Source organism: Heptranchias perlo, chromosome 15 (assembly GCF_035084215.1).
Source record: "Heptranchias perlo isolate sHepPer1 chromosome 15, sHepPer1.hap1, whole genome shotgun sequence".
Lineage (NCBI taxonomy): Eukaryota > Metazoa > Chordata > Chondrichthyes > Hexanchiformes > Hexanchidae > Heptranchias > Heptranchias perlo.
In genome coordinates this window covers 29,727,659-29,799,747 of record NC_090339.1, presented here as the reverse complement: position 1 = coordinate 29,799,747, position 72,089 = coordinate 29,727,659, and the positions used below count along the sequence as shown (strand labels likewise).

The following is a 72,089-nucleotide window of genomic DNA, read 5'->3' as shown; positions in this document are numbered from 1 at the left end:
GGCACCACCTATAACTGGGAAATATTATACCTCCTCCTCATTTTAAGTAAAAAGTACTTTAAAGTAGGTGCATTGATTTTTTACTTATCTATCCTGTGAATACCTGTAATGCTGCATTATTCCACTCATGATTTCTTCATTCGAGTTCTTCTTTACTTGTGGTAGAATCATAGAATCATAGAAGTTTACAACATGGAAACAGGCCCTTCGGCCCAACATGTCCATGTCGCCCAGTTTATACCACTAAGCTAGTCCCAATTGCCTGCACTTGGCCCATATCCCTCTATACCCATCTTACCCATGTAACTGTCCAAATGCTTTTTAAAAGACAAAATTGTACCCGCCTCTACTACTGCCTCTGGCAGCTCGTTCCAGACACTCACCACCCTTTGAGTGAAAAAATTGCCCCTCTGGACCCTTTTGTATCTCTCCCCTCTCACCTTAAATCTATGCCCCCTCGTTATAGACTCCCCTACCTTTGGGAAAAGATTTTAACTATCTACCTTATCTATGCCCCTCATTATTTTATAGACTTCTATAAGATCACCCCTAAACCTCCTACTCTCCAGGGAAAAAAGTCTCAGTCTATCCAACCTCTCCCTATAAGTCAAACCATCAAGTCCCGGTAGCATCCTAGTAAATCTTTTCTGCACTCTTTCTAGTTTAATAATATCCTTTCTATAATAGGGTGACCAGAACTGTACACAGTATTCCAAGTGTGGCCTTACTAATGTCTTGTACAACTTCAACAAGACATCCCAACTCCTGTATTCAATGTTCTGACCAATGAAACCAAGCATGCTGAATGCCTTCTTCACCATCCTATCCACCTGTGACTTCACTTTCAAGGAGCTATGAACTTGTACTCCTAGATCTCTTTGTTCTATAACTCTCCCCAATGCCCTACCATTAAGGGAGTAGGACCTGGCCCGATTCGATCTACCAAAATGCATCACCTCACATTTAATCTAAATTAAACTCCATCTGCCATTCATCGGCCCACTGGCCCAATTTATCAAGATCCCGTTGCAATCCTAGATAACCTTCTTCACTGTCCACAATGCCACCAATCTTGATGTCATCTGCAAACTTACTAACCATGCCTCCTAAATTCTCATCCAAATCATTAATATAAATAACAAATAACAGCGGACCCAGCACCGATCCCTGAGGCACACCGCTGGTCACAGGCCTCCAGTTTGAAAAACAACCCTCTACAACCACCCTCTGTCTTCTGTCGTCAATCCAATTTTGTATCCAATTGGCTACCTCACCTTGGATCCCGTAAGATTTAACCTTACGTAACAACCTACCATGCGGTACCTTGTCAAAGGCTTTGCTAAAGTCCATGTAGACCACGTCTACTGCACAGCCCTCATCTATCTTCTTGGTTACCCCTTCAAAAAACTCAATCAAATTCGTGAGACATGATTTTCCACTCACAAAACCATGCTGACTGTTCCTAATCAGTCCCTGCCTCTCCAAATGCCTGTAGATCCTGTCTCTCAGAATACCCTGTAACAACTTACCCACTACAGATGTCAGGCTCACCGGTCTGTAGTTTCCAGGCTTTTCCCTGCCGCCCTTCTTAAACAAAGGCACAACATTTGCTACCCTCCAATCTTCAGGCACCTCACCTGTAGCTGTCGATGATTCAAATATCTCTGCTAGGGGACCCGCAATTTCCTCCCTAACCTCCCATAACGTCCTGGGATACATTTCATCAGGTCCCGGAGATTTATCTACCTTGATGCGCGTTAAGACTTCCAGCACCTCCCTCTCTGTAATATGTACACTCCTCAAGACATCACTATTTATTTCCCCAAGTTCCCTAACATCCCCAAGTTCCCTTTCTCAACCGTAAATGCCGATGTGAAATATTCATTTAGGATCTCACCCATCTCTTGTGGTTCCGCACATAGATGACCTTGTTGATCCTTAAGAGGCCCTACTCTCTCCCTAGTTACTCTTTTGCCCTTTATGTATTTGTAGAAGCTCTTTGGATTCTCCTTTGCCTTATCTGCCAAAGCAATCTCATGTCCCCTTTTTGCCCTCCTGATTTCTCTCTTAACTAGAAACTGGTGATCTGAGATATTCTGTAATTATCACTGAATTACATTTGTGCTTAAAATTTTCATTATTGAGTTCCTGTCATGGCAAAGTGTGTAATGGTATCAACATTCGAGTTAGCTCAGCTCAGCTAGGGCAGCAGTTGGGACACTTCACTTGGTTTCAGTGGCACTGTACTGGGACTGAGAAGAATCAGCCAAGATTCTCTCTCCTTGTAATCCATGAATTGTGCTGGAATGTTGGGTGAGAAAAAGGTCAGGTTCAACCATGATGCACTCTGTACTCAGATTAGCTGCAGACACGCACTATGTAGACTAACATTGGAAGAAAAATCATTTAGGTGAGGTACTGAACCATACCCCAGCCAAAAAAAGAATCAGTGGAGGTTAAATTGGATTAGGCCAAAAACTGGGTGCGGGTTAGGCGTTCTGTGACTAACCCACGCCCAGTGCTTGCTTCGCAGGCAGGGCGAGACACTCGTCCGGCCTCAATACTTACCTGAAAGCAGCGTTGCAAATCAGCGTCGACGTGAGGATTCAAGGACATGTGCCATTTTCACCAGCAGGGGGAGTCCCAATCTTTTAAAGGCAGGATGTCTCTCTGAAAGCCTGCCAAAATCTCTTAAAGGTAGCCGGTACCTGTAATTTGCTAAAAATAACAGTCAGCTGTCTGCACGGAGCCTCAACGGAGATCAGACATTGCACACGTAAAACACAGATGCAGGTCCCGTCCCTATGTTTACCAACTATTGAGTTATGCTAAAACATTGAATAAAGGTTACGCACCACTAAATCCTACACCCTTCAATCTGCATGCCAGACCCCACTAATCTGCTGGTCCGAGTTGGTACCAGGCCTGCAAGAAAGCGTGCACCAAGGTTCTTTGCTGATGCACTAGAGGCCTTGGTGCAAGAGGTGGACAGAAGGAGGGGCATCTTCTATCTGCAGGGGGGCAAGGTGCCCTCCAGAGATATGCTCAGTAGGAGGCAGCAGGGGATGCAGTCAATGCCAGGTGCATAGCACCACGAACATGGATGCAGTGCAGGAAGAAGTTCAATGCTTTGACACGAATGGTCAAGGTGAGTGAGGTCAACTGTGAAGTGGCATCACCGAACAACTGCACCACTAGCTGCATCGACTGCTCCACACACTACACCCCCCATCACCCACATACCAACAAACTCTTTCTATCAGTACTCAACTCTTCCAATCAGACGCTTCCTCTCACCTTTACACATTACCACTGTTGAAGGTGCCCATCCACAACTCAAAGGCCACACACAGGCAGCTATTCAACCATGACAGGCACATCACCCAGACACACGTCCCGCTTTCTTGCAGGAGAAGATGGTGCATAACAGGAGGCAGGAAATGGCAGTGGCATTTAGCCCTTCGAGCCTGTTCCGCCATTCAATAAGATCATGGTTGACCTGTGACCTAATTCCATATACTTAGCCCCATATCTCTTAATACCCTTGGTTCACAGAAATCTATCAATCTCAGATTTAAAATTCACAATTGAGCTAACATCAACTGCCGTCTGCAGAAGAGCGTTCCAAACTCTTCCCACCCTTTGCATGTTAAAGCATTTCCTAACTTCACTCCTGCACGTCCTAGCTCTAAATGTTAGGCTATGTCCCCTCGTTCTAGTATTCAAATATAGGAGAATTGCAAAAACAGCTAGAAGCAATAATCCAGCAACTAACCTGTAAATCCTGCATGGTCCCTTTAAATAGGGCTGGTGGGGCATCCTTCAGGCACTCTTAAGACATGTTCAGATGGTCGTGGTTAAGAAAGTGCATTGAGTGGAACGTTAAGCCCCAAAATGGTGCCTATCAATTTAAATCAGCGTTGCACACTGATTAAATGCATATTCTCCCTACTTTTCATGCTGCCGGCGTTCGTTATTTGTGCTTGCGCTAAACCCTTTACCAAAATGGCGCCTAGCATACGTCACGCTAGAAGCATGCGTGCGCATCCAAGAAGCCATCTTGGATGTTCGGGAGGCCATGTAGCACCAAAGCAACGGGCGCAAGATGGCCCAATTTCAATCCCTGTAACTTTAGAAGAGGGACAGAGGTGTCAGAGCGGTTGCTTAGTAGCAATTAAGACTTACCACGCTGTTAAAAAGGGCACTTAGAGTGATAAGGCCAAGCCTTAACTTTCTGTGGCGAGTTTAGTCCATATCTACCAAGTAAGGACAGGAACTTCACATGGTTCAATGTATTTTAATGGTGAATCAGATAGCAAGATGTCGTTTTCGTGAAGCTGACGGAGGAGCAGCGCATCACGGTCAGCAACTTCTGGATTTTTGCGTTCAACTGCGCATGTGCGCTCGCTGGAAATTGCTGTCCAATTTGCCCATAAATAATGGTGAGCAGTCTTAGCCTCACCATTATTTTCATAGTAAATTCTATGCCAACACCTGCTGTTGATTTCCAGTGAATTTATTCTTGGTTTCCTGTTTGCAAATCACTATCTTTTTTGTGGACTGTATTTTCCTAGAGCTTGGTTATCTCTTTTCAAGTGGTTTGCTTACCTGTTCTTATTCAGTTTTTATATTTCAATATTAACAAGTATGGCTGAAGAAATGGATAATTATACAGTTATAAAAAAAACAGGTTGTGATGTATAAAGGCATTAAAAATATTTTCCCCCTCCTCTCCTGACGGTGCTGACTCACATCGGGGTTTGGTTGTAGGGGTGCCAGTCGCCCTTTAATGCATCACCCAAGTGGTTAGGCTTGATATGTAGGCCTAGACAGCAAGTGTTTGCAAGTTATTACCCCATGAAGGGCATCACCGCCAAATCCAATCCTCTTTACTCAAATCTACATACCTACATTTTCAGCAGAGGCCTCAAGACGTCGATGAGAAGCAGAAACTCTGGCTGATTTTTCTGCTTCCTAACCCTAGGGCACTGAGGCCAATTGTAGCAGCCCTGCTGCTGCCCCTTGCTGTGATCAGCCAATGCAGCACAGAACAGGGCAAATCCGTGGCTCAATGGTTAAAGGTATTCTGTAACTAAGCATAAATAAACACTTGAAAATCCTGGGTGTGGTTAGTATTAGAGGTCAAAGCAGACAAAGCACAGTTGATGAAATTAATACCTAGTCACAGATAACTGAAGTCCTTTTGTACGTTGGAGAGCAGCCTGACCACCAGTATTTTAAAATACTTTCCCTTGGAATGAAAGAAAACTCATAGATGTGTGGTTAATCACTTCTAACTTTTCATCTTGATTTCAAGCCCACTTTCACAGCATATCCATCAATTCCCTCTTTTTCCAGAAACAAATCATTTGTATCTTGAATCCATTTGTACAATTTAGGTCAATGGTCTTCCTTTGTAACTTATTCCATTAGGTAACAATTGCAAGGCCCCACCAGCAACAAGGGCCTCGCGTTAAGTGTTGGCCAGAAAATCAGGCATCCAACCTCGTGCGACAATTTTTTTTATCCCTGCCATTACTTTGATTTATTATTCTTGGTTGCTGTTGCCTTTGACATTGCACCATGCATAGAGGTGAGAATGGGTATTCCTTTAGGAGTTTCGATGGCACTGCAGAATTGAGGTGGGCAAGAGGAGTTTGTGAGGAGGCAACAAATGCTGATACAATGATCCCTGTAGTGTTTGGGCCTTGGCCATCATTAATGGAGGTCTTGCATTTACAGACCCCTCCACACATACGATATATTAGAGGAGATTTGTCTTCACTGCCTCCGCTTCACAAGACAAGTCGTCACATAGTTGTGCCATCTTCTGCAGGATCAGCTGAACAGAATATACAGCTTTCACTGGGTAGCAGGGTTTCCTCGACTGCACGGTGTCGTACATGGTACTCGTGTGGGCATCAGATGTCTTCATCTTTGCTGCATGAACAGAAAAGATTTCCACTTAATCACTATTCAGGTGATTGAATACAAATCCTTTCTGCTAATGAGCAGAAACATTGGGCCTGAATTTCTTGCACATCAGTTATGCCATCACTGGCAGAGGGAGTTGCACGGAAGTTTCCTGGTATAAGTTAATTTATATATTCTTTGTGCAGCTCAAATGTAACTTTACTGTAGAAACTGTGCACATTGCTGATGCCAGCCCCCCAGGAAAGAAAGGAGGTGGGGAGTTTCTGTAGTGACCAACAAAACTATTATAGCACTGAAAAAGGATGATGTAGTTGTGGGGTCAAAGACAGAATCTATTTGATTAGAATTAGGAACAATAGAGTGGCCATTACCCGACTGAACATACACTATAGGCCACCAAATAGTGGGAAGGAGATAGGGGAGTACATTTGCAGGCCAATTAGAGAAAGATGCAACAACTATAGAATAGTGATAATGGGGGCCTTCAATTATCCCCATGTAGACTGGGCCAGAACAGTGTAAAGGGCAAAGACGGTGAGGAATTTCTGAAATGTGTACCAGAGAACCTTCTGGAGCAGTATTTTTCCAGCCCAACCAGGATGGAAATATTGCTGGATCTAGTTCTGGGGAATGAAGTGGGGCAGGTGGAGCCTGCCCCAGAATGCGGCGAGTGACTCACCTCCTGACTCCCCAAAGCCTTTCCACCATCTACAAGGCACAAGTCAGGAGTGTGATGGAATACTCTCCACTTGCCTGGATGAGTGCAGCTCCAACAACACTCAAGAAGCTCGACACCATCCAAGATAAAGCAGCCCGCTTGATTGGCACCCCATCCATCACCCTAAACATTCACTCCCTTCACCACCGGCACACTGTGGCTGCAGTGTGTACCATCCACAGGATGCACTGCAGCAACTCGCCAAGGCTTCTTCGACAGCACCTCCCAAACCCGCGACCTCTACCACCTAGAAGGACAAGAGCAGCAGGCACATGGGAACAACACCACCTGCACGTTCCCCTCCAAGTCACACACCATCCCGACTTGGAAATATATCGCCGTTCCTTCATCGTCGCTGGGTCAAAATCCTGGAACTCCCTTCCTAACAGCACTGTGGGAGAACTGTCACCACACGGACTGCAGCGGTTCAAGAAGGCGACTCACCACCACCTTCTCAAGGGCAATTAGGGATGGGCAATAAATGCTGGCCTCGCCAGCGACGCCCACATCCCGTGAACGAATAAAAAAAAAAATGTTTCAGTGGGGGAGCATTTGGGGGACAGTGATCATAGTATCATTAGGTTTAGAATAATTACGGAAAAGGACAAGGAAAAATCAAATGTGAAAATACTTAACTGGAGTAGGGCTAATTTCAGTGAGTTTAAAAGGGATCTTACCCAGGTGGATTGGAATCAAAAATTGGCAGGCAAAACAGTAATTGAACAAAGGGAGGCCTTCAAGGAGGTGTTGGTTCGGGCACAGTGTAAAAATATTCCTACGAAGGGGAAAGGAAAGTCATCCAAAGCTAGAGCTCCCTGGATGACTAAAGATATAGAGATTAAAATGAAACAGAAGAAGATAGCCAAGCCAAATGTAAGGTTTATTATACAGTAGAGAATGAAGCTGAATACAGAAAGTACAGAGGAGATCTAAAAAAGGGAATAAAAGGGGCAAAGAGAGAGTATGAAAATAGATTAATGGCTAACATAAAAGGGAATTCAAACGTGTTTTATAAACATATAAATAGTAAGAGGTACGTCAAAGGAAGGGTGGGATCGATTAGGGACAAAAAAGGAAATCTTCTTGTGGAGGCAGAGGGCATGGCTGAGGTATTAAATGAATACCTCGCATCTGTCTTCACTAAAGAAGAGGATGCTGCAATTGTAGCTGTAAAGGAGAAGGTAGCAGTGATATTGGATAGGATAAAAATAGATAAAGTGGAGGTACTTAAAAGATTGGCAGTACTCAAAGTAGAAAAGTCACCTGGACCAGAGGGGATGCATCCTAGGTTACTGAGGGAAATAAGGGTGGAAATTGCAGAGGCTCTGGCCACAATCTTCCAATCCTCCTTAAATATGGGGACGGTCCCAGAGGACTGGTGGATTGCAAATGTTACACCCCTGTTCAAAAATAGGGGAGAGGGATAAACCCAACAATTACCGGACACTCAGCCTAATGCAGTGGTGGGGAAACTTTTAGAGACAATAATCCCGGACAAAATTAATTGGCACTTGGAAAAGTGTTGGTTAATAAATGAAAGTCAGCATGGATTTGTTAATGGAAAATCGTGTTTGACTAAATTGATTGAGTTCTCGAGAGGCTGTGGGAAACCATCGTAAACATCAGCTGCTGTTTAGTAGCATCAGTCTGTGTAACCATGGGTAAAGGAGAATCGAAAATTACTGTAAGAGGTTATTATTGTCAGCTAGAAGAGTGTGTGCACATCCAAGATGCCACCTTGGATGTTTGGGAAGCCACGTAGTGCCGAAACAACGGACGCTAGATGGCCCAATTTCCAACCCAGTATCTTTAGAAGAGGGACGGAGGTGCCAGAGAGGTTGCTTGGTGGCAATTAAGACTTACCATACTGAAAAGGACAAGTCTTAACTTTCTGTAGCAAGTTTAGTCCATATCCACCATGTAAGTACAGGAAATTCACGCCGTTCAATGTATTTTAATGGTGAGTCAGATGGTGAGATGCCGTTTTCGAGAAGCTGATGGAGGGGCAGCGCATCTCGGACCGCAACTTCCGGATTCTTGCTCTTAGCCTCACCATTATTTTCAGAGAAAATTCTGGGCCAAGATCTGCTGTTGATTTCCAGTGAATTTATTCTTGGATTCCTGTCTACAGATCACTATCTTTTTTGTGGACTGTATTTTCCTAGAGCCTTGTTATTTCTTTTCAAGTGGTTTAATTATCTGTTCTTATTCAATTTTTGTATTTCAATATTAACAAATATGGCTGAAGAAATGAATACCTTTGCAGTTATAAAAAAAAAACAGTTTGTGATGTATAAAGGCATTAAAAAAACTTTTCCCCCTCCTCTCCTGACGGTGCCGACTCACATCGGGGTTTGGTTGCAGGCCTGCCAGATGCCCTTTGGTGCATCACCCAAGTGGTTAGGCTTGATATGTAGGCCTAGACAGCAAGTGTTGGCAAGTTATTACCCCATGAAGGGCATCACTGCCAAATCCAACCCTCTTTACTCCACATACCTGCATTTTCAGCAGAGGTCTCAAGACATCGATGAGAAGCAGGAACTCTGGCTGATTTTTCTCCTTCCTAACCCTGGGGCACTGAGGCCAATTGTAGCAGCCCTGCTGCTGCCCCTTGCTGTGATCAGCCAATGCAGCACAGAACAGGGCAAATCCGTGGCTCAATGGTTAAAGGTATTCTGTAACTGAGCATAAATAAACACTTGAAAATCCTAGGTGTGGTTGGGATTAGAGGTCTAGCCGACAAAACACAATTGATGAAATTATTACCTAGCCACAGATAACTGAAGTCTTTTTGTAGATTGGAGGAAGTAATTTTTTCTTGGAAAGCAGTCTGACCACCTGTATTTTAAAATACTTTCCCTTGGTGTTTTGCCATAAGATTGAAAGAAAACAAAATAGACATGTGGTTAATCACTTCTAACTTGTGTGCTACCTTGGAGCGAGCATTGTCAGGCAAATCATAAACACGTTGAATCCTCATTATTCTTTCAGGAGTTCTGATGGCACTGCAGAATTGAGGTGGGCAAGAGGAGTTTGTGAGGAGACAACAAATGCTGATACAATGATCCCTGTAGTGTTTGGGCCATGGCCATCATTAATGGAGGTCTTGCATTTACAGACCCCTCCACACACACGATATGTTAGAGGAGATTTGTCTTCATTGCCACCGCTTCACAAGACAAGCCATCACATAGTTGTGCCATCTTCTGCAGGATTCTCTGCCACCATCTGGAACAGAGATGGCAGTGAAGTTTACCACAGAATTAAGCTTTCACGCTACTGAACCCTTCCAAGCCATGCCAGGACATATTTGTCAGTTTGAGCAGTCTGCTATACACACATGTACCAAGCAGGTGACAATCGCAATGTCTGCAAGGGGCCTCTTCTGTGGAAAGGATTGATCAGCTGAACAGAATATACAGCTTTCACTGGGTAGCAGGGTTTCCTCGACTGCACGGTGTCGTACATGGTACTCGTGTGGGCATCAGATGTCTTCATCTTTGCTGCATGAACAGAAAAGATTTCCACTTAATTACTCTTCAGGTGATTGAATACAAATCCTTTCTGCCAATGAGCAGAAACATTGGGCCTGAATTTCTTGCACATCAGTTATGCCATCACCGGCAGAGGGAGTTGCACGGAAGTTTCCTAGTATAAGTTAATTTATATATTCTTTGTGCAGCTCAGATGTAACTTTACTATAGAAACTGTGCACGTTGCTGATGCCAGCTCCCCAGGAAAGAAAGGAGGGGATGAGTTTCTGTAGTGACCAACAAAACTATTATAGCACTGAAAAAGGATGATGTAGTTGTGGGGTCAAAGGCAGAATCTATTTGATTAGAATTAAGGAACAATAGAGTGGCCATTACCCTACTGGACATACACTATAGGCCACCAAATAGTGGGAAGGATATAGGGGAGCACATTTGCAGGCAAGTTACGGAAAGATGCAACAACTATCGAATAGTGATAATGGGGGACTTCAATTATCCCAATATAGACAGGGCCAGTAACACTGTAAAGGGCAACGAGGGGGAGGAATTTCTGAAATGTGTACAAGAGAACTGTCTAGAACAGTGGGCTAGAAATTGGGCCTTCTAGCACACGTTGTTTTGACGTTACGCGGCCTCCCGAACATCCAAGATGGTGTCTTGGAGACGCACACACGCTTCTAGCGTGACGTGCGCCAGACGCCATCTTGTTAAAGGATTTAACACATGCGCAACTAAAGAACGCCGGCAGCATGTTTTGTGGGAGAGAATTCATTCGATCAGTGTGCAACGTTGATTTAAAGTGATAGACACTATTTTGGCACTTAATGCTCCACTCAACGCACTGTCTTCACCACAACCATCTGAACAGGACTTTGAGTGCCTGGAGGTCCTCCACCAGTGTTATTTAAAGGGAGCGTGCAGGATTTACAGGTTAGTTGCTGGATTATTGCATCGGGCTACTGATGCATTTGTGACTGTTTTTGGAGGTCTCCTAGACTTGAATATTAGGAAGAGGGAACATAGCCTAACATTTAGAGCTAGGACGTGCAGGAGTGAAATTAGGAAACGTTTCTACACACAAAGGGTAGACAAAGTTTGAAACGTTCTTCTGCAGATGGCAGTTGGTGCTAGCTCACTTGTGAATGTTAAATCTGATATTGATAGATTTCTGTGAACGAAGGGTATTAAGGGATATGGGGCTAAGGCGGGTATATGGAGTTAGGTCACAGGTCAACCAGGATCTCATTTAATGGCGGAACAGGCTCGAGGGTATAAATGCCTATCCCTTTGAGAAAACTATAATTTAATTGCTTTGTTTGGATTAACAGAAAGCAATTATTTTTCTTAATCATTTTATTTTAAGCAAAACATGATAGCAAATATATATTATATACAATGACCATATTATTGTCAGGTGGTGCATGTTAGCAAGAGGAATAAGGAGGCCACCTACTCCTTGAAAAATTATGAAGGGGTTTGATAAGGTAAACGTAGAGAAGATGTTTCTGATTATGGGGGAGTCCAAAACTAGGGGCCATAGATATAAGATAGTCACTAATAAATCCAATAAGGAATTCAGAAAAATCTTCTTTATTCAGAGAGTGGTAAGAATGTGGAACTCACTACCATATGGAGTGGTTGAGGAACTTAGCATAGATGCATTTAAGGGGAAGCTGGATAAATACATGAGGGAGAAAAGAATAGAAGGATATGTTGATAGGGTGAGCTGAAGTAAGGTCGGAGGAGGCTCATGTGGACAGTTGGGCCGAATGGACTGTTCCTGTCCTGTAAGTGAGGGCAGTAGAGTTTTAAAAGTATGTTGTCTGCCTATTGCCCCATTTTTACGCTTGAACGGGGTAGTAGGCAACGTTTGTCCCCTCCTATTCTGAAGGCCAACGTTGTCTACCTCACACGTTGCAGGAAAGGATGCCCCAGAGCATCGTACATTGGCGAGACCATGCAGACGCTGCGACAACGGATGAACGGACACCGCGCAACAATCGCCAAACAGGAGGGTTCTCTCCCTGTCGGGGAACACTTCAGCAGTCATGGACATTCAGCCACCGACCTTCGGGTAAGCGTACTCCAAGGCGGCCTTCGAGACACACGACAACGCAAAATCGTCGAGCAGAAATTGATAGCCAAGTTCCGCACCCATGAGGACGGCCTCAACCGGGATCTTGGGTTCATGTCACACTACACATAACCCCACCAGCGAACAAATGTTATCTGTTTTTAATATAACGGGTCATTGACTGTCTTCCTTCTCTCTCTCTCTCTTTTTTTTTGGGGGTTTGTATATTCGGTGGCCTCTTTAGGTGACACCTTTCTGTCTGCTCACTGTGATTGCCTTGGCAACGGGCAGTAATCACCAGGCATTGTTCTGTGATTTTAAAATGCGAAGGATTCGAAAATGTCATTTCCATACTGTTCACCTGACGAAGGAGGAAGCCTCCGAAAGCTTGTGAAATTAAAAATAAATTTGTTGGACTATAACTTGGTGTTGTAAAATTGTTTACAATTGTCAACCCCAGTCCATCACCGGCATCTCCACATCATTCTGAAGGCAGTGGGGGTAATTTTCAACTTTGCTGCCACGGTGGTTACCTGGAGGAGCAGATTGGCTACCTGTTGTAGAACCCACCTGATGTTTGCTCCATTGAAATCAATTGAACGAAAATCAAGCAGATTCTATAGCACGTTACCACCCAGGTGGCAAAGACAGAAATTTACCTAAAGCAATTCTTACTTCAGGATAATGATCTTCGTCACTCCCTCTACAATTACTAGATGTCAGGATTATAACGGAGATAATGGAAAAACTGGCAGAGAAAAAGCCAAATATTTCCTCATTATTCATTTCTTTGTCATTAAAGATCGACTTCATGACTTTTCTGTATTGCCTCCAGGGCTTGTATTTTTCCACTGTGAATCAGTGACAAAAGCTGCAGACAACAGAGGTAATTTCAGATTTTCACCTGAAATGGCCCTGAAGTTGGCAGAGCGGCCCTGCTACCCACCCAAAGCTGGCATCGGGATGCCTGAACCCTTTCACATTTGAATGCTGCCTGCCAAGCTATGGGTGCCAAGCAGGCGCCCTGCTGCAGCTCGCTGGTTGTGGAAGGGTGGAAAATCTCAGCCTAAATTAACTACTGAAGTCCCAGGAATGGGGTTTCAACCCACCACCTTCTGACCTAGAGGCGCGAGTGCTACCAACTGAGTCATGTCTGACGTGTTGGCCAGGGGAAGCAGAAACTACTGAGTTTATTCTCCTCTTTGTACTAAGCCAATAACCGTAACCGGTGACCTCCCGTCAACATATTTGGGTCCCTGCGTGGGCTCAAGAATAAATCTCTCCGTTGAGTCAGTGGGAGACTCGAGCCGAACCGAATTGGCAAAGGGTGGGCCCGAGAATATATCTCTCCGTTGAGTTAGCGGGAGACTCAAGCTGAACCGAATTGGCAAAGGGTGGGCATGAGAATAAATCTCTCCGTTGAGTCAGCGGGAGACTCGAGCCGAACCGAATTGGCAAAGTACACAGAGAACACGAGTTTGGGTTAATTCATAGCTATTAACATAAGATGACGAATCAAGGGGAATCTCCAAGCTCTGGGGACTTGGACTGTTTTGACCGGAAGGGACTCTTCCAAAAATACATAATAGGGAAGTGGCCGCAATACGGATAAATTCAGCAGCAGTGACGGGGAACCTCCACCAGAGGATCCACCGCCAGCATATGCTCCAGAGCCGATAAAACCGTCTGCCCCAATGGCCCCCCTTGTAACCACAAGAGCACAGATGGGGGCAGATGGCCAGGATATGACATATTCCACCCCACTCGGGGTACAAGAACTGAGGGATATTGCGAAAGATATTGGGACGTGCACGCCCGGGGATGATCCTAGGGAGTTGTTCCTAGTGGTCAGGCAACATAAAGGGGTACACGGCTTAGACGATGCTGAGGAAAGAAAATTAATCCTAATGTGCCTACACCCACAAATACACTCCGCCCTACCGGAGGAACAAAAACTTGGTAGAGGCACAAATGAGGCCTTAAAGAACCAGGTATTATCTGTCATGGGCGATAACAGAGGGGATCCAGTGGAGGCGCTAATGAAATGCTATCAAAGAAAAGGTGAACACCCCACCGCATTCTCGGCCCGCATTTGGGCGGTGTTTCAAGGGGTCTACGGCACAGGCTTAGATAGGGATAATTTACAGCCGGAGGTTAGGAACCGATGGCTGAGAACTCTAGTGTCGAATGGCACTGAGGAGTCGAGGAGGTCAAACTAGATCAGTTTGATCCCACTGATGACACACATACGGAGCCCTGGATAATTAGGAAGATGGTTAGAGTATGGGAAAGCGAAACACCAAAACGATCCAAGGCATCCGGGGACAGAACAATGCCTGTTAAGGATCAGGTGACAACCTGGAGAAATGAAGGGAGGGGACCTAATCAGAGGGAACCCCCTCCAGCTTATCAGACAGTGGGAAGAGGTAGAGGCAGAGGAAAAGGAAACTTCTCGGGAACAGGGAGAACTCAAGGCGAGGTGTCCAAATGCTATAACTGTGGCCAAAGGGACACTTCGCAAGGGACTGCCCGAACCCGAGACGAGGGAATGCAGGTCGGGGAGGAAACCAGAGCCTACCCGTGGAAGGGCCGAATAGACCAAGTCCTCAGTGTGATATGATAGAAATATCACCGAGTTCCGGATTGTACCCCGAACTGCAATGACGGTCTCAGGCCTCTCCGTTATGGGTGTGTGACGCGCGGTGGGATGACACGGGGAGACCCCTAGTGAATGGTAGAGTTGGAGGCCGCCCTCTTACATTCCTTTGGGACACAGGGGGATCCCGAACCACCGTTAACACCACTCAGATCAATGACATTGATTGGAAAATTCAAAACAAAATTATTCTCAGTGGATTCACAGGGCATTCACAAGTGGGATATGTGAGTGTACCGTTGGAAGTCGGTGTGGGAGATATAGTGATAGAGCATTCAGTGGTTCTTATTAAATTACCCAGAGAACAAGAACATATATTAGGGAGTGACTATATGGCCAAAGCGGGATTCTGCTTCGACCCTGTTAATTGTATGATTTGGCAAATGCCTCTGGGCATGGGCAGTATAAATCACACACTCGTCCCGGTGGGGGAATATCAGGATAGGATATGCACGATCGGGGAAATGTGGATAAAACCAGGAGAAATGAGTGACGATCGTGATGTACAACAAATTATTGCACAAAACTCAATAGTATTCGCCCGACATAAACATGATTGTGGGAAAATGACCGGGAGTGTGTGTATACAAGATCCAGACCCCAAACCACAAAAGCAGTACGGTTTCCCAAAACAAGCAGAAGAAGAGATAGAGAAGGTGATACAGAGTCTGCTGCAGCAAGGGATATTAAGACCAATAGCTTCTACTAACAATGCACCTATTTGGCTGGTGAGGAAACCCGACGGTAGCTGGCGACTAACGATAGACTACAGAGTATTAAATAAAGTCACCCCGCTAACAGCCCCTACTGTAGCAACTAGCCCAGAATCAGTAGTTCGACAAAATGAGGATGCGCAGTGGTTTACGGTTTTGGACATAAGTAACGGTTTTTGGTCTATTCCACTGGAGAAAGAATGTCAATATAAATTCGCGTTTACTTTCCAAGGACAGCAATATACATGGACCGCCCTGCCGCAGGGGTTTCACAATTCCCCGTCCATATTTCACCAATGGCTGAGGGAGGGGTTAAAAGGATTCTCGAGGCCTGAATGTCTAGTGCAATATGTAGACGACTTACTCCTACAAACCGAAATCAAAAAGGAACATTATCAACTGCTAAGTGAATTACTGCAGTTGTTACATGACTTGGGATTAAAGATTAACCCTAAAAAAAAGACCATGAAACAAAAGGTTACTTACTTGGGAATGATTCTGACACCGGGAAAAAGGGACATTGACAAGCGAAGGGTAGAGACGGTTGGCAGACTCTCTGTTCCGCTGGATGTAAAAGGGTTAAGGTCCTTCTTGGGCTTGGTGGGATATTGCAGGGACCATATTGATGGATTCGCCACAAAAGCGGCCCCGCTGATGGAATTATTAAAAAAGAATATGGCCTGGGAGCGGAAAACAGAACACACCCAGGCCATGACCGCTCTAAAGCAAGCACTAGCTGCCGCGCCTGCTCTGAAAACCCCAACTCCAACTGAGCCGTTTTCATTGGAGGTGGCTACCACAGATACCACCCGTTCAGCAGTTCTATTGCAGGAAACACATGGGAAATTACGACCAGTAGCGTACGCCTCACGTATGCTCTCACCAGTAGAGCAGGGGTATACGGTATGCGAAAAACACTTGCTAGCTGTCTTTTGGGCAGTGCAGCATTTGACCTATATAGTGGGACTAAACCCACTTACAATATTAACAGAACACACCCCCGTACAGCTACTGTTAGACGGAAGGATTAAGGATGGTTCAGTTAGCCAAAATAGATGGACATTGTTGCTGCAAGGGAGAAATATAACCGTAAAGGGGGTACAAACCAACACTATGTTAGCAGACAGCTTATTTTATCAGGGAGAAAAACATGAGTGTCAATTGATGATAGCAAATGACCACAAGGGCCCATTTGTATCAAAAAAAAGGGAGGGGGTAAGACGGGGCCTGAAAGCAGAAAAACAAAGGAAACAGGAAAGGAAGAACCCTATTTTAAAATTTTTGTGGATGGCTCTTCATCAGTACAGGATGGGGAAAGGAGAACTGGCTGTGGGATATACATGGAGGATGAACACGGACAGGAAAGATATAGTGCGGCTCTGAAATTACCTAAAACCATGAGTGCGCAGGCAGCAGAACTAGCAGCCGTCGCATATGTGGTTGGTCACCCGGAATACTTTCCGCCCAGATCAGTCATATATTCTGATAGCATGTATGTTTGTAATAGCCTCACAGAACGTCTGCCCCTATGGGAAGCGAGAGGATTTGTCTCAGCGGATGGAAGGCCCCTTCCTTCGGCCCCGCTATTACGGTACATCTTTGAAGAAGCACAGGGGAAAGGATATGATATCACAAAAGTGAAAGCTCATTCAAAACTATCTCCTGAAGGGAACAGGAAAGCTGATGAACTAGCCAAACGAGGGGCTGTAAGTGGACAGGAATGGCAGCCACCGAGGGGGCCAGAAAGAGAAGCAGGTCAAAGTAATGGATTTAACGGAGGAGCAAAAGAAAGACGGAGAATTGAAAAAACTAATAGAAGGAGCAGAGTCAGACACATACAAAAGGCACAGGGGGGTCTATATTCAAGATGGAGTGGTTTTATATGAAGGAAAATTTGTGGTGCCAGAGGGGGGACGAAACCAAATAATCCACTGGTACCATGACTTATGGGGACATAAAGGGACAGAGAGCACCCTGGATAGGATAAAGGAGGTGTGCTGGTGGCCTGGAATGACAGGTGACGTGGAACACTATGTCAAGAATTGTTTGATCTGTGCACAACACAACCCTGATAGAAATGTTAAGAAAGGGGCCCTCCGACATACTAGACCAGTAGAAGGGCCTTGGACTAATTTACAGATAGACTATGTAGGACTGCTTCCTCCCACTCCAGGAGGATATAAGTACATTCGAGTAATAGTGGATACCTTCACTAAATGGGTGGAAGCTTTTCCGACCAGATCAAACACAGCCAAAGTTACTGCGAAAATTCTATTAGAAAAGGTGTTCACCCGTTGGGGTTTACCCTGAAGCATAGAATCGGATCAGGGAGCACATTTTACAGCTCAAGTAATGCAAGATGTTATGACCCTTTTTGGGGTCAGACAGATTCCACATACCCTATAGACCACAGTCTAGTGGAATTGTGGAAAGAATGAATCGGACATTGAAAAACATGATAGCCAAAATGGTGCAGCAGCGCAAGACAACCTGGCAGTCGTTCTGCCCTATGTGCTGATGATAATCAGGAATACCGTGGCTTCATCAACAGGCTACACTCCTTATAGACTCATGACAGGAAGGGACATGAGGGGAATGGAGTGGTTGGTAGGTTTGGATTTGTCCGAACCCAAGGTAGACCACATTATATCAGAAAAATGGGTACAACAGCTAGTAGAAACAGTAAAAGAAGCAAATTATGTAGACGCTCACCGACAGGGAAAGAAGAAACAGCAAAGCAAGGCTTATTTCGATGCAAAAGCTAGCCCGATAGAGTTGAGCCCCGGACAAAGAGTAATGATTAGAATACACCAGCCCACCTCATTCTTGAGTCCAAAGTTTGCCGGTCCTATGAGATAGTAGACAAAGCTAGCCCATCAGTATACAAGATATTAATGACACCAGATAAGCGTGGCTGGTACCACATTAATCAGCTAAAGTTGGTAGGAGAAAAACAAGATAATCACCATTGGCATGTGCTGCTCGATGCTAACGATGTTCCGAATTTCGAAGGTCAGGGAGATCAAGAACAGGACCAGCTACAGATCCAAGAGGAGGTGATTGAAACCAAATTTGATACTGTCCGTTCACATGCAGAGGCGAATCCAGGGGAAAAACGAAAGAAAAATAAAACAAAGAGGGGGAATAAGTGGGTGAGAAGAAACGGATGGTTAGAATCTGAAACAAATTGGGGACAGGATATGGACGGTCTGGCTCAGTATATGGAGAGACTGGACTTAAGATAGTACTTAAAAGAAACTGTAAATAAGAACAGAAATTACGCTTGTTTATTCCAGGTCCAGCCTAGAATGAAGGGGATGATGCATTTTGTTGCTATCAGATTGACCATCATCAGAACTGCGGGTGAACCTGCCTCGGAGCCATCACGACAAATGAACGTGCCTGAAGCAGTGTCGACGGCGGAGGGATATCCCGAGACCAGGAACAACTTTGCTCTGCAGAATAAGACAGTCCAAACCAACAAAGGGAAAAGAGAGGATTTAAATTTGTATTATATTGGTGTGGATGGGTTAGCGTGCGCGGGGAAGACTTTGGGTATACCGGAGGGAGCGGGAGTACAGTCTTCATGCAACAAAGTTCTAGAGGTGACATTGTCAGTAATCCCAGAGGGAGAAATCATTAGTCAATTTGTGGGTCCATTTATTGAGCAACCATCGGGGAGCGATGGTCGAGGTAAAATTATGGTCCACTGGGACCACACCTATGTGAATATTGACTGGGGTAGCGACTCATACCAGAGATATATTGATTGGGGTGGATATAGCAGGCGTTTTAGAAAGATTGGCTGGATCATCATCGATTGTACAAAGGAAGACACAACACAGGAAAGGGATAGAGCAAAAAGGACGTTAAGGGTTGCAGACAGGAGTTTCTGTCGGGGGCCAGGACCCTTCATAATTTTCAGGACCCCGAGGAGGCTTACCACACCACCCCTCCAGTGATTAAAACCACACCGGAACCTAGATGTAGCGAATCACAGTACAAAACGGATGGTTTAGGTCTGGTGCTGGAAGAAACAGGAGAATCTGTCACTTTGGTACTGGGATATCAACATGTGCAGGTGTCTTCAATTTGACTGAAATAACTGCTCCAGAATGGTGTTCATGTACCACAAAACACTTATTTATCCACAACCTTAGGAGACAGTTAAGCAGGAACGAGTTTAGGCCAGGAAAAAACAGGAAAAAGAGAGGGCTATTAGAACTAGCGGGGATAGGTTATGCATCAGGAGTGGCAACAGTCAACACATTGGACATAGCAGAATTGGAAAATCAGATACAATCCCTCCAGCAGAAAATGCAGGTTATTACTGGAGAGGGTTATCGGGATCAAATACGAACCAGCCAAATAGGTCAGGATGCATCACGAGTGACCCTAGACACAGTTAAATTGCTGAAACCTTTACAGGATACAATGAATTTGATCATTGACCGTACGGCTAATACTTCAGAGGAGGCCCATCAGGCCGAGAAGTGTGCCATATATACTAGCTGGGTATTGACTATGATTGGTACTAATTTGTTACAGCTCAATACACACCAAGTTCCAGACTGGGTGTCGGATGAACAGTTAGAGAAATGGGTCGGAGAAGAAACACCCCTATGTCACTTCAGGAGTTTAACCTTAACTAACAGGGTGTTAGGTACCTGTCACGAGGATAAAGGGAGATATTATGTTGGGGCGGAGTTTCATATTCCCCAGCACGGAAGCAATTTGACCTACCCTTTAAAAAGAGTTCATAACGTGGGCAAGTATCATGAGAGTACATGGATATCTTTGAGCAATCCACCATCTCATGCTATTGCAATGGACGGTGCTGAGAAAGGGGTAGATTTGTCAAAGTGTCACCAAGGAGGGAATCACTGGGCCTGTCCAGAAGAGATAACGAGACAGAAACTTACTAATTGCGGGTTCAGTACTTATGAAAATTGTTCATTGTCCATTCTGCCTGTTAACAACCAATCCTTTTTACAATATGCCCTTGTGGGACAAACGTATTACATAGCCACAGCGGCTATGAACTATAACAAAGGATGGAAACAGTGCCCTCTGGAAGGACACAATGTGGCCATTAACAATGTGACCTCAGACCTGGTTGTCGGTGGACAAATTCTGCCTAAGCCAATAATGAGGATGGTAATAAACGAAAACCTCACAGTCCAACGTACCGATATAGACCAAGATCTGTGGAAATATGTTCCTACCGAACTAACACCCATTCCGCACCTGACTGCAGATTGGACGCAAATAGCGGAGGAAGTCAATGAGATAATTCATCAATGGACTAAACACACTAAAATAATTAAAACTCATGCTGATAAAGCAGATGAACTGCTACCGGACCCCGGGTTCTGGGATAAGTTTTGGAATTGGGGATCTAATGTTCAAATACATCCATGGGTCAGGATTTTATCACATGCTGCTGTAGTTGTGATTTTATGTGCATTAATACTTGTCGTATTCAATGTATATCAGCTTAGAAGGTGGAAAAATGAAATTTTGCAATGATTGAATGTTCGTGCTATAATGAAACAGAAGAAGCGATTATCAATATAAGGACACTGTGTGAAGTATATGCTTCTCTTTTATATTTTTCTAAAACCATATGATATCGCGGATGTAACATGCCCATTGGGGGACAATGACAACCTCAGGAGTGGAACATAGAAAGGGAGAATAATGATCCTAAGATAAGCATCTTTGGATCAAAAGTAGGGAGATGTTGGCCAGGGGATGCAGAAACTACTGAGTTTATTCCAAACTGCTGACACACAGGCAAAAGCAACTTTTGAACTGAAGTAACCTGAGTTCAGTCGCTGGCCTGAGCTGGCTAGAACCGGTTTGAATTAGCTAAGTTTTGTGAAAGACAAAGGAGATGTGATAAGACACAAGTCCTTATTTAGAAAAAGAGTAATGAGGTAATGCTACCTAAATCCTTGGGACAGAGCCAATGAGGAGAAGACACGGACTAGGCGAGCAAGCCTAAACCAACGGGAGAGAGACAGCACAGCTGGAAGAGATAAGATTCGGAATAAGAATGAAGAATCTCGGGCGTGAAGCCAGCAAAGACTCCGGAGACAAACCATCGCGGAAGTGGAAGAACCTACATCAGGGACATAGAAACGACGTCGAAAGAGGGAGAGAGAACGGAACACCTGGCCAGCGTCAGCTCTCCTTTTCGGGTATTAGCTTTTATATTCTGTGACCACTCAGGAAGTGTCAGAGAAACCTAGTGGGTGTGTGTTTAGATCCTAGTTTAGGTATAAAACTATATAACCTGGTGCAAACTGCATGTCTATATCTAACCAGACGTATAAGCTATATGTATATGATCTAACAACGTGAATAAAGCGAATTAAGAGTTAAGAGAGAATTGACCCTTCTCCTCTTTGTACGAAGCCAATAACCGTAACCGGTGACCTATCGTCAAAAGACGCATATGTAATACAAATATATTTTAACAGACATATTCAAACGAGCGACATTCCAGTCATTCAGATTATCATATGACAATGCAATAATAGCTAATCAAATCGTTACAAGAAGGTAAGAAAAGCCCTAAATTTTACAACAGTGAATATTAAGCATGTGCTTCTTCGCAGTTATCTTAGAAGCCCTGTACTAAGAAAGATTTTTAGGAGGGAACTTCTGTTTAAATGCACCGCTAGGACATGTAGTCATGCTGGCCAGCAAGTTACCTTATTTTAAAGGAGAAGTAATCAAAAAACATTGTGAAAAATGATACTTTAGCACTTTGTTATGGAGAATTTACTCTTGTCTTTAAACTGAGCCAACCTGAGACTGTAAATGAAGAAATCTGAGTTTAATAAATACTGGACAGTCAATCAATCACTTTACGAAAGCGCCAACATTATCAGGTTGATAAAAGCAATGGTTCAAGAAGTTCAGGAACTGCAGTTGATAATGGTGTGGCTGCACAGTAGTGAGACTCTTGATTCCTTGACCACTAATCCTGCCAAATTGGCAGACTACCATGTCCCTTATGGTAAAATGTATTTCCCATTCATATTAAAAAAAGAAACAATTGATAACTAAAACTAACTAGGCAATTGATAATTTAGCATCTATGCTGTTCAGTGAGTTACTCTTAGCTTTTTGAATGATGCAGATGAAACTTCAAGCCCACTATATCTCCTCCAGCCAAGGCCGGTGAAGGGTATAGCACTGGATAAATTCTGGGAGCAGCAGCGGGAGGCCGAGCTGGCTTTAACAGCTGGGCTTTATTAACACAATACTGACCAATTTCCAGACCTAAACAGCTGGGAAGTTGGTGGGAATTGGCAGAACGTCGGGTGGCCCAGAGGTCAGTGGTTAGGAAAGGAGTGGAAGTCCAGGCTGGGGAGGTCTACATTTCCTTTGTGTGGCCCGGGGGAGCACTCCTGCACCTCTTGGCCCCACAAAGGAAAGTTTTAAACTTATCTTACAGGGTCTTTGGTGGTCTGACCTGGTTTTTGCTGCCAGGCAGCCACTGTGATTTCTTAGTTAAGATGGTGCTTCATACACCTGAAAAATCAGGCATTTTAAAATCGCAAGGGATAGGGAACGGAGTGGGTAATTCAACTTCATTTCATATGACTTTCCCTGCCCCAATTCCGCTGGATGAGGGGAGTTAAATTTCCTTCTATAATCTTTCATTTGTAGTATCATCTTTGCTGTAACTTTTCCATGTCTCTCATGTCCTTCTTATAACAAGGTACCCAAAACTACACATGATATTCCAACTTTTATATTCAGTGCCACTTTGTATAAAATCCAGAATCCCGTTTCCATTTTTGTGGCCTTTCCTACCTATGCTTCCACCTTCAAAGATCTTGGGGTCGAAATTGGTCCTCATTGAGCCTATTTTCTGGATCACAAAATGAAGAAAAAAGGTCTAATTTCAGTGTGCAACATCTCATGTCTGATCAGCGCCAGGTTTATGGGCATTGTCATATTGGTGAAGGTGGCTTTGCAGGTTGTCACCTAAAGCGAGGATATAATGCCTGTTTTAGGTCCCCTCAGTGAAATTGGTTGCCGATCAGTGGAGCAGGTGCCGGGCCTGCTCCTCTTAGGCCTGTGCGGCCCTCAACGAAATGTAAGTATTGTTTTTTAAATGTATCAGTAATCAGTATCAGTATCAGTAATTCCTGTATTGCAACAGTGACTACACTTCAAAAGTACTTCATTGGCTGTAATGCACTTTGGGACATCCTGAGGTCGTGAAAGGCGCTATATAAATGCAAGTTCACCTTTCTTTTTATTCATTGCTGTGGAGTTGGGAGGAGCAAAAGTGACATTCGGCCCATCATACCTGTAGAGGAGGGTACAGAGGAAGGTGGGAGTGGGAGAATGGAGGAAGAGAAGGGAGTGGGGAGAGGAAGGTATAAGCGAGAGGGAGATGCTGAGAAGGGAGTGAAACTCAGGACTTGGTAAGGAGGAGAAGAGAGGTGGGGGAGAGGAGACAAAATGATGGGAATGGGAGGGAATGGGAAGAGAAGGAGGCAGAGGAAGGGGAAAGGGAGGAAGGGGAAAGAAGAAGGAGAGGGAAGAGTGAGAGGGCAGGGAGAAGAATGGGAGGGGAGAGTTTGGAAAGGAAATGAGAGAGGGCAGATGGAGGGAGGGGGTGGAAGGAGGAGAGAAGTGAAGATGAAGAGGAGGGGATGAGAGGGAAGGGAAGGGAAGGGAACAGAAGGGGAGGCAGAGAGGGCGATGAGGGCCGGGGAGAGAAGGAAGGGATGGGAGGAGAAGAGAAGGTAGGGGGAAAGGCAAGAGGGAGTTGCTTCAGCAGAAGTACACAGATCACCTTTGGCCTACAAGCTGTGTCTTGGACATTACAGATCTGGGCACACTTGACTGGGAGCACAAAATCTTGCAAGGCAGCAGCTCTTAAAGGGTTGCAGCTTACCATAAAAGGTGAAAGTTATGGTGGTGGAAGAAAAATAAAGGATTTTGTTCACATTGCACAGTGGAGACATACTGAATCATTGAGTATATTCAAGGCTGAGATAGATAGATTTTCGGACTCTAGGAGAATCAATGGATATGGGGATCAGGCAGGAAAGTGGAGTTGAGGTTGAAGATCAGCCATGATCTGATTGAATGGCGGAGCAGTCTCGAGGGGCCCTATGGCCTACTCCTACTCCTATTTCTTATGTTCTTATGTCCAATAGATACTATGTAGTTTTGAACTCCAGCAATCATTATCATGCATTGCCTCCTCTTTAAAATTAAAGACTGCTTCCCTGTTCAAGGTAGAGACAGGCATACCTGTTCTGTGGTAAAACTGATTACAAAATATTCAGGAGCATTTAAAAAGGAGGAGATGTGACACTATTAATCAAAATGCAGATTGCAGGTTAGTACTCAGGCCGGACATAACTCCCCCAGTCAATTTTCTGAGTGCATTCAAGATAGTTTTCTGGAGCAATGTGTTCTAGAACCAACAAGTGGGCAAGACATACTAGATTTAGTAATGAGTAATGAGCCAGACTTAGTTAATAATTTATCAGCAAGGGAACATTTATCTAACAGTGATCATAATATGATCGATTCAATGTTAGGTTTGAAAAGGAGAAACTTAACACATTTACTAAGGGGGTGATTTTAAACCCCAAGAACGGGCAGGTTGGGAGCGGGTGGTAGTTGAAGATAGTTGTTTTTTTGGGTTACAACTGCAAATTTTTTGGACTTTGCATTCCCAATGGGAAGCTTGTACTTTTATGCGCCAACGTTAAACCCGGAAATAAAGCCAGGTTGTGGTTGCGACCCAAAAAACAACTATTTTCAACTCCCACCCACCCCCAACCCACCCATTCTTTGGGTTTAAACTCACCCCCTGAGATTCTAGATTTTGATAAGGTTAACTTTTAACGGGATGTGACGGAGACTGAAGACAGCAAACTGGTCAAAACTGTTATCGGGTAAAACTACAGATGAACAGTGGGAAGTGTTCAAAAAAGAATTTAGCTTAATACGGCATCAGTATATATCCTCAAGGGGAAAGAGCTCTATTTATCAAAGAAAACAGCCATTGTCGACAAAAGAGGTGAGAGATAACATAAAACTAAAGGAAAGAGTATATTAAAGTGCGAAGGATAGTGTAGAATCATAGAATCATAGAAGTTTACAACATGGAAACAGGCCCTTCGGCCCACCATGTCCATGTCGCCCAGTTTATACCACTAAGCTAGTCCCAAATAGAATCATAGAAGTGTAGATCCAGGGGACTGGGAAAGATAGAAAGAACAGCAAAGGAAGGCAAAAAAGATAGTAAGAGCTGCGAAAAGGGAATACGAAAAGAAACTTGCGGGGGATACTAAGATTAATACAAAAAGTTTTTACAATTATATTAGAAGGAAAAGGGTAGTCAAGGGTGATGTGGGCCCTTTAAAAACAGATGGGGGTAATATTGCAAATGAAAATAAGGAAATGGCAGGCATGTTGAATAGTTACTTTGTGTCAGTCTTCACAGTGGAGGAAAAGGATAATATACCTGACATTCCAGGGAAACTAACAATGAATCAAGGACTGGAACTCACCAAAGTTAACGTAAACAAGAAAACAGTATTAGAAATAATAATGGCACAAAAGACTGACAAATCACCAGGACCTGATAGTTTCCACCCCAGGGTTTTAAAGGAAGTAGGTGAGGCAATTGTAGATGCGTTAGCCATAATCTTCCAATCCTCCTTAGATGTGGATGCGGTGCCAGAGGACTGGAGGATATTACACCCTTGTTCAAAAAAGGGTGTAAGGATAAGCCCGGCAACTACAGGCCAGTAAGTTTAACCTCAGTGGTGGGGAAGCTTTTAGAAATGATAATTCGGGACAAAATTAATTGTCATTTGGACAAGTGTGGATTATTGAAGGCAAATCATGTTTAATTATCTTGATTGAGTTTTTTGATGAGGTAACAGAGAGAGTTGCTAAGGGAAATGCAGTTGATGTTGTGTATATGGGGGTCACCATTGACCAGAAACTTAACTGGACCAGCCACACAAATACTGTGGCTACAAGAGCAGGTCAGAGGCTGGGTATTCTGTTGCAAGTGACTCACCTCCTGACTCCCCAAAGCCTTTCCACCATCTACAAGTCACAAGTCAGGAGTGTGATGGAATAATCTCCACTTGCTTGGATGAGAGCAGCTCCAACAACACTCAAGAAGCTCAATAACATCCAGGACAAAGCAGCCCGCTTGATTGGCACCCCATCCACCACCGGTGCACTGTGGCTGCAGTGTGTACCATCCACAGGATGCACTGCAGCAACTCGCCAAGGCTTCTTAGACAGCACCTCCCAAACCTACAACCTCTACCACCTAGAAGGACAAGGGCAGCAGACAGATGGGAACAACACCACCTGCACATTCCCCTCCATGTCACACACCATCCCGAATTGGAAATATATCGCCATTCCTTCATCGTTGCTGGGTCAAAATCCTGGAACTCCTTACCAACAGCACTGTGGGAGAACCTTCACCATACGGACTGCAGCGGTTCAAGAAAGCGGCTCACCACCACCTTCTCAAGGGCAATTAGGGATGGGCAATAAATGCTGGCCTTGCCAGCGTTGTCCACATCCCATGAACGAATAAAAAAAAATATGGACCTTCAAAAGGCGTTTGATTAAGTGCCATATAATAGGCTTGTCAGCAAAACTGAAGCCCATGGAATAAAATGGACAGTAGCAGCATGGATACAAAATTGGCTAAGCAACAGGAAACAGAAAGTAGTGGTGAACAGTTGTTTCTCTGACTGGAGGAAGGTATACAATGGTGTTTCCCAGGGCTCAGTACTAGGACCACTGCTTTTTTATATATATATGTTAAAGACTTGGACTTGGGTGTACGGGGCACAATTTCCAAATTTGCAGATGACACAAAGCTTGGAAATGTAGTAAACAGTGAGGAAGATAGTAATAGACTCCAAGAGGAATAAGACAGGTTGGTGGAATGGGCAGACACGTGGCAGATGAAATTTAACGCAGAGAAGTGCGAAGTGATACATTTTGGCAGGAAGAATGAGGAGAGGCAATATAAACTAAATGGTACAATTCTAAAGGGGAACAGGAATAGAGAAACCTTGGGGTACATGCGCACAGATCTTTGTAGGTGGCAGGACAGGTTCAGAATGCGGTTAAAAAAGCACAAGGGATCCTGGGCTTTATAAAAAGAGGCATAGAGTACAAAAGCAAGGAAGTTACATTGAACCTTTATAAAACACTGATTTGGCCACAATTGGAGTATTGTGTCCAATTCTGGGCAGCGCACCTTAGGAAGGATGTGAAGGCCTTAGAGAGGGTGCAGAAAAGATTTACTAGAATGGTTCCAGGGATGAGGGACTTCAGTTGTGTGGAGAGACTAGAGAAACTGGGGTTGTTCTACTTAAAGCAGAGAAGGTTGAGAGGAGGTTTGATAGAGGTATTCAAAATCATGAAGGGTTTTGGTAGAGTAAATAAGGAGAAAATGTTTCCAGTGGCATAAGGGTCAGTAACCAGAGGACACAGATTTAAGCTGATTGACAAAAGAACCAAAGGCGACATGAGGAAGCATTTTTTTACGCAACGAGTTGTTATGATCTGGAATGCGCTGCCTGAAAGTGTGGTGGAAGCAGATTCAATAATAACTTCAAAAAGGCAATTGGATAAATATTTGAAAGGAAAAAATTTATAGAACCATAGGGAAAGAGCAGGGAAATGGGACTAATTTGTTAGCTCTATCAAAGAGCCGGTACAGGCATGATGGGCAGAATGGCCTCCTTCTGTGTTGTATCCTGCTATGATACAGCCAGCAAGAGTGTTCAGAACTTGTAATAGTTTGCTGCACAATGTTGCTTTACAAAAAGGATTACTACTTCCTGCACTGTTGGAGGTACTGTCTTTTGGATGAGACGCTAAACCGAGGTCCCATTTGTCCTCTTACGTGGACTTAAAAGATCCTATGACACAATTTGAAGAAGAATAAGAAAGTTCTTCCACTGTCCGAGCCAATACTTATCCTTCAAACTTCGAAAAGTGGTTGTTCCTTCTCCAGTTGCATTTCTTTGTCACTGGCTGTGTGAAACCTTTTCCTTTACAAGAAGAAAACACAGTGATGAAGAAGTCTGACTTCTCATCACCCAGGTGTCTGCATCCATCCCATGATAATGATACTTGGTGGTGCTGGCTCCCTTTAAACAACTTTCCTTCAAGACGAACACAACCCACTTCTGGCGGGTAATGTGAGTTTAGACAGTGGTGTAGAATTTACAAGGTGTATTATTGGTTTCAGAGATTTCCTGTGAATAGTGCAGACTTCCTTTCACCCAGTTAATGACACAGATTGGGCATGATAGGTATGTGGGAAGGGACATGGCTGTATCATTCTTACAGGATGTGCATGGGGAATAGTGCCTTCACTTACCTTGGTGAACCATGTGTGTGGTCATTAAAACATCTTTCTGCACTTTATGATGGTCATAGGATGCTGGAAGTTGCACTAACTGCCTCTGCTACCTCCCTCTATAATGATTGTACCATCTTCTTATGGGACTTCCTGTCCTCCATTCCCAGGATGCCTTCCCTTTTTGTCCTCCATTCCACAGTAAAATATCCTCCAATGCATCAGAAAAATTGGGGGCTCTTCCTGCTGCTACATCCCGATGCTTCTCCTCCTTCAGTCATTCTTGCAGTCTTTCAGTTCTTGTGGCCTGGTTCCAGAATGGACAAAACGTGTTGGCCCTTTAATCAGCTGCAGCTTTTTAAATGTCACAGAACAACTTGTATCCTCCCCACCCCCCACCCCACATATCCCGGTGGCAGAAAACCAATGACCAGCAGTTTTAACAATGTAAACCCGCCTGCGTACATAATAAGACAAACTCCAGAAAATTTCAGCAGGTTAGTGGCCGGGTCATGTGGCCAGACAGCAGTCCCTTCATGCTGCTAACCCAACAATCAAAGGAAAATCCAATTCATCATGTTCACTGTCTCCAAACGCATGTAGATCAAAGGCACTTTCAAAGCACTTTCAAATGTGGTGAAGAACAACGAGCTTCTTTTTTTGTTTTCAGGATGTGAATGATGAGGACACATTTTTTGCCCATCCCTAGTTGCCCTGAGAAGATGGACTGGGGATCGATAGAGGAGGTGGGGAGAATGTTCATCTTTATTGTGTTCACCCGACCTAGAATTTATACAGATTTTACGAGGTATTGAGTAGGAAGCATGAGTTTAGATAAATGAAAGAGTTCTTTGTTGTTATCAGTACGCGTGCTGTTTGACAAATGTATCATTGTTCAATGTAAGTATGTGATACAGCTGTGATTAGCCAACTTAATTGCACTAAATGTCATATTGGAAAGTTAAATAAAAGTAATATAATAGTGTTACTAGACTAGAAAGATGCTGTGTTGTTGTATCAGTCTATTAATTTCAGGGGTGTAGGCAGCAAATTTAAAGTTGTTCACACTCCTTCCAAATGTGATTTCATCCTGCTTCTCAGACGTAACTCCGGCAAGAGACTGATGGAACCCTTCACAAAATGCCGCAAAGCCGATGGGCCAGATCTCCAATGTTTCTGAGAGTTTTCCGCTTGTCTTGGAATTGGCACAACATTTTTCTGCGTCTAACAAGATAAATGATGACCAGGGATGGAGCCAGGGATGAGGTCTTTATAAGCTCCCTCAGGCTCCAGTGGGATGTGACATATCAGTGGAGGTCGGTATGCCGAGTGAGTGCACACTGAATGTACCTATTTCTCAGGCACATCACCAGGGATTTTCCCGAGGGATAGGCAGACACTTTTACCTGGAGCAGATGGAAGGACTGAAGTGAAATGTTACTGAGCTGGGAGTGATGTATACAAGCTTTTTGCTTCATTCTCCTGGGTCTCTGCTTGGTGCAGACCCAAATAAAGTGGACCATGTAGGTTAATCCAGCCCTCAGATTGGAGGATCTGAGAGGAGACTAGCAACAACCTTGTTCCCACCCCAGAAAGTTGCTTATTTTTTACTTTTCAGGTGCAGTTATTGGTATGTGATGGTGTCTGAGTCCATAATTTGTAGAAATCACAAGTTTGTACAGAAATAAGAAGAATTTATTATTTGACTCTAATCTATGAACAGTTATGATTCCTTAGTCCAGTAAGATATAACAGTTATACAGCAAAAATGTTTGAATGTTTATGTCTTCAGTTACAAGATTTCTACATCAATCGCTCAGGGTTGCTGTAACTTTTTCAGAATGGTTTAACAAAGAAGTTTGGTGCATTGTTCTTAAAGTGGTTGAATGTGTCGTCTCCAGCTATCAGCACCGTTGCAGGGAAAGAACGGGGTCTGTCTGGATCCTGAAAAATAGCAACAGTAAACATTAGCAATTAGTAAGCATATGTAACAGGAAGCTTGGTCAAATGTACATCACACAGTAACAGGAAGAGTGGGTATTTTGGGCCAATAGTGAATTATATTTGAATATTTATTTCTGCTTAGCGTGGCCAACTCTGATTAGCCTCATTACTGGAGGTTTGATCACATGACAGATTACCACGTATTGTTTTATCATGAGACATTTGCTGCATTTTTCAAATGTTACTGAATTTACCTTATAAAAACTGGTTCCCCTGTAAGTTTTCATGCTCCCTGTCCAACTTAGCGAACCTACTTTAACAATTGGCACATCTAGCTCATCTTTCGATTGATCCATTACAGTATCTAACTGCATCTTGAATGATACCAGTTTTTAATTCCAATATCCTACCTGGAACACCATTCCAAGTATTTCTCATTGCATTCGAGACAGTTTCCTAGAACAATACGTCGTGGAACCAACCCAAGGCCCAACTATCTTCAGCTGCTTCATCAATGACCTTCCCTCCAACATAAGGTCAGAAATGGGGACGTTTGCTGATGATTGCACAGTATTCAGTTCCATTCGCAACCCCTCAGATAATGAAGCAGTCCGAGCCCGCATGCAGCAAGACCTGGACAACATCCAGGCTTGGGCTGATGAGTGGCAAGTAACATTCACGCCAGACAAGTGCCAGGTAATGACCATATCCAACAAGAGAGAGTCTAACCACCTCCCCTTGACATTCAACGGCATTACCATCGCTGAATCCCCCACCATCAACATCCTGGGGGTCACCATTGACCAGAAACTTAACTGGACCAGCCATATAAATACTGTGGCGACAAGAGCAGGTCAGAGGCTGGGTATTCTGTGGCGAGTGACTCACCTCCTGACTCCCCAAAGCCTTTCCACCATCTACAAGTCACAAGTCAGGAGTATGATGGAATACTCTCCACTTGCTTGGATGAGTGCAGCTCCAACAACATTCAAGAAGCTCGACACCATCCAAGACAAAGCAGCCCGCTTGATTGGCACCCCATCCACCACCCTAAACATTCACACTTCACCACCAGCGCACAGTGGCTGCAGTGTGTACCATCCACAGGATACACTGCAGCAACTCGCCAAGGCTTCTTCGACAGCACCTCCCAAACCCGCGACCTCTACCACCAAGAAGGACAAGAGCAGCAGGTACATGGGAATAACACCACCTGCACGTTCCCCTCCAAGTCACACACCATCCCGACTTGGAAATATATCGCCATTCCTTCATCGTTGCTGGGTCTAAATCCTGGAACTCCCTTCCTAACAGCGCTGTGGGAGAACCTTCACCACACGGACTGCAGCAGTTCAAGAAGGCGGCACACCACCACCTTGTCAAGGGCAATTAGTGATGAGCAATAAATGCCGGCCTCACCAGTGACACCCACATCCCTGAACGAATAATAAAAAACAAACAGGGAACAGGCTAGTTTAGATCTTGTCTTGTGTAATGAGACAGGGTTAATTAGTAATCTCATAGTAAGGATTCTCTGGGGAAGAGTGATCATAATATGATAGAATTTCACATTGAGTTTGAGAGTGACGTAGTTAAACCCGAAACTAAAGTTTTAAACTTAAACAAAGCCAATTACATAGGTATGAGTGGTGAGTTGGCTCAGGTTGATGGGAAATTAGATTAAAAGAAAAGACGGTAGATAAGCAATGGTGAACATTTAAAGAAATATTTCATAATTCTGAATGAATTGAGAAATAAAAACTCCACGGGAAAAGTTATCCATCTGTGGTTAACTAAAGAAGTTAAGGATAGTATTAGGATAAAAGAAGAGGCGTATAATGTTGCCAAGAAGAGTAGTAAGCCTGAGAATTGGGAGAATTTTAGAAAGCAGCAAAGGATGACCAAAAAAATTGACAAAGAGGGAGAAAATAGAATGAGAGTAAATTAGCAAGAAATATAAAAACAGATTGTAAGAGCTTCTACAAGTATATAAAAAGGAAGAGAATAGCGAAAGTAAATGTGGGTCCCTTAAAGGCTGAGACAGGAGAAATTACAATGGGGAATAAGGAAATGGCAGAGAAGTTGAAAAGATATTTTGTGTCTGTCTTCATGGTAGAGGACACAAAAAAATACCAAAAATAGTGGGGAACCAAGAACTTAAAGTAATTAATATTAGTAAGGAAAAAGTACTGGAGAAATTAATGGAACTAAAAGCCATCAAATCCCCTGGACCTAATGGCCTACATTCCAGAGTTCTAAAAGAGGTGGCTACAGAGATATTGGATGCATTGGTTGTGATCTTCCAAAATTCCCTAGATTCTAGAACAGTCCCAGTGGATTGGTAGCAAATGTAACACCGCTTTTCAAGAAAGGAGGGAGAGAGCAAACAGGGAACGACAGGCCAGTTAATCTGACATCAATCGTCGGGAAAATGCTGGAATCCATTATTAAGGAAGTGGTAACAGGGCACTTAGAAAATCATATTTTGATTCGTCAGAGTCAACATAGTTTTTTGAAAGGGAAATTGTGTTTGACAAATCTATTAGAGTTTTTTGAGGATGTAACTAGCAGGGTAGATAAAGGGGAACCAGTGGATGTAGTATGTTTGGATTTTCAAAAGGCATTCGATAAGGTGCCACACGAAAGGTTGTTACACAAGGTAAGGGTTCATGGGGTTGGGGGTAATATATCAGCATGGATAAAGGATTGGTTAACAGACAGAAAAGAGAAGAGGAATAAACGGGTCATTTTCAGGTTGGCAGACTGTACCAAGTGGGGTGCCGCAAGGATCAGTGCTTGGGCCTCAGCTATTTACAATCTATATCAATGATTTAGATGAAGGGACCGAGTGTTATGTATCCAAGTTTGCTGACGATACAAAGCCAGGTGGGAAAGTAAGCTGTGAGGAGGACATAAAGAGTCTGCAAAGGGATATAGACAGGTTAGGTGAGTGGGCAAGAAGATGGCAGATGGAGTATAATGTGGGGAAATGTGAGGTTATTCACTTTGATAGGAAGGATAGAAAAACAGAATATTTTTTAAATGGTGAGAAACTATTAAATGTGGGTGTTCAGAGGAATTTGGGTGTCCTTGTACACGAAACACAGAACGTTAACATACAGGTACAGCAGGCAATTAGGAAAGCAAATGGTATGTTGGCCTTTATTGCAAGGGGGTTGGAGTACAAGAGTAATGAGGTCTTGCTGCAATTGTACAGGGCTTTGGTGAGACCACACCTGGAGTATTGTGTACAGTTTTGGTCTCCTTACCTAAGGAAGGATATACTTGCCTTAGAGGCAGTGCAACAAAAGTTCACTAGATTAATTCCTGGGATGAGAGGGTTGTCCTATGAGGAGAGATTGAGTGGAATGGATCTATACTCATTGGAGTTTCGAAGAATGAGAGGAGATCTTATTGAAACATACAAGATTCTGAGGGGACTCGATAGGGTAAATGCTGAGAGGATGTTACCCCTCATGGGGGAATCTAAAACTAGGAGGCATAGTCTCAGAATAAGGGGTCGCCCATTTAAGACAGAAATGAGGAGGAATTTCTTCTCCCGTGAATCTTTGGAATTCTTTACCCCAAAAAGCTGTGGAGGCTGAGTCATTGAATACATTCAAGGCTGAGTTATATAAATTTTTGATCAGCAAGGGAATCAAAGGATATGGGGAAAGGGCGGGAAAGTGGAGTTGAGGTAAAAATCAGACCAGCCATGATCTCATTAAATGGCGGAGCAGGCTCGAGGGGCCAAATGGCCTACTCCTGCTCCTATCTCTTATGGTCTTATGGTCTTATAAACAAATAAGATTCTGAGAGGGCTTGACAGGGCAGATGCTGAGAGATTGTATCCCCTGGCTGGACAGTCTAGCACTAGGGGGCATAGTCTCAGGATAAGGTGTCAGCCATTTAGGACTGAGATGAGGAGAAATTTCTTCACTCAGAGGGTTGTGAATCTCTGGAATTCTCTACCCAAGAGGGCTGTGGATGTTCAGTCGTTGACCATATTCAAGACTGAGATTGACAGATTTTTGGACACTAAGGGAATCAAAAGATATGGGGATAGAACGGGAAAGTGGATTGAGGTCGAAGATCAGCCATGATCTTAATGAATGGGGGAGCAGGCTCGAGGGGCCATATGGCCTACTCCTGCTCTTATTTCTTATGATCTATGTTCTTATGAAGAGGCACTCCCTGACTTTCGTGCTGAACTTACCTTTTATCGGTTTAGCCCCGGTTACTTGTGTATCTTAAGAGGTAGAGGGATTTGATTACTGAAGTTTTCATTGAATTTTCATCAGCAGCAGAGACAACATCCGAGCTGTGAAGGCAACTCTTCTGACATTTCAAAGTTGCAGTGCGTCTGCCTGTGGACATGAGCCTTCTATTGGGTTTTGAGCTTGGTGTGAAACTAGGGATTAACCCTACTTTAATGTAACTGTATATTTTAAGAGATTGGGTGTGTGATGGGCATCGCTCGCCCATCTGTTAGGGGGCGCGAACAGTTTGTTTTGCTGTGGTTCGGTTTGACGTCATTTGGAGGGCAGGCCTGGGTCCAGGTCCTGGTTGTGACCCGGGTGCTATTATGTGGGGTTTCTGGTTGGGCACTTGGTGGAGGCTCGAAGGTGTCTCTGGGTTTAACTGTTCCTGTGGAGTGTGTAAGGCCAACTTCTTGGCCTTGAGGAGGTAAAAGCAGCATGGGTGAATTCGTCTGCAACAACTACACCGGAAATGCCCCGGCTCCGCCTCCACCTTGGAGGTGGAGCCGGGGCAGGTAGGATGGTGTTAGGTGGGGGTTGAGATGATGGACTGCGGAACCGTGTAGGCACGGATCATGTGTTGAAAGTACTACTTACCTGGGTTGCCAGCAGCAGTCCTTGGGAGATCAACTGTCAATTGCAGGAGACTCCCAGTCAATCTGGGAGGGTCCGCAACCCTATTTCTGGTAAGAGATTTCAGGTAACTGTTATAAAGAAAATACAAAATGTTGAGATGTGCATGTTATTCACATTTATGCTTGGAGTGGAGTTAAATACTCACTTCAACGGGGTAGGCAGTGGTGGGGACATAGCGGATCACAAAGCCACATCTCCGTCTGTTTGATATGTTGGGTTCACTGAAGTGGACTGTCAAACCATCATGGACCTAAAACAAATTGAATAAAACAACAGGAAATAAGATTAAACACACAAGAAATTGATATATTTTCAGTCTAAATTATAATTTATTTTTAATTTCAGACTTCCACTTACAGACATTTCTCCTGCTTTGAGAGGACATTCAACAGCCTTCTCAGCTTCAACCAAATTCTTGGGAATTTCCTGATTTGATGTCAACATGTTCCCAGGAATAGCACCTGTTCCATGCTCCAGTAGCCCTAGCTTGTGGCTTCCTGCAAATATCATTGAGCACAATATCACCCCTCTAAGAAATATTTAGAATTCTTTTGCTTTAAAATGTGCCTTTGGATTAGAAAATTGCAAATGCCACTCTATTATTTAAAAAAGGAGGGTGGGAGAAACCAGGTAACTACAGACCAGTCAGTTTAGCATCAGTTATGGGGAAGTTACTGAAATCTATCATTACGGACAGAGCGACTGAGCACTTGAACAAGTACGAGCTGATCAAAGAGTCAGCATGGATTGAGAAGGGTAGGTTAAGTCTGACTATACTCGTTGAATTTTTTTCTGGAGGTCACCAGCATGGTGAATGACGAGGTGTCTATGGATGTTGTCTATATGGACGTTCAGAAGGCATTTGATAATGTTCTGCGCAAGAGATTATTAGCAAAAATGAATGCGCACGGAATTAGACGTAACCTTATGACATGAGTTAGTAATTGGTTGGGAGGTGGGACACAATGAGCAGTGATAAAGGGAACATTCTCTGATTGGCGGGATGTGACAAGTGGTCTTCCTCAGGGATCTGTTATTTTCACCATTTTTATATAAATGACTTGGATGAAGGAATGGACTGTTGTCTATCCAAGTTTGCAGATGACACTAAGTTAAAAGGCGCAGTAATTTGTGTAGATGAGAGCAGGAAGTAACAAAGGAACATAGACATAATAAGTGAGTGAGCAAAATTATGGCAGGTGGAGTTCAAAGTGGGGAAGTGTGAGGTCCACTTTGGATCCAAGAAAGACAAATCGGAATATTTTCTTAATGGTGAGAGACTAGGAACTGTGGAGGAGCAAAGGGATTTGGGTGACCATGTGCACAGATCATTAAAAGCTAGTGCGCAGGTACAAAAAATAATTTGAAAAGCTAATGGGATGTTGGCCTTTATCTCAAAGGGGTTGGAAAATTAAACTGAAGAAGTGATGCTTCAGTTGTACAGAGACTTGGTCTGACCCCATCTGGAGAACTGCATTCAGTTTTAGGCATCGAACCTCAGGAATATTGGCCTTGGAATTGGTATAGCACAGGTTCACCAGCATACCAGGGCTTAAAGGGTTAAATTATGAGGACAAAGTGTATAAACTTGGCTTGTGCTCCCTTGGCTTGAGAAGGTTGAGGGATGATCTAATTGACATCTTTAAAATTATAAAAGGTTTCAATACGGTAGATACAGAAAAACTATTTCCTCTGGTGGGGAAATCCAGAACAAGTGGAGTAAACTTAAAGTTGGAGCTCGGCCATTTGGGAGTGAAATCAGGAAGTACTTTTTCATACAAAGTGTAGTGGAAATCTGGAACTTTCTTTCCCAAAAGGCTGTGGATACTGGGTCAATTGAAATTTTCAGGTCTGAGATTGTTAGTTAAGGGTATCAAGGGATATGGAGCAAAGCAGGTAAATAGGGTTGAGATACAGATCAGCCATGATCTAAGTGACTGGCAGAACAGGCTTGATGGGCTAAATGGCCTTCTCGTGTTCCTATGTTCCCATGTGTGAGCCTAAAAAATGGAAAATATAAACAAAGCCACCAGTGCCTATAAATCTAACCTGGAATAACCTGCAGGACCCCGTTTTCTCTGTCAACGTCATCCAAAGCCAACCACACAGATGTTACAGGGCCTCCTTCAAAGCCCCAGTATCTGTAGATGAAGAACAGTATAAAGTTATGATTGATGAGGGTTAAGCATCAGTCACATTCAGAAGCATCTCCCAGTTTTGTGCTGTACTATAATACCTAACTCACCTGATGTCCTGATGCCAGGCTACATAGGGGGCTATGTTGTTTTCATGAGGGACATCAGAGGCTGGATACTTACAAATAAACCGGGAGTCAAGCAGTATGACATTAGGACCCAAAGCTGCAATGATGGTTTGGAGGACCAGGGGATGTGTGGCTAAATCCATCACCCACTTGTACTGTAAATGCACATTGTGAAGGTTGTACTGGGCATATACTTTACCTGGAACACACAGAGCAGAAGTAATCAAAAAAGAAAGTTAACTTAAGTTTTAAAGAAGTATTTTCTTATTGTAAGTACAATCATGACACCAGATGTTCATTGAAGATGCTGAATTAAATGTTGAGCCGCATTTCCAGACCTCATAGTGAACACATACTGTTGAGATATTCTTTAATGTTGTATATATAAGGGCCTTTTAATAACAGGTACACAAATCTTAACTTACCAAATTTATCCTCCAAGACTGAAAAATTCTGAGTCGTCAGTGCAAGCTCGTCCTTGTCTAGGACCCGGATTCCTGTAAGGTAGCCATTATTTTCGTAGGCCTTTTTCAGATCGTTTGCCTTGATCTCCATTATCGTAACTCATTTTGTTTTTCTACTGCTTCTTGGAGTTGTGTTGGTACTGATACTGGCTGGCTGTAAATTGTAACTTATATAGAAATCTCAGCAAGCTTGATTTGCATAAACTTGTTCTGCTTGTTCCTTGAACAGGGGCTCAACTAGTCAACTTGTTCTAACATTGAGCAACTTCTCCTTTGACTCCACTCACTTCCTCCAAATAAAAGATGTTGCTGTGGGAACACATATGGGTCCTAGCTATATCTGCCTTTTCGTGGAATACGTGGAACATTCTTTGTTCCAGTCCTACTCAGGTTTCTTCTCTCACCTCTTTTTCCAGTGCATTGATGACTGTGTTGGTGTCGTTTTTTGCTCTCACCCCGAATTTCCACCCCTTCCTCGCCTTCATACACTCCATCTCTGACTCTTCCCTTCCCTTCCTTGACTTATCTATCTCCATTTCTGGGTATAGACTGTCCATCAGTATTACTATAAGCACAGCGACCTTCATTACACTTCCTCCCACCCGGCTTCCTATAAGGACTCTATTCCATTCTCCCAGTTTCTCCGTCTCTGTTGCATCTATTCTGACGATGCCACCTTCCATACCAGTGCTTCCGATATGTCTTCCTTTTTCCTCAACTGAGGATTCCCCTCCACTATGGTTGACAGGGCCCTTGACCATGTCCGTCCCATTTCCCACACTTCTGCCATCACCTCTTCCCCTCCCTCCCAGAACCATGATAAGGTCCCCCTTGTCCTCACCTTCCACCCCACCAGCCTCCACATTCAACGTATCATCCTCTGCCATTTCCATCACCTCCAGCGCGATGCCACCACCAAACACATATTCCCCTCCCCTCCCCTTTCAGCATTCCGATGGGACTATTCCTTCTGCGACACCCTGGTCCACTCTTCCATCATCCCCAACTCCCGCTCCCCTTCACATGGCACCTTCTCATGCAAGCGCCCTTTCACGTCATCCTTCACGCCGTCCAGGCCCCCAAACACTCCTTCCAGATGAAACAGCAATTTACTTGTACTTCTTTCAACTTAGTACACTGTATTCGCTGCTCACAATGCGGTCTCCTCTACATTGAGGAGACCAAACGCAGATTGGGTGATCGCTTTGCTGAACACCTCTGTTTGGTCTGCAAAATGATCCTGAGCTTCCAGTCACTTGCCATTTTAATTCTCCACCCCAGTCCCACTCTGACCTCTCTGTCCTTGTCCTCCTGTTCCAATGAAGCTCAACAGAAGCTCAAGAAACAGCACATCTTTTTTCAATTAGGCACTTTACAACCTTCCGGCCTCAACATTGAGTTTAACAACTTCAGATCATAACCACTGCTCCCATTTTTTTTGGACGGTGATGCTGGTAATGGTTCTGCTGTTGCTATTTACAACTCCTCTAGATCCATATTTTGTTTCTTTACTTGCCCCATTACCACCATCATCCCTTTTGTCATTTAATCACTCCTGTCCTCCACCCTATCACAGACCTTCCCCTTTGTTCTTTCCTCCCCTTCCCCCTGTCTTTTTCCTGTCTCTGTACTTGCTTAAAAACTGTTAAATCTCTAACATCTTCCAGTTCTGATGAAAGGTCATTAACCTGAAACGTTAACTCTGTTTCTCTCTCCACAGATGTTGCCTGACCTGCTGAGTATTTCCAGCACTTTCAGTTTTTTTTCAGATTTTCAGCCTCCACAGTATTTTTTAGGAATTAATACTTCTTAACCCCACCTACATATTTCCTTCTCCTTTATTAGGACGTCAACATTTACATCACCGTCAACTAAGTTTTGCAATGTTCCTTTCATTCCTATACCAAATAGTTACTGATGAATGGTAATCTAACCAAGGCATTGCTGAAGTATTACATATTCAGATCACAATACAAAGTCATGCGTGTTAGCTGTGGCGCAATTGGTAGCATGATTGTCTCTGACTCAGAACAGTTGTGGGTTCAAGTCACACTCCAGAAACTTAAACACAAAATCCAGGCTGACCCTGCACTCGGTGCTACTGTCATTTGGATAAGATGTTAAACCGCGGCCCTGTCTGTAGGGTTAAGATGTGTAAGTACATTGCCTCCAGACCACAGGTGAAATACAATATAACCTATTGAATTATGGTCTGAATGGTTAAGAATAGGTGAATTGGGAAATAGGTTAAATGTTCATGAAGATTAAGAAGAGGCTTGCTGTTACTTATGCTCGAAGGCACAGTAATTTTGATGTTACAAACTTCTTGGCTGCTTATTTCCTTTCAATATTGTAAAACCCAGAAGTAAAAAATATGAAATTTTTAAAAAGGAACAATTCCTCAACACAAAATCAGAAGACATTTGAAACTCAGTGATCCAATTGTCATGGGGATTCATACACACATAGGCCAACTTTCATTTCTCAAACTGGTTAAACACTTTTCATGGTAAGAGTTCTTTCACTACTCAATTGTTTGTAGGGTTAACTGAATGAATTCTTTCTTTTCACAAAAAGCAGGACAAATCCAATCCGGCCAATTACCGCCCCATCAGTCTACTCTCAATCATCAGCAAAGTGATGGAAGGTGTCGTCGACAGTGCTATCAAGCGGCACTTACTCACCAATAACCTGCTCACTGATGCTCAGTTTGGGTTCCGCCAGCTCCACTCGGCTCCAGACCTCATTACAGCCTTGGTCCAAACATGGACAAAAGAGCTGAATTCCAGAGGTGAGGTGAGAGTGACTGCCCTTGACATCAAGGCAGCATTTGACCGAGTGTGGCACCAAGGAGCCCTAGTAAAATTGAAGTCAATAGGAATCAGGGGGAAAACTCTCCAGTGGCTGGAGTCAAACCTAGCACAAAGGAAGATGGTAGTGGTTGTTGGAGGCCAATCATCTCAGCCCCAGGGCATTGCTGCAGGGGTTCCTCAGGGCAGTGTCCTAGGCCCAACCATCTTCAGCTGCTTCATCAATGACCTTCCCTCCATCATAAGGTCAGAAATGGGGATGTTCGCTGATGACTGCACAGTGTTCAGTTCCATTTGCAACCCCTCAAATAATGAAGCAGTCCAAGCCCGCATGCAGCAAGACCTGGACAACATCCAGGCTTGGGCTGATAAGTGGCAAGTAACATTCGCGCCAGACAAGTGCCAGGCAATGACCATCTCCAACAAGAGAGAGTCTAACCATCTCCCCTTGACATTCAACGGCATTACCATTGCCGAATTCCCCACCATCAACATCCTGGGGGTCACCATTGACCAGAAGCTTATCTGGACCAGCCATATAAATACTGTGGCGACAAGAGCAGGTCAGAGGCTGGGAATTATGTGGTGAGTGACTCACCTCCTAACTCCCCAAAGCCATTCCACCATCTACAAGGCACAAGTCAGGAGTGTGATGGAATACTCTCCACTTGCCTGGATGAATGCAGCTCCAACAACATTCCAGAAGCTCGACACCATCCAGGACAAAGCAGCCCGCTTGATTGGCACCCCATCCACCACCCTAAACATCCACTCCCTTCACCACCGGCGCACTGTGGCTGCAGTGTGTACCATCCACAGGATGCACTGCAGCAACTCGCCAAGGCTTCTTCGACAGCACCTCCCAAACCCGTGACCTCTACCACCTAGAAAGACAAGAGCAGCAGGTACATGGGAACAACACCACCTACACATTCCCCTCCAAGTCACACACCATCCTGACTTGGAAATATATCGCCCCGTTCCTTCTTCGTCGCTGGGTCAAAATCCTGGAACTCCCTTCCTAACAGCACTGTGGGAGAACCTTCACCACACGGACTGCAGCGGTTCAAGAAGGCGGCTCACCACCACCTTCTCAAGGGCAATTAGGGATGGGCAATAAATGCCGGCATCACCAGTGATGCCCACATCTCATGAATGAATATATTTTAAAAATCTGCAAAATCTGTTAATGATTTCTCTAAGAGGTACTTGGAAAACCTTAAAAGACCTGTGCACTAAATGGGCAAGGTGTGAATGAGCAGCTATTCCAATTATCAAAGTTTGCAATGAAGACTAATCTTTTATGATGAACATTCCTTGGAAAGTTTTAAAGGTGACTATTGAGGAAAGGAATGGCTTTTGAGACCAGGGTTTCTGACATATAAATCAGAAATCTAAATATTTGTACATATGTGTACTCAACAGGTATTAGCAAGAAAATTTAGAAAAGTTAAGGAATCGACTAACTAATTGTTCATATCGGAAAATCCTGACATTATTTATATCTTAATGGTGAATCAATTCTCACTCTAACTGAAAAATAATGGGTATTTTAACTTTGGGTTTCTTTTTTATTCTGAGGGTTTGAAGTTGCTGTGATGTTAGTAAAAAAGAAACTCATTCACATATTTATATGAAATTTCTCTGTTCACTATTTTAATGTGTGTATTAACTGTTTAAAATGGAAGTTAACATCTTTTTTAAATTAGTGGCCAAATGAATTTCATGCAACTCTTTGGATAGTAACCTATTAGTACAAAAGCAAATTTCAAATACAACTTCACAGGACATTGAAGTCGGTGTCAAACTGGAACTCTGCTAAACTGCAAATAGCAACTGGGACTTCAATTTAAATACGACTATGGAAAGTGTTTGATGTCAGTCATAAAGATTTATTTTTTTTGGTGACCCAGGTGTCTGACAAGAATGCAAACCCATCACCATGTTTAATAGTCTGCAATTGAAGCTACTGAGAAATCTACACCCACCTGTAGGATTTCTCTTTAACCCATTTTAGGTGCAGACAATCCCCTGTAGGGACACATCCCACTTACCCAACTCCAGAGGGCTTAGAGTGGGGTTGGCAGAGCCAAGGCTTAGGGACCCTTAAATGTGCACAGGGATACTGTTCGAATTCAATCAGCGAAAACTCCACAATTTACCAGAGCTGTTGCCTGCTACTTGTCCAGCTTAGACCATCCTACGCATTGGGACATTGGCTTGCAGAGTTATCTGGAGCCAAGTGAGATGCATTCCCCATTGACGGGTCTCCCCCTCCAAGTTTCCATTAGTAAGCCATGATAGCTCTTCAATCATTAGTTGGAGTACTACAGACCTGCCTGGTTCAGGTATTAGATTAGTGAATCTCACAGACTTTGTGCTGAGTTTCCATTGCCAGGCATCTCTTTCTTGGAGCTACCTCAACCCCAAAAAGATCTTACTTACGACCTCCCCTCCCTTCAAAGAGAATAGTCGCTAGCTGGTCACTAGAAAACTAGCAAGCGTGGATTTGAGCCCTAGCTAGGGGGACAGCTCCTGCAGCACAATGAGCAGCACATTCACCACAAGGTGTGTGATTGGATTGCCACCTTCCTCCTGAACACAGCATGAAACACAATGGGCCAGGAATTGCTCCCGAAATAAAGGAGGAGATCAACAGCGCTCTCCATTTTTAATGGAGAATCGAAGGAGCAAGTTCCCACGTTTGCACATGGGCACTAAAATGCGGAAATCGTGAACTTGCTCCTATTGGTTCGCTGGCGATTTGACAGCAGCGAGTTAAAGGGCCATCGCACACTACAATCATTGAAATCGTTAAAAAACTAATTACGCCACCAAAAGTTAAACTTAAAAATACCAAGTCTAAACTAAGTTTTAAAAGCGCAGTTAGTCTTATTGACTGCAAAACAACTAAAAATTAAATTTTAAAAATGTGGTGTCTCATATTAGTCCTTATTTTAATAGCTTTTAGTCATTAAAAGAAATTTTTTTAAATTAAAAAAAATTTTTTTTAAACTTTTCCCTCTGTCTCTTTAATTTAATTCAATTATTTCTTTGGCTTTTTCTAAAAAATATATATTTTGATTTACAATGATTTCCAGAATACTAACTTAAAATGAATGAACTTTGCTTGCCTGCTTCTGGGCTTGCCTTCTCGTCCTAACAGATTTTGTGGGCATGTCTTCTATTCTCACAGATTGTTCCATGCGCATCAACTTACCCTGTTCAGAGGCTGAGTTGATAGCGCACAATTCTTTAAAAGTTAAAAATCACGCAATCGATGCCACAGAGCCCGCAGTAAATACATTTGTTAATTTAATTCGCATGAGCTGCAGCGATCGTTGCCATGTCGCTCTGGGCAAGTACCGGCCCAATATAATCTATTGAATGGTGGTCACTTGGTTGAAGGTGCAGGGCTTCAACAGCAGCTGCTTGTCTCTCTGCAACCCAGTCATGGTAGGGACTGAACTCTGGATATACGAGCACATGTTCTCATACTCAACCTCCAAGTAACACTCTCCAGTAACTGTCATCCCAAGTTACAAGATTTCCTCATTGGCTATAAGATGGCTTTCAATGTGGCGAAAGGACCTACACAGGGCAGCCTTGTATCATGTCAGCCATATTACCATTTAACACGTTAAAGTCCAACGGCTTGTATCAGGCTTACTCATCACCAACTGCTTAATCCAGGTCCTCATATGAGGGCTTTAGGAAAGAGAGGTGCCTACTGTGAGGCTGAAACCTCTCCAGAGTACTCAGTGACTTGTCAATGTTGACCAGAGCCCACTCCTGCATCCACCCCCCTACCACTCTGCGGCTGCTTAAAATTTATCAAACGAAACTTATGGAAGAACGGTGGATAACTGAAGGTGCATTTACACAATGATAGCGGGGCTTCACACCAACTCTACATTAAAAGAACAAACAAACAAACTCGGATTGATATAACAACTTTCAGGTCCTCAGGACATTCCAAAGCAGTTCACAGTCAATTAATTACTTTTAAAGTGTAGTCACTGTTGTAATGTTTTGTAAATGCACATTGCGAGGGAGCAACAAGGCTAAGCCTCAGTTAGTGGTTTTAAATTGAGCAGTTTCTGGAAATTAGCCAATTTTCCTGGTCCTCTCTGTCCTGGTGCTGGACATGTGCAGTGCACCTAAAGAGCGTTGCGCCCATCCAGACCCAGCTTCAGCCAAGTTTGGCCTATCAGACTATCAGGCTAGCTGCTCAGAGAGCTTCGAGAGCAGCAGCAGAATGCCCAAGGCCCATAGACTGGCGGATGAAAATTACATTTATATGTTGTTTATGTTCAGCTGCATGTGCATTTGATTTTCTTCTCCCCATCCAGCAAATCTTCAGGCGTAGGGGCTTTTTGGCTACTGTTCTCTGGCAGATGACCTGGTGAACTGAATGCCTTTCCAGTCAGATAAACTATTCTGTTCCAACAATTTTGTGAACATTTCAATTTGCCAAACCAATCATCCTTTGGGGAGATTTGTATCGCATCAGTTTGAAGGCGATAAATTCCCTGGAACTGATGGCCTACATCCTAGTCTTAAAAAGGGTGGCTAAAGAGATAGAGAATGCATTAGTTTTGATCTTCCAGAATTCCCTAGATTCTAGAACGGACCCCATGGATTGGAAGGTAGCAAATATAACCCCGCTATTCAAGAAAGGAGGGAGAGAGAAGGTAGGGAACTGTAGGCCAGTTTGCCTGACATCAGTAGTAGGGAAAATACTAGACTCTATTATTAACAACATAGTAACAGGTTACTTAGAAAATCATAATAGGATTAGGCAGAGTCAACACGATTGTATGAAAGGGAAATCGTGTTTCACAAATCTATTAGAGTTTTTTGAAGGTGTAATTAGCAGGATAAGGTGAAACAAGTGGATGTAGTATATTTAGAATTTCAAAAGGCATTTGAGAAGGGGCCACACAAGAGGTTGTTACACAAGATTAGGGCTCATGGGATTGGGGGTAATATATTAGCATGGATTGAGGATTGGTTAACAGACAGAAAACAGAGAAGGAATAAACGGGTCATTTTCGGGTTGGCAGGTTGTAACTAGTGAGGTGCCACAAAGATCAGTGCTTGGGCCTCAGCTGTTTACAATATATATGAATGACTTAGATGAGGGGCCCGAGTGTAATGTATCCAAGTTTGCTGGCAATACAAAGCTAGGTGGGAATGTAAGCTGTGAGGAGGACGCAAAGAGGTTGCAAAGGGATATAGACAGGTTAAGTGAGTGGGCGAGAAGTTGGTAGATGGAGTATAATGGGGGAAAATATGAAATTATCCACTTTGGTAGGAAGAATAGAAAAGCAGAATATATTTTAAAAGGTGAGACACTAAGAAATGTGGAGTGGGACAGGCTGGATTACTCTTGCAGAGAGCTGGCGTGGGCTCAATCGGCCGAATGGCCTCCTTCTGCGCCGTAACCATTATATGATTCTATGAATCATAGAAAGTTAACCTGCAGATACAGCAAGCAATGAGGAAGGCAAATGATATGTTAGCCTTTATTGCAAGGGGGTTGAAGTACACGAGTAAGGAAGTCTTGCTGCAATTATATAGGGCTTTGGTGAGACCACACCTGGAATGCTGTGTACAGTTTTGGTTTCCTTACCTAAGGAAGGATATACTTGCCTTAGAGGGGGTGCAACAAAGGTTCACTAGATTGATTCCTGGGATGAGAGGGTTGTCCTATGAGGAGAGATTGAGTAGAATGGGTCGATATTCTCTGGAGTTTAGAAGAATGAGAGGTGATCTCATTGTAACATGCAAGATTCTGAGGGGGCCTGACAGGGTAGATGCTGAGAAGCTGTTTCCCCTGGCTGGAGAGTCTAGAACCAGGCATCATAGTTTCAAGATAAGGGGTCAGCCATTTAGGACTGAGATGAGGAAAAATTTCTTCACTCTGAGGGTTGTGAATCTTTGGAATTCTCTACCCAGAGGGCTGTGGATGCTCAGTTATTGAGTATATTCAAGGCTGAGATCGATAGATTTTCGGACTCTAAGGGAATCAAGGGATATGGGGGTTGGGCGGGAAAGTGGAGTTGAGGTCGAAGATCAGCTATGATCTTATTGAATGGTGGAGCAGTCTTGAGGGGCCATATGGCCTACTCCTGCTCCTATTTCTTATGTTCTTATGATTCAAATCTCAGAAGCAAGAAGATGGTGTATTAACTTATTGTGCCAGTCAGACACATTTATTGAATTTGATTGATAGATCATACACTTTTTAATAATGGAGATTAAATAGTACCTAATTGTCATTTGTCAATCTTCAGAAGATGATAGATGTTTGAGCTATTGTGTATATATTTATCAGTCCTTTCAGTGTCTTGTTAAGTAATTTTAAAGATCACATTTTTTATTCTTTTATTGAAAGATACAAATGTGCTCAACAAATATTGAATATTCAAAATTCAAAATTATCTACTTGCCATCACCTTGAAGGCACTTCAAACTGTACATTATACAGTAAATTTTCTTGCCTTACCACAGCACTGCAGTGTTTATACCATTATTGCACCCATATTATTGAATAGCTAGAATCATCTTATCTTTGTAGTTTTGGTCCTCATATACATTTTAACTATAAACGCTGTTGTGTTCACTATTGGTCAGAATGGTAATTGGAAACTTCAATCAAATTATTGTCTGGATCTCTGAAGTAGACTGAGGTGATAGGACCCACTGCACCAGTTCGCTCAATAGGACCTTCTTCAATCTGAACTCCACATATCTGTATACAAAACATCAAGAACCACTGGGGGTCATTATCATCATCATTAAGAAGCCACAATAGGACAATGACAAACACAGCAGAATGTTCATTATCTAAGCTGCTCATTAAGTGAATTCACATCTCACTTCCTATAAATTTGTATTCAATTTGATATATAGGATGAGTAGAAGTGAGAATATTAGAAACAAGGCTCAAACCTGTACAATTACAACTACTGAAGAACTTTCATCTTCGTATAGCATAAGCATCATAAAATTAAATCATGTTTGTCACAGCAAAATTTCATTATATCAGGAATAATATTTGGTAGGCTTCCTGCTTTCACCGGGACTTTGAAACACTTCACTATCATTGGACATTTATCATGAGTGATTCTGCAACATGTCCACATTGACAGAACAGTAAAATGGTGAACTTTTCAGTGTGTTACTTCTATTCCTATTAGAGCTTCCAAAACCAAACAAGAACAGCTCAGTGGTTCGGATAGGGTAGGATTGTAACTTTATTTCTGATGTTTGCTTTCCTGCTGATGACAATTCATTGCACACCTTACTAACTAATGCCTCCACCTCATAAGAGGCAGATAAGTGAAAAAAAAAGATTTCTAATTTAAAAACAAGACTTTTGCTGTTTGGTTTACATTATCAAAATCTCTGGAGTGTTCACTCAAAAAACAGCACACACAAGAACTCTAGCTCCTGATTTGCTGAGTGGATTTCATGGTAAAGGAAACATTCTCCCAAATATCTGTACTTATAACTATTTAACATTTTAAAGCATCTCCTAGAGACTTTGAGTAATCAGGTTCTCCTATGTCAGAATGGGTTTCCTTCACACACATTAAATACTGTTTGACTAACCTTAAGATGTTCAATCACTCTACTGACTGGTGTGTTTGTAATCAAACAAAGATCTATGGATCCTGCTGTAGGTTTGTGCGCTTTTGGCTCAAATTCCTTCCCAATTTCATGCAAGTTGAATTTCTGATTCCCAAAGCAGAGTGCTTTGCGGTTGCCCTGTTGTAAGAGGTGCATCATCATACAGATATATTTACCAGCATTCTTGAAAAAACATTTTCTTTTAATCTTTTCAGAGAAAAAGGTGTCAACCTTGTCTCAACGGTAGCACTCTCGCCAGTCATAAGGTTGTGGGTTCAAGTCATATTCCAGGTACTTGAGCACATAATGTAGCCAGGCACTTTCAATGCAGTACTGAGGGAGTGCTGTACTGTTGGGTGGTGCCGACTTTCGGATGAGACGTTAAACTAAGGCCCTGTCTTCCCTCTCAGGTAGTCAGTAAAGATCTTATGGCACAATTCCAAGAAGCGCAGGGGAGTTCTCCTGGTGTCTTGGCCAACATTGATCCCTCAACCAACACCTAAAACAGATCATTTGGTCATCTATTTCATTGCTGTTTGTGAGACCTTGCTGTGTGCAAAATGGCTGCCACGCTTCCTACATTACAAAGGTAACTATGGTGACCTGATGATTGGGAGGGTTTTAGAAGCAGCAAAGAACGACCAAGAAATTGATAGAGAGGGAGAAAATTGAATACGAGAGTAAACTAGCAAGAAATATAAAAACAGATTGTAAGAGCTTCTACAAGTATATAAATAGGAAGAGATTAGCGAAAATAAATGAGGGTCTCTTAGAGACAGAGACAGGAGAAATTATAATGGGGAATAAGGAAATGGCAGAGACGTTAAACAAATATTTTGTATCTGTCTTCACAGTAGAAGACACAAAAAACATACCAGAAATAGTGGGGAACCAAGTGTTTAATGAAAGTGAGGAACTTAAAGTAATTAAGATTAGTAAAGAAAAAGTACTGGAGAAATTAATGGGACTAACAGCCGACAAATACCCTGGACTTGATGACCTACATCTTAGGGTTTTAAAAGAGGTGCTGCATAGATAGTGGATGCATTAGTTTTGATCTTCTAAAATCTAGGGAATTCTGGAACGGTCCCTGGGGATTGGAAGGTAGCAAATGTAACCCCATCATTCAAGCAAGGAAGGAGAGAGAAAACAGGCAACTATAGGCCAGTTAGCCTGACATCAGTAGTAGGGAAAATGCTAGAATCTATTATTAAGGACGTAGTAACAGGGTACTTAGAAAATCATAATATGATTAGGCAGAGTCAACATGGTTTTACGAAAGGGAAATCATGTTTGACGAATCTATTAGAGTTTTTTGGGGGTATAACCAGCAGGATAGATAAGGGGATGTGGTACATTTGGAATTTCAAAAGGCATTCGATAAGGTGCCACACAAGAGGTTGTTACACAAGATTAGAGCTCATGGGGTTGAGGGTAATATATTAGCGTGGATTGAGGATTGGTTAACGGACAGAAAAGAGAGTAGGAATAAACGGGTCATTTTCGCGTTGGCAGGTTATAATTAGTGGGGTACCGCAAGGATCAGTGCTTGGGCCTCAGCTGTTTACAATATATAATCAATGACTTAGATATGGGGACCGAATGTAACGTATCCAAGTTTGCTGATAATACAAAGCTAGGTGGGAAAGTAAGCTGTGAGGAGGGCGCAAAGAGGCTGCAAAGGGATATAGACAAATTAAGTGAGTGGGAAATACGTTGGCAGATGGAGTATGTGGGGAAATTTGAAATTATCCATCTTGGTAGGAAGAAAAGAAAAGCAGAATATTTTTTAAAAGGTGAGACACTAAGAAATGTTGGTAGTCAGAGATATTTAGGTGTCCTTGTACAAGAATCACAGAAAGTTAACATGCAGGTACAGCAAACAATTAGGAAGGCAAATGGTATGTTAGCCTTTATTGCAAGAGGATTGGAGTATAAGAGTAAGGAGATCTTGCTGCAATTATGTAGGGCTCTGGTGAGACCACACCAGGTGTACTGTGTACAGTTTTGGGCTCCTTACGTAAGGAAGGATATACTTGCCCTAGATTGATTCCTGGAATGAGAGGGTTGTCCAATAGGGAGAGATTGTGTAGAATGGGTCTATATTCTCTGGAATTTAGAAGAATGAGAGATGATCTCATTGAAACATATAAAATTCTGAGAGGGCTTGACAGGGTAGATGCTGAGAGGCTGTTTCCCCTGGCTGGAGAGTCTAGAACCAGGGGTTATAGTCTCAAGTTAAGGGGTCGACTATTTAGGACTGAGATGAGGAAAAATTTCTTCACTCAGAGGGTTATGAGTCTTTGGAATTCTCTCTTCCATAGGGCTGCGGATGCTCAGTTGTTGAATATATTGAAGACTGAGATCGATAGATTTTTGGACACTAAGGGAAACAAGGGATATGGCGATAGGGTGGGAAAGTGGAGTTGAGATAGATCAGCCATGATGTTATTGAATGGGAGAGCAAGCACGAGGGGTCGTATGGATTACTCCTGCTCCTATTTCTTATGACTACATTTCAAAAGTACTTCATTGGTTGTAAACGCTTTGGGATGACCTGAGGTCATGAAAGTTTCTTTCTTTCTTTGAATGAAGGTTTGTCATGGGAAATACAGAGATGCAGGAAAGCAGACGTAACGTACGCAAATATGTAGACATTTATTTTAGCGTTGTCTCTGATGTCAGGGAAAGATTTGGAGCATTGCTTTGAGATTGATGCCTGCATTTAAGCCCCAGAAAGACATGATTGGAGATGGGAGACTGGTTTAGGGAGTGGATGCATATATGCACTATAAATTGCTAGCTATAATTAAAGTTTTCAGGATTATTAAGGGAACTAACTGTTGATTCAGACAGATTGTTCACGATAGTAATGTACAAATGGCAGGGGACACAAGTTCGAACTAAATTAGGAGTAAGATATCACACAGTTGTGATATAAGTTGGCAGGAAGTATTATTGAAGCATACAATATAGGGGTAATTTTAAATTTACTCGCCAGGCGGGAAAGCCAAAGGATCGGGTTGCATGCTGGTTTGACACCCCGCCCAATATTACTCTCCACTGACTTTAATGGAAAGTAAAATTGGACGGGGTGTAAAACCATTGTTACTCCCGATCCTGTCGGGCGGGTTGGGTTAAAAGTGCCTCCTATAAATGAGTTCAAGAGACAATTAGATGAATTTCTGAAGAGACAATGGTTGGAGGGCTATGGTGCAAAGGTGGAGAACTGCGACTTGCCTATGAAAAAGGGTCGGGCTTGCTGAACATTTTCCTGCTTCTAAAAGCTCTTATGTTCATATAATAATATTGAAACATTGAGGATTAGAAAGTTCCAAAATAATTATTTTTGTGTATCTTTTCAGAAACAAAATGTACACAGAACGTTCAGTACTCATAGGATTAATATATAAATATTATTACCATGAAGCTCGGTATTGGCAGAAATAATGTTGCTGAATATCTGCGATCCTGCTTCGCTGCTGTAACTAGGGCAGAGTGGGAATTGTGCGGAGTTGGTGGGCTGGGAGACAGACCATACAAGAACTTTCAGAGTCAGGTCATTTACATAAAATAGGCAGGTGCCCGGGAGCGGGAGGGAGTGGAGGGCAGCGATTTCCTGCTGGATGTGGCCAAAGCCAACAGGACCCGCTTAAAAGATCAACAGAGTGAAATCAACCCACTTTATAACAGGGCCCATTTTAATTTGGCTGTCTTTTATCTTCTGGAGTGTTCCAGTGCATGACCCTGGCCTGGAACACTCCTGTGGACCCCACTTACACTATTTCATTGAACGAGATGCTGATATCGAGTTCATTTGGGACAGAAGAGGCACAGGCATTGGGAAGTCCAGTGGATGACGACACCTCCTTTTTAGACATCAGGGTTCCAGGGGCAGATGGAACTTCTGCCTGTCCCCAACCCCAGTGGGAACTCCCTCTCCATGGTCTTCGGAGCAGAAACTCTATTTTCCCAGATCTTGCCCAATGCCCATCACCACCAGTCATTGTCTGCCCAGTAATCTGTTGCAGGTTTGCCGCTGGCTCCAAGGAAATTCAGGGCCGCTGCATTTTTTTCAAGTTAGTAAGAAATTCAACCAGAGAGCACCAAATATGAATGACACAGTTGCAGTCTATCAGAGGAAGGCTAACAACAGTTTGCTACCAAGCAATGGAAAGGAGCACTGCATGGAACTATGTAAGGAATCTTACAACACCAGGTTATAATCCAACAGTTTTATTTGAAAATCACAAGCTTTCGGAGCTTACCTCCTTCGTCAGGTGAGTGAGTGACGAAGGAGGTAAGCTCCGAAAGCTTGTGATTTTCAAATAAAACTGTTGGACTATAACCTGGTGTTGTAAGATTCCTTACATTTGTCCACCCCAGTCCATCACCAGCATCTCCACATCAATGCATGGAACTAAAAATCAGGAAGTCCATATTTAGGGGGATCTATGAACAACTGTGACTGGTTGTCTCACTTCACCTTAACCTTGTCTTCAGCCAGCCACAGAAAAACATTGACAGAAACCAGCTCCTGACAGGGGAAAGTCCTATAATGAGAAATTGTATCAACACTGGGGAGGGGTAAGAAAATAATTACTACAAATAATGTATATACAGCTTTTTTAATTGACAAGCCTAGATGAAGGACCAAGGCCCACAATGCAGGAGACCATCAACATTGAAAAGACTAGTTTAGTAGTTATTAGATGAAACCTAGCTTGAGATTTAAAAGCTCGAGAGTGCTAGGAGGAAGGGATTCCATAGTATTGAGGTACTAGAAAAGAATGATGAACAAGAGGAGAAATTACAAAGAAGCACTGACCATAATCATATCGATAGAAACAAGAAAAATTGCAAAAAAAAATGGGAGAGTGTGTGCGCTTGAGAAAAAGAGAGGGAAAGCGAGAGGTTGAAGGCTAGATTCTAGAGAAGGATCACCTACCATATAACATAGGAACAGGAGTAGGCCATTCAGTCCCACGAGGCTGTTGCGCCATTCAATTAGATCATGGCTGATCTCTATCTTAACTCCATCTACCCACCTTGGTTCCATAACCCTTAATACTCTGGCCTAACAAAAATATTTCCAAGAGAGAACTGTTAGACTAGCCTCCCTAAATTTGGAAAAAGTTTTCAATTCTGGATATATTTGACTTTAGAAAGAGTCAAGAGTTGTTATGGGGAAATCTAGTGTTTGTACAAAAAAAGGGAAACTGAGTAAAGATGAAGAAGTGTGATTTTACCTTGAAAGTGACAACTTCCATCCCTAAAGTTTGAGAGTAGAACGCCACAGTAACCTCAATGTTCTTTACTGTCAGAACGAGGTGATCCAATCCTTTGATCTGGACTGGTGAGGTAGTGTTTTTCTGAGTGAACTGGATCAAGCTCTATAAAATATATATATTAAAAAGAAATTTACAAACTTGCTTTGGTAAAGCTGTGCTTCAGTATACCATTTCCCACCTTAGATACGGAGAATAAGTTGGCCTGTACAGTAGCTATGTTCAATTACTCTAAGCATCCTTGTGACAGTGGGGGCTAAATTGGGCCGGATAGCACCCGTTGTGTAGGTGCTACGCGGAATCCAAAGCCCCGAAAATGGCGCCGAGATGTGTGCGCACGCTTTCGGCATGACATGCACAGGACGCCATATTGGTAAAGGCGTTTGCGCACGTGCATCTAACGAACGCTGGCAGCATGTGAAGTGGGGAGATTATGACCTAAATCATAGAATCATAAAATAATATAGCACAGAGGGAGGCCATTTGGTCCATCGTGCCTGTGCCGGCTCTTTGGTAGAGCTATCCAATTAGTCCCTACTACTTTTTCCCGATAGCCCTGCAAATTTTTTTCCTTCAAGTATAAACCTTTTGAAAGTTACAACTGAACCTGCTTCCACCACCCGTAGGCAGTGCATTCCAGATCATAACAACTCGCTGCTTAAAAAATGTTTTCCTCATGTCGCCTCTGGTTCTTTTACCAATCACGTTAACTCGGCGTCCTCTGGTTACCAACCCTTCTGCTAATGGAAACAGTTTCTCCTTATTTACTGTCAAAATCTTTCATGATTTTGAACACCTCTATCAAATCTCCCCTAAACCCTCTCTGTTCTAAGGAGAACAACCCCAGTTTCTCCAGTCTCTCCACATAACTGAAGTTTTTCATCCCTGGTACTATTGTTGTAAATCTCCTCTGCACCCTCTCTAGGGCCTTGATGTCCTTCCTAAAGTGTGATGCCCAGCATCATGAAAGTGCATCCCCATTTTTCAATAATGTTGTCTTCAAATGCAGCTAGTAAGTCTCAGTGTACAACGCTAATTTAAAGGGAACGCTGCTGTATTGGAACTCCACGCTCCAGCCAATGCACTGTCTTAACCTTGAATAGCTGAACAGGTCGTAAATGGCATGGAGGACCCCCCCTCCCCCCACTCACCCCACCAGTGCTATTTAAAGGGATCATGCAGGATTTACAGGTTACTTGCTGGATTATTGCTTCTGGCTGCTGATGCATTTGTACCTGTTTTTGGAGCTGTCCTATACTTGAATACTGGGACTAGGGGACATAGCCTCAAAATTAGAGCCACGACTTTCAAGAGTGAAGTTAGGAAACACTTTTACACGTAAAGGGTAGAAGTTTGGATCTCTCTTCTGCAAACTGCAACTGATGCTAGCTCAATTGTTAATTTTAGTCTGAGATTGATAGATTTTTCTTAACCAAAGGTATTAAGGGATATGAGGCTAAGGCAGGTATATGGAGTTAAGTCACAGATGAACCATGATCTCACTGAATGGAGGAACAGGCAGGAGGGGCGAAATGGCCTATTCCTGTTCCTATCTTTTTATGTTCTAATAATAAAGTTTCAATACTCTACAGGGAGTGGGCTGGCTAGCTGACGGCAACAGCAAGGGCACTGGCGGAGTGGCAGGGGTGGGACAGGGATACTGTCATTCTGCAGGTTCATGTTCCATGACGCTACTGCCACTTGCTGCCTCCTGTTATGCACCACCTTCTCCTGCAAGAGAGCAGGACATGTGTCGGTGAATGTCCTGCAAGATGTTTGGGAGATGTGGCTGTCATGGTTGAACAGCTGCCGGTGTGTGTGACCTGTGAGTTGTGGGTGTGCAGCTTGCAACAGTGGTAATGTGTGTGGGTGAGATGAAGCATCTAATTGAAAGAGTTGAGTACTGGTTGAAAGAGTTAGTTGGTAGGTGGGTGACAGGAGGTGTAGTGCATGGAGCAGTGGGTGTGGCTAGTGGTGCAGTTGGTAGGATATGCCACTTGACGGTTGAACTCACACACCTGACCACTGATGTCAAAGCACTGAACTGCATCCATGCTCGTGGTGCCACGCTCCTGGCATTGACCTCGTCCCCTACTGCCTCCCATTGCCTAGGGTGCACATGTCTTTAAGAGGTGCAGGCTGCCTTTAAGTGGTACTAGCCACTCCCGATATCTGGGTCCCCTGCTGGTGAGCAGCCACCCAACAGCCCAGGTATCGCTGGTTGCATGCAGGAATTACTGGAAGCACCAAGCAGCATAAATGTTACATGCTGCCTGCATCTCGACGACCGGGCATGGGTTAAACATGCACCACGATCCCAGCGCCCGTTTTCGGGGGTTAACCAATTTAACCCCCAGTGAGTTTTGAATCTTCAGGAACCCACTGCCCAAACTGCTGTTAAGTGAAGTAATGTAGAGCAAAAGATTTAGCTATGGAGCAGGGAACTGAACTGAGGTTTGAATCCCAGCTTTGGATACAGCATATCCATTATAAACCTCACTGTCCAGCAGTGAAACAAAACTGTTATGATCTGGTTAAACTCTTTCATAACAAAGCTGCCCTAATAAGTGTAGAAGGATTTAGGTCCATGTGAAGGAAAGCGACCGTGTGACAGAAAGCAAACCAGGAAATGGGTCAGCTGCAGCCAAAGGGCACACCATGTGGATGTGAGCGTTTGTAAGACAGGGCGAATCCAGCAGCAATTCAGCTGGAGATAAAGCAGAGAGAATATGGGCTCGATTTTAAAGGGGGAGGGGGGGAAACGGGTGCGGGTATGGTTCGCATGAGCTCGGAAGAGAGTGGCACACCAGGGGAGTCCGCGGACGTGGAGGCCTGGTCGATCTTAACGGCTGGGCCTCCTTGCGTGAATTCTCCTGGAGACCCCCCGAACCTGGCCAGAAGGAGGGACATCAAGTATCCACGGTGGGGGGGAAGGGGAAGGGGGGCAAGAGCCCTCCAAACATATGGCCAAAAGGCAGTGGGAGGCAGCGGGGGACGAAGTCAATGCCAGATGCACAGCACCACGAACATGGATGTTGAGCAGGAAGAAGTTCAATGCTTTGACACGAGTGATCAAGGTGAGTGAGGTCCACTGTAAAGTGGCATCTCCTACCAACTACACCACTTGCCGCATCCACTGCTCCATGCACTACACCCCCATACCAACAAACTCTTTCCATCAGTAAACAATTCTCCCAATCAGATGCTTCCTCTCACCCTTACACATTACCACTGTTTCAAGCCACCCACCCACAACTCACAGGCCACACACGCTGGCAGCTATTTAACTATGACAGGCACATTACCCAGACACACGTCCCGCTTTCTTGCAGAAGAAGGTGGCACATAACATGAGGCAGCAAGTGGCAGTGGAATTTAGCCCCTCGAGCATGTTCTGCCACTCCATGAGATCATGCTGGACCTGTGACCTAACTCCATATATCTGCCTTAGCCCCATATCCCTTAATACCCTTGGTTCTCAGAAATCTATCAATCGAAGATTTAGAATTCACAATTGAGCTAACATCAATTGCCGTTTGCAGAAGAGCATTCCAAACTTTTCCCACCCTTTGCATTTGGAAGTGTTTTCTAACTTCACTCCTGCACATCCTGGCTCTAAATGTTAGGCTATGTCCCCTTGTCCTAGTATTCAAGCATAGGAGACCTCCAAAAACAATTTTTTTAATTATTCGTTCATGGGATGTGGGCGTTGGTGGCGAGGCCGGCATTTATTGCCAATTCCTTGTTGCCCTTGAGAAGGTGGTGAAGAGCCGCCTTCTTGAACCGCCGCAGTCCGTGTGGTGAAGGTTCTCCCACAGTGCTGTTAGGAAGGGAGTTCCAGGATTTTGACCTAGCGACGATGAAGGAACGGCAATATATTTCCAAGTCAGGATGGCGTGTGACTTAGACGGGAACGTGCAGCTGGTGTTGTTCCCATGTGCCTGCTGCTCTTGTCATTCTAGGTGGTAGAGGTCGCGGGTTTGGGAGGTGCTGTCGAAGAAGCCTTGGCGAGTTGCTGCAGTACATCCTGTGGATGGTACACACTGCAGCCACAGTGCGCCGGTGGTGAAGGGATTGAATGTTTAGGGTGGTGGATGGGATGCCAATCAAGCGGGCTGCTTTGTCCTGGATGGTGTCGAGCTTCTTGAGTGTTGTTGGAGCTGCACTCATCCAGGCAAGTGGAGAGTATTCCATCACACTCCTGACTTGTGCCTTGTAGATGGTGGAAAGGCTTTGGGGAGTCAGGAGGTGAGTCACTCGTTGCAGAATACCCAGCCTCTGACCTGCTCTCGTAGCCACAATATTTATATGGCTGGTCCAGTTAAGTTTCTGGTCAATGGTGACCCCCAGGATGTTGATGGTGGGGGATTCGGCGATGGTAATGCCTTTGAATGTCAAGGGGAGGTGGTTAGACTCTCTCTTGTTGGAGATGGTCATTGCCTGGCACTTGCCTGGCGCGAATGTTAGTTGCCACTTATGAGCCCAAGCCTGGATGTTGTCCAGGTCTTGATGCATGCGGGCTGGGACTGCTTCATTATTTGAGGGGTTGCGAATGGAACTGAACACTGTGCAATCATCAGCGAACATCCCCATTACTGACCTTATGATGGAGGGAAGGTCATTGATGAAGCAGCTGAAGATGGTTGGGCCTAGGACACTGCCCTGAGGAACTCCTGCAGCAATGTCCTGGGGCTGAGATGATTGGCCTCCAACAACCACTACCATCTTCCTTTGTGCTAGGTATGACTCAAGCCACTGGAGAGTTTTCCCCCTGATTCCCATTGACTTCAATTTTAATGAGGGCTCCTTGGTGCCACACTCGGTCAAATGCTGCCTTGATGTCAAGGGCAGTCACTCTCACCTCACCTCTGTGAGGTATTAGAGGGGGCCTCAAGGAAGCAGGCTCACTGCTATTGTCCAGACAGCAACATCTGCACCCACACCTTGTAGCCCACTGATGTGGGGCAGAAGACTCAGGAGGTCCTACTGGTCAGTATCATCACACGTCAAATAGTCCCAATCAGCTCTTCCAAGCCCTACAACATTATCCTGCTAAAGGCATCTATAGAAGCAGTGGTGGCTGCCACTCCAGGGGCCAACAATATTTTCATAAACTCTTCCTGGAGCCTTGATGCTGCAGCAATCTTCTGTGCTGTCAGTTTCCAGTGTTCTGCAGGTCATGAAATACTTTCTGCAATAAATTGCAGATGCAGGTAGTGGATTCCTCCCACTGATCCATCTTCTGAACCGTGGAATGCGTGGAAACCATCTGCACTGCCTCCACATGAGATATAAGCTCCCTTATCATTAATCTTTTGAAGTCTGGGCCCTTGGGATTTGGGTCCACTGGCTGCTCAGCCAAGTGCAGTCATCATTCTCTCCAGTGCTCAGGGCTTCATCCTGCGTCAACCCTTCTGACTCACTAAGTAATCCCTTGTGAGTGTCTCTGTGCTGGTGCTTTCACGGGTAAGATGCCATGATGTAGTTGGTAATTAAGTGACTGGAATTGCTAATCTGAGAGTGTTGGTGGCTGTTTCACAGAAAGTGTGGTCAGAGTGGCTAGCCTCTCTCTGCACGGCATTCCGATGAAGTGAAAGTCAAAGAAGCTTGTTTAGCTGCACTGACAATGATACTACCCCCTGAAGAACTTGTTGCTGAGTGTGAGGGCATAGCAATTCTTTTAGAAGGCACATGAAGCTGAGAGGAATATTAATGAGCTTTGCCCTGCCTTCTTCAACCTTCAGCTGCCAGTTCACCTCCAACCTCACCCTCTCCACAGGCTCTCTTGTCTGTCTGCCCAGAGGTTAGACAAATTCCTTTTCCTGTAGACTTCAGATCTTCCATTGTGGTGGTCCTCTCCGGCACTGGTTGTAAGCCAGTTTTTCCAATGGAGGGAGAGAAGACCATCTATTTTCCTCCCTCCCTTGTTAAACCAACGAATGCAGTTCTTGATCTCCAAACGGCCCTGCATGGCCAATGAAGGTTCTGGGTGGAAATAGCGACCATTTCGTGGTGGTTTCACATTGACAGCCATTAGGACCACCCCATCACAAACCCGCTAACCAGAGGAGAATCCAGGCTGTTCCCTTGTTCTCTTCCACTCTCTCCGAGTAGCACAGGCCACTCCCAGTGCCCCTTCCTCACTCCTTTCCCACAGCCCAAGATTCTGACTTCTTTCCTTATTCAACAAACTCCCCTATGGCTCTATTGGTAAAACGTGACTCCAAACCCAGGAGTGGATTCCACTGCAAATAGAGTGGCCCCAATCCTGGATTTGCATTGTCAATGGTGACTTCATACCCGGGATTAGGATTACACTCACAACAGAGTGGCCTCAAACCCGGGATCGGGACCGAGGATTGTGTTGTCCCGGAGCCGGCGGGGCCGTGCTCTGATGTACAGGTGTGAAGAGCTCAGTAAAACCGCTCGGGCCAGGGTCGGATTTCTTTATGCTCAATATTTTTTATATTAAATTGAGATAAATTTACCTGACGGTAAACACCGTGACAACGGAATCCTGTGGAAAGCAAACTCTTTAAAAGCGCCATTTCCCCTAAGTTAAATTGCTGGAGCTCGGGGCTACTTCCTGAATCGAAACTGAATGTGACCGGATTTCCTCCAATATCAGAGCCGGGTTAGTCCCTGTATCTCGCGGCAGTGAAAAGTACTGAGGCGGGCGGCTCCCATTCCTTCCCCAAGCTCCAGGCTAAAGATCAATAAAAACTTTCCAGTTACCAACTTTGATTGCACTTTCACACACCTTGTTTCGTCAACTATCAGTTTACAGAACAATCCTCGCTTCTTCAGAAACCCTTTTGTTTCAATAGCAATACCTGTACAGAACTAGGTCTGAGAGCACATGGTACTTTAAATAGAATGAAGGGAAATCCAGAAGAAATCTAAAAAACGAATTCAGCGTTTGCCCCATAATGCCAGGTAATCTGGCACAAATGAAATGAAGTCAGTTTTTCCTATTTTTGGTGACTTATGAATTTTTATGACTTCCTAATCCATGGCTTGGTGCTAGCCTTGCCTCAATGGTAGCACTCTGGCCTCTGAGTCAGGAGGTCATGAGTTCAAGTCCCACTCCAGAGATTGCAGCTCATAATCTAGGCTGAACTTTGGTGCAGTACTGAGGGAGTGCTGCACTGTCAGAGGTGATGTCTTTTGGATGATGCAATAAACCAATGGCCTCTCAGGTGGCTGTAAAAGATCCCATAACTCTGTTTGAAGAAGATTAATTTAAACATCATTTCCTTCTCTTAAATTTGCTTTAGGTAATGAGATTACATTTACACTGTGGTAGGGTATCTGTAGTTCCTGGTAAGGGCATTGCTGGAGGTATCAGTTTTGAATTGAGAGAGAGCCAGCATGGATTTGTGAAAAGTTGGTCGTGCCTGATAAACCTGATTGAATTTTTTGAAGAGGTGACTAAAGTAGTGGTCAGGGGAATGTCAATGGATGTTATTTATATGGACTTCCAGAAGGCATTTGATAAAGTCCCACATAAGAGACTGTTAGCTAAGATAGAAGCCCATGGAATCGAGGGAACAGTACAGACTTGGTTAGGAAGTTGGCTGAGCAAAAGGCAACAGAGAGTAGGGATAATGGGTAGGTACTCACATTTGGCAGGATGTGACTAGTGGAGTCCCACAGGGATCTGTCTTGGGGCCTCAATTATCCACAATATTTATTAACGACTTAGATGAAGGCATAGAAAGTCTGATATCTAAGTTTGCCGATGACACAAAGATTGGTGGCATTGTAAGCAGTGTAGATGAAAACATAAAATTACAAAGGTATATTGATAGATTAGGTGAATGGGCAAAATTGTGGCAATTGGAATTCAATGTAGGCAAATGTGAGGTCATCCACTTTGGACCAAAAAAAGGATAGAACAGGGTACTTTCTAAATGGTAAAAAGTTAAAAACAGTGGATGTCTAAAGGGACTTCGGGGTTCAGGTACATAGATCATTGAAGTGTCATGAACAGTTGCAGAAAATAATCAAGAAGGCTAATTGAATGCTGGCCATTATATCTAGAGGACTAGAGTACAAGGGGGCAGCAGTTATGCTGCAGCTATACAAAACCCTGGTTGGACCGCACCTTGAGTATTGTGAGCAGTTCTGGGCACCGCACCTTCGGAAGGACGTATTGGCCTTGGAGGGAGTGCAGTGTAGGTTTACTAGAATGATACCCGGACTTCAAGGGTTAAGTTACGAGGTGAGATTACACAAATTGGGGTTGTATTCTCTAGAGTTTAGAAGGTTAAGGAGTGATCTGATTGAAGTTTATAAGATATTAAGGGGAACAGATAGGATAGATAGAGAGAAACTATTTTTGCTGGTTGGGGATTCTAGGAGTAGGGGGCACAGTCTAAAAATTAGAGCCAGACCTTTCAGGAGTGAGATTAGAAGGGTGGTAGAAGTTTGGAACTCTCTTCCACAAACGGCAATTGATGCTAGCTCAATTGCTAATTTTAAATCTGAGATAGATAGTTTTTTGGCAACCAAAGGTATTAAGGGATATGGGCCAAAGGCAGGTATATGGAGTTAGATCACAGATCAGCCATGATCTTATCAAATGGCGGTGCGGGCTCGAGGGGCTGAATGGCCTACTCCTGTTCCTATGTGCCTGTGTTCCTATGAATTCCCAGTGAAATGAAACATCCGAGCACTAATCTGACTCCTTGATTACACATGAATGTAGGTTGCCCGATGCCCGCCGTGATTCGGTAAGCAGCTCGTCAGTCATATTAAAATGGGAATTAAAATCTCCTGGGGATCATACTGGTGATGTCATGAGGGCTTCCTGCTCGCCCTGTCCCCCGCCTGTCCGATTCATGCCCAGAGTTAAAATCAGGCCTTTAAATCCCTGGTATGTGTGATAAACACTGTTTCGCCATTTCTTTTCATCTGCAATTTCTCAACTGCTCCAGTGTTAGGCGATAGTCTGTCCCTCAACTTGCTGAAAAACATCCTAAGGAGCTGTTTTCTAACCAAAATTTGATTTGCAATGTGGATCTGACCTTCAATGTGAACAGTAGGACCCAAGACATTCAGAAACTAATGGAAGAAAAAGTGTTTGTTAATCAATGAAAATGAATAGTGGAATTGTTAGAATGGCATAATTTTTTTTAAAAAAGAATAGTTAATCAAAATAAAAGAAAATGAATGAGGATAAAGGGATGATTGGGCAAACAAATGTAAACCCTTCATTTTATTTTACATTTTTAGTGGTTAATATTAAAATAAAGAACCCACTCCCATTATTTGAGTTGCTTTATTACTGTGATATTAGGCTTTGATTTAGTGTCGTAACTAGGAAGGAATGTCCCTGGACCTGATTTATGTGTAAAGGTTACATTTTTGTAATAACTCCATGCAAGGAGTGACTTTATTCTTTGGGAAGAAGTTCTGCTTTGTTCCTGTTTTTTGCCTTTTCACACACCAACAAGTACCTTAACCCTTTAGCTGCTTTAACTCAAGGTTATGGTTTCCCCTTAACATGACTATCCCTTTGAGAAAACTATAATTTAATTGCTTTTGTTGGATTAACAGAAAGCATTTATTTTTCTTAAATATTTTATGTTGAGGTGCTTTGTTGAACAAGCAAAACATGATAAACAAACATATACAATGACCATGTTAGTGTAAGGTGGTGCATTTTAGTAGGAAGAATATGGAAAATAAGAATCTAAATGGGGTAGATGCACAAAGGGATCTAGTGGTGCAGATTCACAAATCATTAAAAGTAGCAACACAAGTTAACAAAGCCATAAAAAGTGCAAACAAAGCACTGGGGTCCATTGCTAGAGGAATAGAACTCAAAAGCAGAGAAGTTATGTTAAACCTTGGATAGAGCACACTTAGAGTACTGTGCACAGTTCTGGCCTCCATATTACAAAAAGGATATAGAAGCACTGGAGAAGGTGCAAAAAATATTTACAAGGTTGATACCAGAACTGAGAGGGTACAACTACCAGGAAATTCTGAACAGGCTGGGGCACTTTTCTCTAGAAAAAGAGAAGAGGCTGGGGCTCTTTATAAAAGAGAAGACTGAGAGGTGACCTGATAGAGGTCTTTAAAATTATGAAGGGGTTTGATAGGGTAGATGTAGAGAAGATGTTTCTGCTAATAGGGAGTCCAAACCTCGGGGCCATAAATATAAGATAGTCACTAATAAATCCAATAAGGAATTCAGGAGAACCTTCTCTATGCAGAGAGTGGTGAGAATGTGGAGCTCACTACCACATGGAGTGGTTGAGGAAATTAGCTTAGATGCATTTAAGGGGAAGCTAGATAAGTATATGAGGGAGAAAGGAATAGAAGGTTATGTTGATAGGGTGAGCTGAAGTAAGGTTGGAGGAGGCTCATATGGAGCATAAACACTGGCATAGACCTGTTGGGCCGAATGACCTGTTCCTGTCCTGTAAAATTCTATGTAATTCTATGTAGAAAGTCCAATAAAGGAAACAATAATAAGTATAGAAAAGAAAACCATGAATGTTGGAAATCTGAAATTAAAATAGGAAATGCTGAAAATGCACAGCATGTCAATCAGCATCTGAAGCAAAAAGATAGGCTAATGTCTCATGTGTGACTCTTCATCACATGGGCAGGCTGCAAAAGCCCCTTATATAAGACTGGCAATTACAAGAAAGAACAGAGAGAGGAGGGGAGAGCAACAGGAGGTGGCCAAGAGGTCAAATCTACTAACATCTTGCACAAAGAAGCAAATACGATACACAGAAACAAGAAGGGAAAGACAATAAAGTTAGGAACAGAAAGCAAAAACTGCAAATGTTGGAAACAAACTGCAGGTCAGTCAGCATTCAAGGAGGGAACAGATGGGTTAACATTTTGGGCTGGATCCTTCTTCAGAACTGAAGAATAAAAGATGAGTAGGTATTTTAACAGAATTCGAATAAAGCTGAGGGGAAGGGAAGAGACAGAGAGGGTGATAGCGCACATTGGGCAGGTAGTGGAGGGAGTGATCAGGACACTATATCTGGTACAGTGCATGAACCATTGGTACCTGAAAATTGGTACCTACAACCAGCCTAGGACCTGACATAGGATTTAAATGTTTAAATAAAGCTCCCGCCTGTTTTGGGCAACAGCTCTGGCCGTTCGTTTTGTTGCCTACTCGAAAATTATCGGGCAGGACTCAGGAGGGGAGTAGGATTTTAAAAATATGTTGTCTGTCTATTGCCCCATTTTTAAGCATGAACAGGGTAGTAGGCGGGGGAAAATCATCCCAAACAAGTATGTACTGCAAGCACAGAGAAGAAATATTGGTTGCATCACCTGGACCCTGCTTAATGGAAAAGCAGGAGCAATAAAAAGAAGCAGTAAAGACATTAAAAAATCAAAGAACAAGTGAATAATGAAGGCAGTCCTTTCTGTCAGTCCAGAGAGCCAATGGTGTGCACACTGTATTCTTTCTGGTACATACTCTAATGGTAAACAAATTCATTGTTCACCCTGTGACAATGCTACCTCAGATATTTAGCCACAAGGTCAACATTTGGTTCATAGGAAGCATGGGCTTGCCTATGGAAACTGTGTTTTGTAGTGAGCATGAATATATAGCATTGGAAAGTAACCCAATTTGTAACACAGGTAGGGAGAGTGAAGATAACATAAATGTCAATAGACAGACATAAGAAAGTGAAAGGGAGGGCTGCAGTTTAGTAGAGGAGATGTCCTGGAAATGTCCTTGTTTCAAACCAAATAATATGGAAAACAGATTGCTAGATACCCAACTAACACATCAGACTCTGCAAAGGATGCTTATGGGGAAGAAGACCCATGATCATCAGTAACATGGTTGCCTTAAGATTACTTCAGGCAGAACCTCAAGAAGGCTATAACAGAAGGAAATTGGGCTAATTTAATTAATGAATCAATGAAGAATCATAGAATGGTTACAGCACAGAGGGAGGCCATTTGGCCCATCGACTCCGTGCCGGCTCTATGTAAGAGCAATCCAGCTAGTCCCACTCCCCTGCTTTACCCAAGTAGCTCTGCAAATTTTTTCCCTTCAAGTACTTATCCAGTTCCCTTTTGAAAGCTACGATTGAATCTGCCTCCAACACCCCCTCAAGCAGTACGTAAAAAAGTTTTTCCTCATGTCGCATTTGGTTCTTTTGCCAATCATCTTAAAGCTATGTCCTCTGGTTCTTAACCCTTCCACCGATGGGACAGCTTCTCTCCATCTACTCTGTTGAGACCCTTCATGATTTTGAATACCTCTATTAAATCTTCTCTCAGCCTTCTCTGCTCTAAGGAGAATAACCCCAGCTTCTCCAGTCTATCCACATAACTGAAGTCTCTCATCCCTGGAATCATTCTAATAAATCTCTTCTGTACCCTCTCTAAGGCCTTCACATCCTTCCTAAAGTGCGGTGCCCAGAACTGGACACAATACTCCAGTTGTGGCTGAACTAGCGTTTTATAAAGGTTCATCATAACCTCCTTGCTTTTGTACTCTATGCCTCTATTTATAAAGCCCAGGATCCCGTATGCATTTTTAACCGCCTTCTCAACCTGCCCTGCCACCTTCACCATGTGTGCACATATTCTTTCTAATCTAAGCAGACTAAGTTGGGGACATTGCTTGCCACCACATGATTAAATGCACCAATATGCATTTGACAAAACAAGGCCAATAAGCTTGCCCATGACACCAAGTGCTCCAGAAGACAGTGAATTAGGCCGAGGTAAATAAACACACCAGTCATAGGTGTGACTTGCATCATTATCATAGACTAGAATGATTTGATTTTGACCCAGGGCAGGATTATATCAAATAAACTACCAACTCCTCTTTTCCATTTTTGCCAATAAAGATCAGATCCCAAATGGTACCACACTAGGATGTGATAAGTATGATCTTAAGTTACCCTTCCATTACACGATTACACAGAATGGAAAGTTTGTGCTTTCTTCCTCTAAAATTGCCTCATTTGTATTGCTGTGGTAACAAGACTGTTGAAACTATGTAAGTTCCAACTTTCAATTTTATCAACGATTTTTTAAAAACACAAAGGACTATATACTGATCTACTCAGCCTGCACCTCGAACACAGTGCTCAAATTTCACTTGAGATACAAGGGAACCATTCAGACTCTGGCGGTGATACAGAAACGAGCCCCAGGGGGCTACATTCCTAGTGTTAGACAACAGCGCACATTTAAAGAAAATTGAATCTATCTTTATTGAGCAATTGGTACATGGGTGTGATTGCAAAGGTTATAATTTAATGTAAGTTTAAATAACCTCATAAAAGATTGGGAAAAATCTACAATAGTTTATAACTATCGCCTGGAAATTAGATTAGTCTTTAGCATTTGTTATTGTCTGTAATACACGCAATTAGATTTCTACAATGACCATTTATTCCACCTTTGATCATATCTGTGAAAAATGTAAACTATTACCTGCTAGGAGTATGGTAAACTTTTCTCCCCAATGTTTCTCCCTTCCTATTCTGAAGGCAGTGGGGGTAATTTTCAACTTTGCTGCCAGGGTGGTTACCTGGAGGAGCAGATTGGCCAGCTGTTGTAGAACCCATCTGATGTTTACTCCATTGAAATCAATGAAATGAAAATCGTGCAGATTCTACAGTACGTACCACCCAGATGATAAGACGGAAATTTAGCTAGAGCAATTCTTACTTCAGGATAATGATCTTCGTCACTCCCTCTACAATTACTAGATGTCAGAATTATAACAGAGATAATGGAAAAACTGCCAGAGAAAAAGCCAAGTATTTCCTCATTATTCATTTCTTTGTCATTAATGATCGACTTCATGACTTTTCTGTATCGCCTCCAGAGCTTGTATTTTTCCACTGTGAATCAGTGACAAAAGCTGCAGACAACAGAGGTAATTTCAGACTTTCACCTGAAATGGCCCTGAAGTTGGCAGTGCGGCCCTGCTGCCCGTCCAAAGCTGGCATCAGGAGGCCTGAACCATTATCACATTTGAATGCCACCTGCCAAGCTATGGGTGCCAAGAAGGCGCCCTGCTGCAGCTCACTGGTTGTGGGAGGGTGGAAAATCTCAGCCTAGATTAAGTGCTCAAGTACCAGGAATGGGGTTTCAACCCACCACCTTCTGACCTAGAGGCGCGAGTGCTACCAACTGAGTCATGTCTGATGCATATGCAATACAGATATATTTTAACAGATATATTCAAAAGGGCGACATTCCAGTCATTCAGATTATCATATGCAATGCAATAATTGCCAATCAAATCATTACAAGACAATAAGAAAAGCCTTAAATTTTGCAACAGTGGATATAAAGCACATGCTTCTTTGCAGTTATCTTTGAAACTCTTTACTACAGGGAAATTTTATGAGGGAACTTCCATTTAAACACAATGCTAGGAAATGTAATCGTGCTAGCCAGCAAGTAGCTTTACTTTAAAGGAGAAGTGAAAGTAAATAAAAAACAATGTGAAAAATTATAGCAAGCTTTAGCACTTTGTTATGGATAATTTACTCATCTTTAAATTGTAAACAATTTTACAACACCAAGTTATAGTCCAGCAATTTTATTTTAAATTTACAAGCTTTCGGAGGCTTCCTCCTTCCTCAGTGTAGTAGGCAGCGTAAGGCAAACGTGTCGTGAGCATGAAGGGGATGCACAAGGGTGTCTGAGGGTTTGTCATGGGTGTTACTTATACTGAATTTCTGACCAACTCACATTACATATTATATTGGCACCACTACTGCCATATCTTCGCGAATCCTGTCTGGTTTGTGCAATAATGCCCGCTCCTGAGGATCACTATGAGGACCCACAACTGATGCCACCCATTGTGTCACTGCAGAGTGGGTGTAGGTGTATTTGCAGGGCTCTTCTGCGCAGACGACTGGGAGACATCGGCGATGTGCCCGGTTGCACCCTGGAAGGATGCGGAGGAGAAGTTGTTGAGGGCAGTGGTGACTTTGACAGCGACAGGTAAGAAGATGGTGCTCGGGCCAGCCAGGAGCAGCTCGGCATGAAAGAGGCTGCAGATGTCCACGACTACATGTCGAGTGACTCTGAGCCTCCGTGTGCACTGCTGCTCAGAGAGGTCCAGGAGGCTGAGCCTCGGTCTGTGGACCCTGTGGCGAGGGTAGTGCCCTCTGCGACGCATCTCTCTTTGCGGTAGCCCTCCCTCCTGCTGTGCAGGTGGATGTGTCACAGCACTCTGTTGTGGAGCTCCACGTGTCAGAGGTGGACGGCGTGGATGGCGAGGCTGGTGAGGCTGGTGATGCTGTTCGCCCTCCGAGGAGGTCATGACTGCAGCTACGGCGGCCCCCATCCACAAGATGTACATCTGAGGAGGTCCGCAAGGTAGGTACATGTCTCCGGACCCCGGGGTAAGTGTGCAGGTGGGTGACTTTGACTGTCAGGAGGAGGGTGGTGGAGGCCAAACTTTGTCCCAAGTGACAGAGTGGCCTCCTGCAATGGGTGAGGGTCTCCCCCACCACCTGTCAAATGGACTTTTGCAGCTGCCACAGGCTGACAGCTGCAACACGTCCATTTGACCTGGGAGTGTTTCCCCTGTGGGAAACAGTCCCACTTTGTTCTAAAATCCCACATAATCCCTTAATCAGGTCAGTTAATGACCTGAAATACCTAAATAAATACTGTCAAGTGGCATCCCGCTGGCTTTAATTGCCTGCGGGATTCCCACCAGCGGGGGCTGCGCGCACACGCCGGCGCGTCAGCGGGGAACCCGGAAGTGCGCGGGTTCGGGGCGGGCTCCGGTACCGCGCCGGGATTCTCCGATTTTCAGAGCCCCCCCGCCAGGAACGCACCCGGTAGCGGGTGCTAAAATAGAGCCCATGGTTGCAGGGCGACCAAGGTTGGGAACTAAATATTCCAGGGTACTTGACTTTTCAAAAAGACAGACAAAATGGAAAAGGATGGGATGGTAGCCCTGATAATAAAGAATGACATAAGGACAGGAGTGAGAAAGGATCTTGGCTTGGGAGATCAGGAAGTAGAATCAATATGGGTGGAGATATGACATAACAAGGGGCATAAAATACTGGTGGGAGTAGTTTATAGGCCCCCTAACATTAGTTATATTATTGGACAGTGTATTAATCAAGAAATAAGAGGAGCTTGAAACACAGGTAATGCAATAATCGTGGAGGACTTTAATCTTCATATAGACTGGGCAAATCAAATTGGCAAATGTAGTCTGGAGGACAAGTTCATGGAATGCATTCGAGACTGTTACCTAGAACAATACATAATGGAACCAACCAGGGAACAGGCTATTTTAGATCTTGTCTTCTGTAATGATACAGGTTAATTAGTAATATCATAGTAAGTATTCTCTGGGGAAGAGTAATCATAATATGATAGCATTTCACATTGAGTTCAAGAGTGGCATACTTAAGTCTGAAACTAAAGTCTTAAATTTAAACAAAGCCAATTACATAGGTATGAGGAGTGAGTTGGCTAAGATAGATTGGGAAATTCGATTAAAAGATATGACGGTAGAGAAGCAATGGCAAACATTTAAAGAAATATTTCATAATTCTCAACGAATATACATTCCATTGAGAAATCAAAACTCCACGGGAAAAGTGATCTATCCGTGGCTAACTAAAGAAGTTAAGGATAGTATTAGATTAAAAGAAGAAGCTTATAATGTTGCCAAGAACAATAGTAAGTCTCAGGATTGGGAGAGTTTTAGAAACCAGCAAAGCATGACAAAAAATTGATAAAGAGGGAGAAAATAGAATATGAGAGTAAACTAGCAAGAAATATAAAAGCAGATTGTAAGAGCTTCTACAAGTATGTAAAAAGGAAGAGAGTAGCGAAAGTAAACATGGGTCCCTTAGAGGCTGAGGCAGGAGAATTCAGCAAAAAAGGACCAAGAGATTGAATAAGAGGGGAAAAATAGAGTATGAGAGTAAACTTGCAAGGAACATAAAAGCGGACTGTAAAAGCTTCTACAAGTATGTAAAAAGAAAAAGATTAGTGAAGACAAATATAGGTCCTTTACAGTCAGGAATGTGAGAACTTATAATAGGAACAAGGAAATGGCAGAGCAATTAAACAAATATTTTGATTTTGTCTTCATGAAAGAGGTCACAAATAACTTTCTAGAAATGCTAGGGAACCAAGGGTCTAGTGAGAAGGGGGAATTAAAGGAAATTAGTAATGGTAAAAAAAAGCGCTGGAGAAATTAATGGGACCGAAAGCCAATAAATCCCCAGGGCCTGATAGTTTGCATCCCAGAGTACTAAAAGAGGTAGCCATGGAAATAATGGATGCATTGGTTGTCATCTTCTAAAATTCTATACATTATGGAACAGTTCCTGCAGAGTGGAGGTGGCAAATGTAACCCCACTATTTAAAAAAGGAGGGAGAGAGAAAACAGGGAACTACAGACCAGTTAGCCTAACATCAGTAATAGGGAAAATGCTAGAGTCATTTATAAAGGATATGATAACAGGACACTTAGAAAATATCAACGGGATTAGACCAAAGTCAACATGGATTTATGAAAGGGAAATCGTGTTTGACAAACTTACTAGAGTTTTTTGAGGTTGTAACTGGTAGAATAGATAAGGGAGAACCAGTGGATGTGGTGTATTTGGATTTTCAGAAGGCCTTTGATAAGAGATTAGTGTGCAAAATTAAAGCACATGGGATTGGGGGTAATATACTGGCATGGATTGAAAATTGGTTAACAGACAGGAAACAGAGAGTAGGAATAAATGGGTCTTTTTTGGGGTGGCAGGTAGTGACTAGTGGGGTACCACAGGGATCAGTGCT

The 72,089-nt window shown here is 43.5% G+C and overlaps 2 protein-coding genes across 2 annotated transcripts; both read right to left on the bottom strand.

Annotated features, from left to right (window-relative positions):
• Positions 1-30,696: 30,696 nt before the first annotated feature.
• On the bottom strand, positions 30,697-39,326 carry LOC137332946 (phytanoyl-CoA dioxygenase domain-containing protein 1-like). Its single transcript, XM_067996992.1, has 6 exons — positions 38,516-39,326; positions 38,073-38,289; positions 37,877-37,968; positions 36,185-36,324; positions 35,973-36,077; positions 30,697-30,932 (listed from the first exon to the last, which is right to left on the bottom strand). The coding sequence occupies exons 1-6, from the start codon at positions 38,643-38,645 to the stop codon at positions 30,825-30,827; spliced, it is 792 nt and encodes a 263-aa protein (XP_067853093.1). The 5' UTR covers positions 38,646-39,326; the 3' UTR covers positions 30,697-30,824.
• Positions 39,327-47,740: 8,414 nt separating this feature from the next.
• glod5 (glyoxalase domain containing 5) lies at positions 47,741-60,906 on the bottom strand. Its single transcript, XM_067996993.1, has 4 exons — positions 60,779-60,906; positions 54,252-54,395; positions 48,985-49,140; positions 47,741-48,121 (listed from the first exon to the last, which is right to left on the bottom strand). The coding sequence occupies exons 1-4, from the start codon at positions 60,836-60,838 to the stop codon at positions 47,993-47,995; spliced, it is 489 nt and encodes a 162-aa protein (XP_067853094.1). The 5' UTR covers positions 60,839-60,906; the 3' UTR covers positions 47,741-47,992.
• Between the last annotated feature and the right edge of the window lie 11,183 nt (positions 60,907-72,089).

Bases quoted from the DNA above. Each gene is read 5' to 3' on its own strand.
- LOC137332946 (XM_067996992.1), bottom strand. From the start codon at position 38,645: ATGGAGATCAAGGCAAACGATCTGAAAAAGGCCTACGAAAATAATGGC. The intron at 36,078-36,184 runs GTAAGTGGAAGT...AATTTGTTTTAG, and splicing joins TCAAAGCAGGAGAAATGTCT to GTCCATGATGGTTTGACAGT. The intron at 30,933-35,972 runs GTGAGTATTTAA...GCTATTTTTCAG, and splicing joins CCACTGCCTACCCCGTTGAA to GATCCAGACAGACCCCGTTC.
- glod5 (XM_067996993.1), bottom strand. From the start codon at position 60,838: ATGGCGCTTTTAAAGAGTTTGCTTTCCACAGGATTCCGTTGTCACGGT. The intron at 49,141-54,251 runs GTAAAATCACAC...CTCTTACAACAG, and splicing joins TGGAAGTTGTCACTTTCAAG to GGCAACCGCAAAGCACTCTG. The intron at 48,122-48,984 runs GTTAGTCAAACA...TTTTGTATACAG, and splicing joins GAGTGATTGAACATCTTAAG to ATATGTGGAGTTCAGATTGA.